This window comes from Trichechus manatus, unplaced genomic scaffold (genome assembly GCF_000243295.1).
Source record: "Trichechus manatus latirostris isolate Lorelei unplaced genomic scaffold, TriManLat1.0 scaffold00065, whole genome shotgun sequence".
Lineage (NCBI taxonomy): Eukaryota > Metazoa > Chordata > Mammalia > Sirenia > Trichechidae > Trichechus > Trichechus manatus.
In genome coordinates, this window is record NW_004444001.1 from 9,759,742 (window position 1) to 9,829,813 (window position 70,072).

The 70,072-nt window shown below is 49.3% G+C and overlaps 3 protein-coding genes across 5 annotated transcripts in view; 2 read left to right on the forward strand and 1 right to left on the reverse strand.

The window, feature by feature from the left end:
- Positions 1–5,546: 5,546 nt before the first annotated feature.
- MRPL14 (mitochondrial ribosomal protein L14) lies at positions 5,547–25,150 on the reverse strand. Of its 3 annotated transcripts, XM_023734234.1 has the most exons (5): positions 20,681–21,466; positions 18,805–18,812; positions 18,005–18,006; positions 8,599–8,691; positions 5,547–6,061 (listed from the first exon to the last, which is right to left on the reverse strand). In XM_023734234.1, the coding sequence occupies exons 1-5, from the start codon at positions 20,778–20,780 to the stop codon at positions 5,695–5,697; spliced, it is 570 nt and encodes a 189-aa protein (XP_023590002.1). In that variant the 5' UTR covers positions 20,781–21,466; the 3' UTR covers positions 5,547–5,694. The 3 variants fall into 3 exon arrangements, with proteins under 3 accessions (XP_023590002.1, XP_004379562.1, XP_023590001.1); XM_004379505.2 differs by lacking the exons at positions 18,005–18,006; positions 18,805–18,812; positions 20,681–21,466 and adding an exon at positions 25,071–25,150; XM_023734233.1 differs by lacking the exons at positions 18,005–18,006; positions 18,805–18,812; positions 20,681–21,466 and adding an exon at positions 21,938–22,238.
- Positions 25,151–25,275: 125 nt separating this feature from the next.
- On the forward strand, positions 25,276–51,197 carry TMEM63B (transmembrane protein 63B). Its single transcript, XM_004379506.2, has 24 exons — positions 25,276–25,345; positions 31,771–31,953; positions 32,249–32,328; positions 32,585–32,623; positions 33,576–33,666; positions 35,279–35,316; positions 36,352–36,494; positions 36,584–36,635; positions 37,116–37,224; positions 37,944–38,014; positions 42,041–42,121; positions 42,606–42,729; positions 43,523–43,656; positions 43,795–43,932; positions 44,070–44,223; positions 45,387–45,493; positions 45,753–45,839; positions 46,109–46,174; positions 47,461–47,623; positions 48,210–48,315; positions 49,305–49,472; positions 49,738–49,853; positions 50,051–50,131; positions 50,418–51,197. The coding sequence occupies exons 2-24, from the start codon at positions 31,795–31,797 to the stop codon at positions 50,607–50,609; spliced, it is 2,499 nt and encodes an 832-aa protein (XP_004379563.1). The 5' UTR covers positions 25,276–25,345; positions 31,771–31,794; the 3' UTR covers positions 50,610–51,197.
- Positions 51,198–66,954: 15,757 nt separating this feature from the next.
- Positions 66,955–70,072, forward strand: part of CAPN11 (calpain 11) — an 11,559-nt gene continuing 8,441 nt past the window's right edge. The window contains exons 1-4 of the mRNA XM_004379508.3: positions 66,955–67,191; positions 67,547–67,616; positions 69,097–69,215; positions 69,962–70,072. The exon at positions 69,962–70,072 is cut by the window's right edge and continues 23 nt beyond it. Of these exons, the coding sequence (XP_004379565.1) occupies positions 66,964–67,191; positions 67,547–67,616; positions 69,097–69,215; positions 69,962–70,072 (528 nt within the window). The 5' untranslated portion in view covers positions 66,955–66,963. The remainder of the gene's footprint in view (positions 67,192–67,546; positions 67,617–69,096; positions 69,216–69,961) is intronic.

The following is a 70,072-nucleotide window of genomic DNA, read 5'->3' on the forward strand; positions in this document are numbered from 1 at the left end:
AAAGTATATACAGCAGTATAGGTAGCAATTACCTACCAAAAAGCAGTTTAATTAACTCTAAAGGGAAATCTATGGGACAGGTGATCTGCAGCAAAGACTGTTCAAAGTATTTGGCGGAACTATATAACTAATTCTCAGTTATTTGTAGGTTGTGGGGCCTCAACCTCAAGAAAACAAAATCCACAGGCAATCTGAAAACCTCATTTCAAGCAAAGGTTTCGTTTTTCTTCAGCAAACCTTTAACCAGAGCTGTAGGCAAGCAGATGAGTTAATGCACTTGGTTAAGGACACAGTGCCAGCGAGGTAAGTGAACAAATGAAACCTCTGTCCCCTGGCCCACATGGGCCTGCCTCCTCGAGGGTGATGGCCACTGCTAGCCAGGAAGGGCACTGGGTTAGCCTGTGGCGCTGGGGCAGCACAGCCCATTCCCTGCCTGCGAAACCCACTGGAGGCCAGATGCGGCATCCCTTGGAAACGCCATGGCTGGGAGAAAAGGTCTCTTTTCTTCCTCTTCCTGCACCAGGTGGCCCCTCAGGAGGTGGTGACAACCAACAGGGAGCCCTGAGTGGAGCAGAGAGGTTGGCTCTGAGGCCACAAACTGCATCTTTGGTTCTGATTGACCAAGAATTGCCTCAACTTGTCAGGTAAACACTTGGCCTAAAATCAATTGCCAATCAAGCTTTTGCAATATTCAAGGGTATCCCAATTATTCAGGAGCTCTTGTAAAACCCTCAAAATAATATAAATTTACTTTCATTTTAAAAAAAAGATCTTGCGGTATGTTTTATGAAATAGACTGTCATAATACCAAGCAAATGACAACAGGTTATCACTGTTCTGAATCTGCCTGGGAACCACTGGCTTTAAAAAATCATAAAGACCTGGCTTGATGCTGGAAGTTGAGAAGCAAACATGCCACCACTTTCAGCCCAGGAAGACCAAATAATCTGGAAAATTACTAATATTTGGCAAAATAATACAGCAGAGAAGTGGCCGTAATGCTTGGGAGAACTGAGATTGTGATCAATAGCCACCCTCCAGAACCGAATTGCAATCAATTGTGGGAAAGTTTTTTTTTTTAATTTTGCCACTTCTTTTTTTTTTAAGATTGAATTACAAAATTAGAGGAGGCAAAGAAATGCAGCTGCTGGGATGTATTTGAATTTAAGCATTTGATTCCAATATTGTGCAAGTTTCTCAAAAACAAGAATTGTCAGGAGCTGAGAAATAACATGAGAGGACACGGGATGATGTCAGTAAAGGCAGCAAGAGGAACCTGGAAGCACCAGGCAGCTACGGAGGCCGTGCCCAGGTCAGGTCAGCGTGGAGCAGCTCCTGGCTCCCGCCTGCACCCCGGGCTGGGATGTTGCCCCGAGAGTAAGCCCAGCCCAGCCTCTGGCTCCAGCAATGCCTTGGGTGCTCACTTTCCCTGGGTGGACCTTCACACTGACACAGGAGGAGGACATGCAGGTGAATTCTACCTAACAGTAGGCTTTCACAGCGGCCCTCACTAAAGCAAGCTGGGCTTGGATATTTCAGGCGGGAGCTGCTGGAGGTGGTTGGCTTCTCGCTGTTTTTCCAGGAGCGTTGATGGTGACACATGATCTCTGCACATTCTTTGGCAGGTCCCATCTACAGCCAAGGGTACACCCTTCAAGATGGCTGGGGTGAGGGCTATAGTCAGTGACCATGATGGGTCTACTCAGAGTCACACCCGCCAGCTGGGGCTCCTGAGCACCAGGCCCTTTTGCAGTCAGGCCCCCCGCTCCCGAGTAGTGTGGCTTCCCAAAGTCACAAAGCTCATTAGCAGCACGGTCACAACTGGAACCCAGGTTTCCCACCACACTTCATCAGTGGTCTAGCAGAGGGAGTCAAACCATGGATGAAACTGAACATCTCAGCAAAGACCCTGCAATGAAACCTATGACCCCAGAGAGATGAGGCTCTTTGACTTGCAAGAGGCAGCTTCCTAATGGCACAGAAGGGAAAAAAACAAAGGCAAGTTTATACTCATAGGGAAACGTAATCAGTGATTATAAATATTTCATGGGCAAAGGAAGCTGTACTGGCTGAAACCAGGGTGGGGAGAATGGACAGCAAATTAGATCCCAGTTTGCAAAGTGATAGGGCAGCTGGAAAAAAAAGCAAAGCTGAGGCTATTCTGGGCTGTGTGCTGAGGGCCTGCGTCATCAATGGAGTGCCCCCGGCCACCCGACTTTGTTGAAACCACAGGCTTCCGGCGGTCAGCACAGAACACCTTGGGAGGAGTGGCTACGTCCACGGAAGACCCAAGGAAGGGGCATCAAGGACAGAGAGATGAGTCATTTGAATGACTGGTAAGCCTCAGCAGCAGGCAGGTGGGTGAGAGGATGCTGCAGAGGGGCCGGCACCCAGTGAGCACGTGAAAGGATGAAGACACTGTGCTGACTAAGGGCCAAGGAAGAAGCAAGCCTGACCCCAGAGAGCAAGTGACCCGAGAAGTCACAGGGCAGCCCCTGAGCAGGCGGAGCCAGGCTGAGAACAACAATTCAGCCTTCCCTTCACCTCAGACAGAGGCTCTTCCCCCCACTGCCTCTGGGAAGCAGCACAAAAAGCAGAGAAGAGCCCGCCGAGTACTAGCTGCTGCAGCTGAGAACGCTCACCTCTGGCAAAGCAGGCCCTGATTTTGCTGATTCCTCCTCCTCCTTGGCCACGTTCAACCACTGCAGCAGAGCATGTCAGCCACAGACTCTACTGGCCCTTCCAGAGGGCCAGATGGAGAAGGGTATTAGCTCTTAAAATACCCAGTGATCCTTGAATCAAGCTTAGTCAGAGGAGCCTGGGGGAGCATTGCACTCCTCCATTGGGAAGATGTAGAACCAAGAGCCTCTCCTACCTTGCAGTGAAGGCTTACAGGACAATAGGCTCTAAGGCATGACCACTGAATTCAGGGAAATCACAAAGCCACCCTCTAGGACCTCAGTTCCTAAGAGTCAACTCAAGATAGGACTCATCAGCTGCAAAAATAGGACCCAACAATGTTGTAGGAAGACCCTGAATTTGAAGTCACAGGATCTGGCTTTGAGATCAGCTTTACCACTTATTCGGGCCCTGGTGGCACAGTGGTTAAGAGTTTGGGCTGCTAACCAAAAGCTCAGCAGTTTGAATCCACCAGCTGTTCCTTGGAAACCTTATGGGGCAGTTCTCTGCGTCCTATAGGGTCACTATGAGTCGGAATCAATTTGACGGTAATGGGTTTGGCTTTTTGTTTTGTTTTTTTAACCACTTATTAGCTGTAGGACCCTGAGAAATCACGTTTCTGCTAAAACTCAGTGTCCTCATTTAAAAAGTGCCAAGACTAAGGACTGTGAGGAACATCAAGAATGTACATATGCATGAGTGGTTTCAAAATGTACTAAGTGCTATTCCAGTTTAAGAGATCATCTATACCCAGCTACCTGACATCTCTTGGATGTTCCAAAGGCATCTCCACTCAGCTTGCCCACAACTCATGCTCCCCCATCCTCACAACCACGGCCCTCTCCCAGATCACCCTAAAACCTAAAACCCATCCACGGCCCTTCCCCATATTAACCCATTACCAAGCCGTCAACTGTACCTCCTAAAGGCATCTACGCCCCTCCATCACCACCACCCTGGTCCAAGATGTCATTATCTTGCAGGATGTCTACCGCAAGAGCCTGTCCTCATCCATTTTGGCCTCCTGTAAGACCTTTTCCACAAAGGAAATCTAATCACATCTCCCCTACCACCACTCCGCTGCTACATACCCTACAAGAGCATCCCAATGCCCTCAGGATAAGAAAGGCTTCCTATGTGGCTCTTACAAAGCCCTTGCTTCTCTTCCCAGCCTCTTTCTACACCATGTCCTTCCAACTCCAGCCGCACTGGCTTCTTCTTTCAGTAGCTGGTACTTAGCCCATTCCCTCCTGCCACAGTGCTTTGGAACATTTTCCACTCTCTTACCTACCTAATGCCTACTCATTTACTTTTATTAAGGTCTAAAGTAAATAAGAAGCCCTGGTGCCTCAGTGGTTAAGAGCTCAGCTGCTAACCAAAAGGTCGGCAGTTTGAATCCACCAGCCACTCCTCAGAAACCCTATGGGACAGTTCTACTCTGTCCTATAGGGCTGCTATGACTCGCAATCGACTCAACAGCAATGGGTTTGGTTTTTAACTACATAAAGTGTACTAATGTGTACAACTCAGTAATTTTTTAATAAACGTATACACTCATGTAACTCTCACCCGCATCTAGAACATTTCCTGCACCCCATAAGGTTCCCTCTTGGCCCTTTCTAATCAACACCCACCCCTCCTAACCCCCCAGGTAACCACTACTCTAATTTCTATCATGTCTGTTCATTCTTCAGACTGCAGCTGATGCAACCCTTTCTAAGGGATGCTGCCTCCAATCCCACTGAAAAAGTCTAATCCCTTTATCACAGGCACTTGTTATATACTTTGGGTTTCACATTTGTTTGTGTAATTATGTGATTCATGTCAGGTAAGCTCCATGAGGGCAAGGACCATCTCTGCTTTTACTCACCCTTGTTTTCCCAGTGCTAGCACATACACAGTAGTGATAACAGAAAGTAGCTACTACTTTTTTGAGTGCTTATTACTACTGCCAGGTACTAATTCCAAGCTCACATCAACCCTATCAAGTATGTACCATTATTATATTCCCATTTTACAACTGAGAAAACAGAGGCACACAGATAACTTGCCCAAAGTCATTAAGTGTGAAGTAGTGGAGTCAGGATTCAAGCCCACATAGCCTGCCTAGTCTGTGTTCTTAACCATTACACTATCCTGCCTCTCAGAGGCCATTTAGATTTAATGAGTAACTGCTCGAGATATTTTGAATGAATAAATGAATGAATTTATAAATGAGTTGATGAGATTCTATCAAAGGAACTAAAGAAGCCCCAAATGTCCTCAAGGAGACAAACAAATAAATAGATGTTGTCACTGAATCACCTGCACAGGCCAAGATTATATCATCTGCGAGATATGAGGGCTTGCCCATTTCTCCAGCAGTCACGGGAGGAAGTGCTATGCTAGTGGGATCAGAGGAGCCCTCTGGTACCTAGTGGAAGGTACACCAGGTAGAGAAAGGATTACAGTCTGGGTTCTATCGCAGCCTTAAAAAAATGTTCTCCTAGATTAAGCAAAGCCCTCTGCTTTTTTTCCATGGTGACACAGTAATATTTGTAACTATTTAACGTCTCAAGCCCTCTGACAGGAAGAAGATACCCTCGATGGCAAAAATAAAGAGACTTTTACCTGGTTAGAAAGTGACAGACTCCACTGTACATTTATAAACTGGCATTTGGTTCGTCCTGAGTTTTCAGAGCCTGATCATCCTGGATGAACTCATGTTATAGGATCCAAACCAGAAAAGCAAAGCCCAGACCCTGGCACTAATGCTATTCAATGTAAAATTGGCCATCTGGTACGGCCTGACATGGGCCAGCCACCTTTTAACTGCTTCTGTGCCATTTACCTCATGACCACATCCCAGAAAGCTCAGGAGAAAAACATACATGAAAAGGTTTATTTTCTCAAAAGACACTGTTACCCCAATGTGAAGGGAGCAGCCACCTGGCCCCAAGTTCCCTCTCAGCGGAGGCGCGGTTCTCAGAACTGCTTCATTCACCAGCGCACTGCAGCCCAAGGCCTGGGATTTCCTCACACAAAGTTCTGAGCAATGGCCAGCACCTTGGAATACTCGCCTTCCCTCTGGCGTAGGCTGGTGGGGATGGGTATCTTAATTCGGGTCCCCACAGGGTTCCCATTGTCCTCAATGAGGACCACGTTGTTGGAGTCGAACCTGGGGGTCATCCGGGCACCAGGCATGCGATGCCCCACAATAAGCGCCTTTTTCTTCTGTCCCCTGATGGCCAGCAGTATCTGGTCACCCACCTTGCCCACCCCATTCTTGGTATAGACGTGGATGCAGCGAGGAGGGCGGTGGTATGAGGTGTTCCCCAGGGCGCTGTTGTCCACCACACGCACCCGGGTCATCTTCTGAATGGCACTGAGATTCCCAGTGGTGCTGGTGAGAGAGAAAAAAAAAGTCTGAGATCTATGTCTCTCCTGGTCAGGGTCCACAGGCCTCCTAAGACGCAAGGTCTGGGAGAAAGTGTGCATCCGCAACATACACCCTGAGCACAATACAACCTGAGTGGTTCACGGGGAGCCTTGACAGAAAGTCAGAAGCTTATGAATACTTATCTGTACCGGGGGTGGTGTAACAGTTAAGCATTCAGCTGCTAACTGAAAGGCTGGCAGCTGGAACCCGTCCAGCAGCTCTGTGCAACAAAGACAAAACCTGGCGATCCGCTCTCATAAAGATTACAGCCTGGAGAACCCTATCGGGCAGTTCTACCCTGTCATCTGGGGGTCACTGTGAGTTGAAACTGACTCAACGGTACACAACAACAACAATATATCTGGGGCAGTTATATTATTAGAAGTGAAATAAGAAATAAAAATGACTAGTTCTTACTTATCTGTACCAAAAAGAGTCTCCTTGGCAATCAGATCTCAGTTTGGATGGGTTTAAAGAGAATCCAATTTTTCGGTTACAACGAACTCCAGGTAGCCTTAACTTAAAGCCTTCTGTTTCCAAAGGACTCTGAAGACATAAAGGAATCCCTCTTATGGGCCAGGTCTCATTCAGCGTTTATCCTACAAAATCTGCTCCCGAGAGTAACACGATTTTTTTTTCATTGATATGTTTTTGGGAAATCCTGGTGGCGTAGTGGTTAAGAGCTACGTCTGCTAACCAAAAGGTAGGCAGTTCAAATTGACCAGATGCTCTTTGGAAATTCTATGGGGCAGCTCTACCCTGTCCTATAGGGTTGCTATGAGTCGGAATCGACTCGATGGCAACGGGTTATATGTTTTGAGAACCAGAAGAGAAGAGTAAGTAAGTTTGCTAAAGGAGTCCCTTTACACAACACAGCAGAAACTGGAAGTCAAGGTAACAATCTTTTGTTTGAACACTTGTTTCTCACCAGAAAGGAATTACTTTTTAAAGAGTACCTGTTGAAAGGCAGATAAACAATTAAGCAATCTGACTGAAGTGGGATTTCTACTTTCCTGATGCTGGCACCTTAAATGCTGGTGTTCTCCTGGCGCCTGAGGTCCTCGTCTCTCATTCTACATGCTTACTCCGGGCAAGTCTATCCATCTCCATTGCTTCCAACTAGTAAATTCCATCCCCAGCCCCACCTCTCTCCTACATTCTATATTTCCACTCTCCTGAACTCTCCACAACACGTCCTACAGACTGCAAACTCAGTAGGGCCCAAATTGACCTCATCATTCCCCTTGCAAACCTCGTCCTGCTGCTGCATTTCCTATCTAGACAACGGCTTCTCCAGAAACCCCAGCTCCCAAGCCATAAGCCTCTCCACCAACATCCACTGGCCACCAAGTCTTACTGACACTATCTCCTAAACACCTCTGTCCTTTCTCTCTGCCTCCACTGGCACTTAATTCAGCGGCTCACTCTCTTAACCGAGATTGTTACATTCACGTCCTAGCAGGTCCCACTGCACTTCACTCATGCCGACAGAACTCTCTTTAGAATACGAAAGGGATGCCCTCCTCTGCTTAGGCTTGCTCAATGGTTCCCCACTGTCTACACCACCACCAAGCTGGCCCACCCCAACTGACCTGCCTCCTGAGGTCCATCAGCTCCTACACTCACACCTCCACGCTGTGCTTCTGCGGCCAGGAACTACTACAGTTCTCCAAGCACACATGCCTCTCAGACCCCCTGCCCAGAGCCTGCTCCCCCTTTTCTTTTGGGAAGGCTGCCTCTACACCCCTTTCCACCTGTTCCATTTGCAGCTCCTGTCTCAGGTGTTCCAAAGCACCGTATGAACCTCTATTATTATCCTTGTCATATTTTCTTGTAGTTATGTTTTCAAATCTGCTCCCGTGGCCAACTGTGAGCTCTCTCAGGGCAGGAAGTGATTCTTATTCATCCTGTACAGCCAACCCCAGGCACGGTTCTCAATAAAGGATTGAGGAATGAGCATGCAAAGCAGGTCAGGAGGCATGTTTGCCAACAGGAATGCAACCTGTGCTCTCGGTTCCTGGCTTAGCCTCTAAAAGAAGGGGAGGTTGTCACACTTTTATCATGCTTGAGATTTGGGCAACAAGCATGTATTGCTAAGGTAATTTATTATTATTATCTTTAAATACAGGGTTTTAATACACTGGGAGAATGACAAGGTCCAGCGATGTCAAATTCACTATAAAAATCTTGTAAAGACTGAAAAATAGCAGCTTCTACCATATCCCATTCCCTATCTCACCTCCAACAGCATTCAGGTTCCACTACTGTGACCTGAACAAACCTCAGTTCAGCCTGATTCCGACTCCCATGCCCACCTCTCTGATTTGCTACTCCCCTTCTAGTCACCATAATCCCTAACCCTGGCTCAAAACCCTCACCTACTACTCAATAATTTAGCCCACCCCTGACTCGTTATCCTTCAATTGTTTCTAGATGAAGTCTAAAGTGAAGGGAGAGGAAACACGGTATACTCAGGGGGCTTTCTCAGTGGGATAAATTACCTTAAGCAGCGCTGGCTGAGGGCTCTGTTTACATGGGCGAGGGGGCCCCAGAGCCCAGGACAGAAAGCCATAGAGATCCCAAGATGGCAAATCCTGCAGGAAAAGGGGAAAAAAGGATTTATTTCTAAGTCAGAGTCCTTACTAGAGCCAGTTTTCTTTATAGAAGACTGCTGGGGACTTGTGTGGGAGAGACGGCACTTCTAGCACAAGATTACTAGTCACTAAACATGAATCTCAATAGTTAGAAGATACACAGATGATTAGACAGTCCAAGGAACTCCAGCTCCAGTTCTGCTGTTTCACATTCTAACTCTGGGTTGGAGAGCCGGAACGGCCCACGACAGCAGCAAGAACATCTTTATCATTATATCACCTCCATGGGTAGAAGGAAAACAGGAATCCTCTGGTATACACCCAGCCAGCGACCACTTCCCAAGTCCTCTACAGAGGAAAAACTTCACACTATTGTCCTTGTTGACACTCGTGTGCCTTCTGAAACCAGAACTTCAACTCCTTGGAAGCAAGCAGATTATCTAAACAACTGCCCAAATTTGCTGCCCAAGTTCTGTCACCATGTCACCTTTTCCCCAAATGTAAAAGCTAGAACACCTGTATAGCTCAAAAAGAGCAGAGCAGAGGCAAAAGCTGCCTTTGCTAAGTCACTGACCAAGGTCTACATTTGGGTCAGTCTCCCAAACATCACTGCAGCATGGAAAAACCATATGCACCATTTTATAGCTGAGAGTAGGGTTCAGGAGAGCAAGTTTGGGATGAAAAACCAAAAACCAACCCAAGACTCCTGACTCCAGCTTGCAAAATGTCAACCCCATTGTTCCCTAACGAACATGCCAGTCCCCAGTTTAAGGGCATGTTTAAGAAAAATCGCCAGTCAGCTAGTAATTCCAGCTGTACAACATGCCTATTCTTCCATCTAGATGTTTGCCTGCAGAGGGCCTCCTTCAAGAGCTCGGATGAGAAAGACTCTTGAGACTTGACCACTGTAGTATTTACACATAACTTTTGTCTTGCACGAGTTCAAGGCACCTCAGGTAAGATTTTATTTAATTAGGGTGAGGGAAAACAACCACTATTTACTTCGACAGGAATACCTAGACACTCCTACATGCTTAACTACAGCTTAATCTCAAATCCAAATCTTAAACTCTAGTGTTTTCCTTAAGACAACCCATTAAACATTGGCCAAAATATAACCATGATCAGAAAATTAAACCAAAAGAAGGCAGCTAACTTTTAGAACTATTAACATTTGACACCACAAAATCAAAGACAATTACACAAGGCCAGCTTTCCTTTTACTAGCTAGGTGACCCTGGACAAATTAAATTCTGAATTTCAGCTTCCCCAGCTGTTGTAGTTGTTGCTGTTGTTAGGTGCCGTTGAGTCCTTGAGTCGGTTCCACTCATAGTGACCCATATACAACATAACGAAACACTGCCCGGTCCTGAGACCATTGTTGCAGCCACTGTGTCAATCCATCTCATTTCACATGAATATGAGGCAACTGAAAATACCATGTCTTGGGTGAGGCACACCTTAGTCCTTAAAGTGACATCTCTGCTTTTTAACACTTTCAAGAGGTGTTTTGCAGCCGATTTGCCCAATGCAATACGCCATTTGCCCAATGCAATATGCCATTTTATTTCTTGATTGTTGCTTCCACGGGTGTTGATTGTGGGCTCAAGTAAAATTAAATCCTTGACAACTTCAATCTTTTCTCCATTTATCATGATGTTGCTTATCGGTGCAGTTGTGAAGGTTTTTGTTTTCTTTATGTTGAGGTGTAATCCATTCTGAAGGCTGTGGTCTTTTTTTTTTTTTTTTAATTGTACTTTAGATGAAGGATCACAGAACAAATAGTTTTTCATTAAACAGTCAGTACACATAATTGTTTTATGACATCGGTTAACAACCCCATGACATGTCAACACTCTCCCTTCTCGACCTTGAGGACCTTTTTTGTTTTTGGTGAAAATATACATAGCCAAAGTTACACCATTTCAAAAGTTTCTACAAGTACAGTTCAGTGACATCAATCACATTCTTCCAGTTTTCCCACTATCTTTTCCAAGTTATTCCATCACCATTATCTTCAACTCACTGCCTCCTAGGCTTCCCATCAAACTCCTTGAGTTGCTGTTGTCAATTTGATCTCACATAGATAATTCTTTCTTTTTTTTTTTGTACCTTAGAGGAAGGTCTGCAGAACAAATAGTTTCTCATTAAACAGTGAGTACACATATTGCCCTATGACAATGGTTAACAAACCCACAACATGTCAACACTGTCCCTTCTCAACCTTGGGTTCCCTGCCACCAGCTTTCCTGTCCCCTCCTGCCTTCTAGTCCTTGCCCCTGGACTGCTGTGCCTCATTAGTCCCATTTTGTTTTATGAGGCTCTCCAATCCCCGGCTGAATGGTGAACTTTGGGAGTGACTTCACCACTGAACTAAAAGGTTGTCCAGGGGCCATACTCTCGGGGTTTCTCCAGTCTGTCAGGCCAGTAAATCTGGTCTTTTGTGAGTTAGAATTTTGTTCTACATCTTTTTCCAGCTCTGTCCAGGACCGGCTATTGTGAGCCTGGTCAGAGCAGTCAGTGGTGGTAGCCAGGCACCATGTAGCTGTACTGGACTCAGTCTGGTGGAGGCTGTGGTAGCTGTGGTTCATTAGTCCTCTGGACTAATCTTTTCCTTGTATCTTGCTCTCTTAATTCTCCCTTGCTCCCGAAGGGGTGAGACCAGTGGAGTATCTTAGATGGCTGTGCACAGGCTTTTAAGACCCCAGACACTGCTAACCAAGGTAGAATGTAGAACATTGTCTTTATAAACTGTGTTACACCAATTGACCTAGATGTTCCCTGAGACCATGGTCCCCACAGTCCTCCGTCCAGCAATTCAGTCCCTCAGGGAGTCTGGAAGTGTCTATGGAGCGTCCATGACCTCTCCTTGTACAAGTTGTGCTGCCTTCCCCAGTACTGTGTACTGTCTTACCCTTCATCAAAGTTACCACTTATCTATTGGCTGTTTAGTTCCCCCCCTCCCCTCCCATCCCTCCTAACCAACAAACATTGTTTCTTTTTGTGTGTAAACTTTTACATGAGTTTTTACAGTAGAGGTCTCATACAGTATTTATCCTTTTGTGATTGACTTACCTCACTCAGCATAATGTCCTCCAGTTTCATCCATGTTATGAGATGCTTCACAGATTCATCACTGTTCTTTATCTTTGCATAATACTCCACTGTGTGTATATACCATAGATTGTTTATCCATTCATCTGTTGATGGACATCTAGCTTGTTTCCATCTTTTTGCTATTGTGAACAGTGCTTCGATGAATATGGGTGTGCATATGTCTATCATGTGACAGCTCTTATTTCTCTAGGATATATTCCTAGAACTGGGATTGCATTTTGTGGTGCTTTTTTTTGTGGTGCTGACGTTTTCTTTGTTCCTCTTACTCTCCTGTGCTGAGCTCCTTTTGTCTGTGGATTTTTTTTTTCATTTCTTTTGTTTTTGTAAGTTTTGTTTTTACTGAGACTTTGTTGTTCTTCATTTTGGTGAGTAGGTTCGTTAACTTTTCTTTGTGGTTCCTTGAAATTTACCCTTATCTTCCTAGATTTGAACCAGTCTATTATTACTCGGTATTGCCTTGTCTTCATCTCCATTTGAAGGTTCTATACCTACACCGTTTATTCCCTCTTCTGTTGTTCTGATTTTGTTGTCATTTACAGATTAACCTCTCTGGTTCTCTGTTGCAATTCTTTTGGTTCTGCATTGTTTTTAAGAGTTCATATCCTCTGTTGGTATCTGGCTAGTACAATCCTGTGTCCTATATTCAGCCTGTGGTCTGATGTTGTTTGTTCTCAGATCGAAGGACTCCCTTTAATAAGTGTTGTAAGTTTGGTTTGGTTTTTACATAGTCCCTTATTTCTGTTTATCTGGAAATGACCTGATTTCACCATCATACGCGAACGAGAGTTTTGCAGGATATATTATTCTTGGCTTTTTTCTTTCAAGGTTTTATATATGTCCTCCCATTGCCTTCTTGCCTGCATGGTTTCTGCCGAATAATCCGAACTTAGTCTTATTGTTTCTCCTATGTGACTTTTTGTTTTTCTTAAGCTGCTCTCAGAATTCTTTGTCTTTGGTTTTAGTGAGTGTGATTATGATATGCCTTGGTGATTTTCTTTTGGGGTCTATCCTATATGGGGTTCATTCAGCTTCTTGGATGGTCAGCTTTTCATCTTTTATGATATTGGGGAAGTTTTCTGTCAGCAATTCTTCAATGATCCTCTCTGTGTTTTCCATTTTCTCCCCGTTCTGGAACTCCAATCACTCGCAGATTTTTGCTCTTGATTGTATCCCACATAAATTCTCAGGGTTTCATTTTTCTTCATTCTTTTTTCTGATTTTTCCTCAAACAGAGTTGTATCCAAGTGTTTGTCTTCAATTTGGCTGATCCTATCTTCTATCACTTCAAACCTGCTCCTCAGCCCCTCTATGACACTGTCCATTTCTGAAATCTTGTTGTCTACGTTTTGGATTTCTAACTGTTGTTTTTGTATGATTTCTAATTGTGAATTTATTTTAGCATTTTCTTCCTGTATTGTTTTCTTGAATTCTTCCACGTTTTTGTATTTTCCATGAATTTGTCTACCTTTCCCATGAATTTGTTTTTTCCTCATTTTTGTCTGCTTTTTGCTTCAACTCTTGGATAATTTTGAATATTAGAGATTTGAATTCCCTATCAATTAGGTCTAGTGCCTTTTCTTCTACCAGAAGGTCATCTGGTGTTTTATTTTGGACGCCTACTGCAACAATCCTGTCCTGTTTTTGTAAATGTTTTAATATTGTCTGCTGTCTTTGGGGCATTCAGTGGTTATTTTCCCTCATTTATTGATTGTAGATTTGTTTCATCCTGCTTTTTTGTTTTAATTGGTTATGTCTGAGCAGGCGAGCTATGCGTTCTTTGTTGTTTGCTCGTCTGTGGACACTCAGGTATGGTACAGCAGGGCAGGTCCAGCTGAAGGGGAGTTGCTGGGATGGGTTGTTTGTGGCATGTACCAGGGCTGACAATGCGGACTGGGAATCAGTGCAGGGCAGGTTCCAGCAGGCCGTGCCTGTGTTGCTTGGGAGTGTGATGTTCATCACACGGTGCAGGTAGGCAGGAAGGAGGGGGAAGATTGTAATGTGTGGAGTTAAGATGGGTATGGGAAAGATGAGAGAGGAACAGAGCCAAAAACATACACACAAACAAAAAAGAGTGCTAATGGAGCTTGCTATTGGAGTGGAGCGATGAGAGACTTAGAAATGAGGAAAAACAAAAAGAAAAAAAATGAATAAATTGAGAAACTGGAAATGAAGAAAGACAAAAAGGGAATAAGAGAGAGAAGAAAACAAAACAAAGAAACAAACAAACAAACAAAAAAACCCAAAAACAAACTGAAAAGAAAAAAAAGAAACAAGAAAAAAGAAATGCCCCCAGGGATGTCCCTGTGTGTCTGCACAGAGTAAGGGAGTAGCTTCCAAGCTGCGTGGTACTGCCCAGCTAGAAGGGGCTCTCAAGCCAAGAAAAGAAAAAGAAAACAAACAAATCAGAGCAAACAAACAAAAAAGCCCCGGGGGTCCCATTAGCGTGGCCGCACGGGCTGGGAAGCAGTTTCACAGTCAAGTGGTATTTTTTTGCAGCGTTTCAGGAAGAAGCAAGGTGGCGCACAGAGCCAGGTATTTGAGAGAAAGGAGGGACAATTGGTTAGAGATAAGTAAGAAATCTAAAGAAGTGGAAAAAAGCAACACCAGCAGCCAACAAAGGCACTCAAGGAGCCAGCCAGTGCGGGCGGGTGGAATCCAAGTGCTTCCTGGCCAAGAGACTATGGCTGCAAGAAGCAGAGGAGGCTAAGTGGGGGTGAAGAAGGGTGGGGGGTGTGAAAATGTATATCGCTGGTTACTGGTTGTTCTGTCTCCTGCTGGAAGCTACATGAAGCTGCTTTCTCGTACCCCTTGTTCGCTGATCTTAGATAGGAGTCCAAGATGGCGGATCCATGCTGCGGTAGCTGATAGGGGACCTCTCCATGTATCTCTCCTCACTCTCTGTTCTCAGCCAGTATCTTATTGCATTCGGTGCCTGGCTGAGTTCTTTCTCTCTTCATTTGATGCTTAGGGTTTCAGGATTGACGTATGACTCTGTTTGACTTAGTCTTCCTGATCTTTGCTGTGGAGAGATGGCATGGTGCTTCTGACTATAGCGCCATGTTGCCTGGAAGTCAAGGCTGTGGTCTTTGATCTTCATCAGTAAGTGCTTCAAGTCCTCTTCGCTTTCAGCAAGCAAAGTTGTGTCATCTGCATATCACAGGCTGTTAATGAGTTTTCCTCCAACCCTGATGCTGCCTTCTTCTTTGTATGGTCCAGCTTCTTGGATTATTTGCTCAGCATACAGATTGAATAAGTATGGTGAAAGGATACAACCCTGACACACATCTTTTCTGATTTTAAACCATGCAGTATCCCCTTGTTCTGTCTGAATGACTGCCTCTTGGTCTATGTACAGGTTTCACATGAGCACAGCTAAGTGTTCTGAATTCCCATTCTTTACAATATTATCTATAAATTGTTATGATCCACACAGACAAAAGTCTTTGAATAAAATATAGGTAAACATCTTTCTGGTATTCTTTGCTTTCAGCCAAAATCCAATAATAGTACCTACTCACAAGGTGGTTATGAAGATTCAATGAGCTAAGCCATGTAAAGCACTTAGCACACTACCCAGCACTCAATATGTAGCCCTCAATACCAATTACCTATTATCATAATCAACCAGGCACATTTCATTTCATAGATTGGAAAACCAAGATACAGAGTAACTAAATGACTTGTTTAAAGCTTCACAATTAGTCAGGGCAGGACCAGAAGTGGACCCAGCTTCCAGTCCAAGGGTCTTTCCACCACACTCAGCAGCCTTGCACTGCTGTGCAAAGCTTATTTCACACAAGGGTACTCAGGGTGTGAAGCAACTTTAAGGGTCAGTTGGTCTCTTTCTGTTTTCTTTCCTTATGATCACTTGGTGATTAAGTAGTTACAACGTGGCAGGCACTGGGCTAAGTGCTTTACCTGTACCATCTAATTTGAGTCCCCCCCCCCCCGCAAAAAAAAAAAAAACAAACTATAAAATAGGTACTATTTTTAGCCTCATTTTATAGATGAGAAAATGAGGCCCAAAGAGGTTAAATAATTCGTCCAAGGTCACACAGCTAGAAGTGACAAAGCTGAAACTTGAACCCCGGTAGTCTGTTCTGTAACTCACACTCTTAATCAACCGAATAAACCTGGTGATTTTAATTTAAATATTGATATTGTTCCAACTGTTAAACCATTCTCAAGCCATCAAGAACACTCTGACGTCACAGGCACACTCACCCTCAACTCACTGCTCTGCTGAATCAACAGAAATGCAGATAAACACCAGGTGAAAATCATTCACTTGACTCAAATCTGAGTTTTGAGGACAATTTTTAGTATAGGTGCAAGAAGTGCTTCACATTCTGAGAAATAAATAAAAATTGGCTTTAAAAAAAAAAAAGAAAACATAGCTCGGAAAGCAGCCCTTCGGATCTAGGCTGTAGTTACCTCAAATCCCTGCCAAGCTTTCTCACCGGATTCTGGGAGAAAAGACGTTGGTCGACCACTCCACAGAACCCTCACGATTAACCTAGCACCACCCACATTCCATCTCCTGAGAGTTTCGACACCTGCCTCTCCACGCTTGAGCTACTTCCTCAAGAACACTGATGTTAGTCTAAGAACTGCAGAGGTGCCTGGGGGCTTCCCAGAACTTTCCTGACTTGAAGACAACAGAAAACCCCACCACTCAAGGCACCTCCCTAAAATCTGCAGGGCTGTCTGTGCACAAACAGAAACGGAGCCTTCCCAAGCCCAGGCCTCCTCTCGGGGCCTTGCTCACAAGCCACCCCCACGACCTACACTCATCTCCACTCAGCCAAATCTGGCGACCCAGCTCCAAACACACTGCCTCCATGAAGCAACTCCTGTGAGAATACTGTGTACAACTGTGGCATCAGTCTCACCCGTCCTACATGCCTTAGACACAAAGGCCTCCTCTCACCACTCCACCTTTCACTAGCCAGACTCAGACACTTAAGAAATTTGGATCTTTTTTTTTTTTTTTGAGATAAAGCTGTCATCTCTCAACATCCTATTTCTTGCTACTCATTCTCCAAGACTCAGAAACCAGAGATCCTTATATTACGGCATCTGAACTCGCTACAGGAATTCAGGGACCCCGCAGATTCAGAGCCTGAGGACTACCATACTGTCCTCAGTCACAAAAGTAACATTTCCATGTCTCCAGGGAGCACTTCCATTTTCACGAGACCCCGATTCAGTGACTTCTCACTAGCTCTTTGGTGGATGTTACTGACCTCGAGACTCAGAACCAAAGAACTTAAGACACCAAGCAGCCAGCAGTAACTAGGTATTCCTATGAAACTGAAAGCACAAAAGAATCAAATATATTCATTTACTGTAAATATGCCCCTTATAAAAATCTCCCTTCCATTCTCACCCCAGCAGATCCTAGCATGGAACTTGATAGTAGCAGCACCATAAATATTTGTTGAATAAAATAAATGGGGCTGCCAACAGACAGACAGACTCCCACCTTGACCCGTGGCTCCACACAGAAATCTGGACACTGTAGAGCCCCCATCTGTGTACCAGGAACCCGGTCACGCAAGCATGCGGTAGGATAAGGATGGCACTGCTGGTGGGAGGAGTAGCCCATGTTACGGTTACAGGCCCCAGGTGTCATCTGCCTGCGCCGGGTGCCTACACTGCCGACTGTGGAAAATGCCTCACCCCACCACTAAATAACTGATTTGGGTCAGGGAAGAGTAATGGAGCCAGCAATTTATCCCAAAGCAACTTTGACCTTGATGTTATTTCCCAACATAAATCCACCCTGTGGACACAGGCCTTGACTCACTCCAGATCCAGTCTATATATAATGCTTTCTTTCTTTCACAAGTAATGTTGTTCTGAGTCTTACGTTTGCACAGGAGACTAACCCGGATATTTTCTCCTCTACAACCCCCACTTAAAGGAGGCCAGGTATTTGGATGACTCCAGTACTAGAGTCGGCTTTTCATGCCACTTCCCGAGCATTACTCTCCCTCTTCAGAGTATGAATCATAACCCCTCCCCTCAAAACAAAAATAAAGAAAGAAAGGCGGAAGGAAGGGGAAGGGAGGGGATGGGGAAGGGGAGAAAGAGAGGGAAGGAGGGAGAGAAGGGGGGAGGGAGGGAGGAAAAAGAAATTACCAAACGCAATCAAGAGTCCCACTCATGATCCATCTTGATTTAACGTTAACACCTCTCTTCAGCTATGGAGCCGAGAGAGGACCATTTAGAGACACAGAGGTGAATTTTTCACTAGTCATCAACTTATAGGTCCCATGGAACGTAGGCTCCATGAAGGCAGGGACTGTGCCTGCCCTGTTCAGTGCTGCATGCTCAGAGTCCAGAACAGTGCCTGGCACTTAACTGGAGTTTAGTGAATATTTGTTAAATGAATAAAATTAATCAGCAATTCATCCTCCGGCTCCAGAGATGCACCATGTTTGCTGGGTTGGTGGTTTACTTGTGCCCTTTCCTCAGGCTCCCAGTGATTTGGGGGGCCACTCATGCAAAGAGAACTCATTTGAGCTAGTTTTAGTAATAGTGAGTAAGCTGGAAAAGCAGATAGAAAGAACCTACACCACTGGTGCTTTGAGGGAAGCTGGAAAGTCCCCATTATTTGAACTTGGAAGATCAGCAAAATGATGTACTTAGTATCACAGACCCACATATGATTATACATTGTTTCTACCTAAACAATTTCAATTTTTAGGTGCCTGTTTGTTATATACTTTTAAGCCCTTTCCAGAGGAATGGACCCTATAGAAAAGGGACAAAACAAAAATATCAGCACAATCACAAAGGAATGCTTAAAGTGAGATTCTGTTAGTATGTAACAGAAGGGAAAAGACAAACACAAAGAAAAATCAAATGCAAAGCCCAGGCACAAAAAGGACAAGCTCCACTGAGTGTGAAGATGTAAATGCTCTTCTTAATCAAAGCAGGGGAGAGCAGAGGTCTGGCCGCTTCAAGGAGTCCAAAAAGGACTCCCAGGACTCTCCAACCTGTCATCCAGACACAACTTCTCCCTGTCTAGTGGCAGGTGTCTCCTCAAATCATTCTGGACCAATAAGTACTCTTCTTTATTGCTTAAAGGCTCACTAGTGTTTTGTTGTCCAACCTTACCCAAGTATAACATATTACAATTCTCAAAGCAATTCCACACAGATCACGTTCTTTAATGATTTCATTCTTGAGCATCCAATGGAAACACAAAGACAAGAAAGAGTAACAGTGTGCAAGCTCAATTGGCTAAGAATTTTGAACAGCTCTGCTGGTTCAACAGAGTCAGTCAGAATGAAGTCAGACCCGCTAAGAGACTTGTCGACTTGTCCAAGCAGACGACAAAATCCCAGCCGGAGCCCAAGGCTGTTGGTCTACCCTGCACAATACCTGTGTGAAGATGCTGCTTTAACCACTGAAACTTGCCTGGAAACAAACATACCACACATAGGGCATGTACTCTTTCTCCTTTGGTAAAAAGTATTCTGAACAAGGCTGCCACATCATCTTAATTTACTCAGGAATTAAAAAGCTGCTTTTTCAGTAAACATGTGCACTACATCCAGCGGCGCCTCACTCTAAAACTGAAGCCTATTCTGCTTCACCTCACTGAAGTAGCTCACAGCACCACTCTCAATAAGCAAAGCATCCCTCAACAGGCCGATGGACTGCTTCTACCACCAAACAGAACCAGTTGCCATAGAGTTGATTCCGAATCATGGCGACTCCATGTGTGGCAAAGTAGAACTGTGCTCCATAGGATTGGTTTTCAATGGCTGATTTTTCGAAGTAGATCACCAAGCATTTCTTCTGAGGTACTTCTGAGTGGACTCCAACTTTTTGGTTAGCAGCTGAGCGCAGTAACCATTTGCAAAAGAATCCACTTCGCAAGCTGATTTACAAAGAAAAAACATTTCCAGGGTTCATGTCCTATATTTAACTTATTCCTCACCTTGCTACAAAAGCATTTAAAGCAGATGTTCTTAGTTTTTCCTGGCAATTCTCAATTATTCAAGCTGTTTTTTCAATGTGTAGATTTATCTACTCTACCTTTGCTCCTCCCCCACTCTCCTGCCTCCATGTCACAGGTGTGAAAACACCCATAGTGCAGAAATATTTAACAATCTTGGTATGGCCTAACTCAGAAAAACTGCACAAGGCAAAGTTCAGTTCTGCTTAATTATACACATATACCCTTCCTATTAAGGAGCCCTGGTGACATAAATGGTTAAGCACTTGGTTGCTAACTGAAAGGTTGGCGGTTCAAACCCTCCAGTGGCTCCACAGGAGAAAAGACCTGATGATCTGCTCCCGTACAGATTACAGCCTAGGAAACCCTACGGGGCAGTTGTACTCTGTCATATAGGGTCACTATGAGTCAGAATTGACTCAGTGTCACCTAACAATAACAACCCTTCCTACTGGCGGCAGTGGTAATTCAGTAGTAGAATTCTCACCTTCCATGCAGGAGACTGGGGTTTGATTCCCAGCCAATGTACCTCAAGTGCAGCTAAAGCCACTGATCAGTGGAGGCTTGCATGTTGCTATGATGCTGAACAGGTTTCAGCAGTTTCCGACTAAGACAGACCAGAAATAAAGTCCTGGTGATCCACTTCTGAAAAATCAGCCAGTGAAAACCCTATGGCTCACAACAGTAAGATCCCATTGTGAATGGGGTTGCCATGAGTCCGAGCCGACTCGACAGCAGTTAACAGCAACCCTTTCTGTTAGGACCTACACTGAGCCAGTGGCAAGAAGCCAGGTTTGTGGAGATGTCAGGTGGGTAGGAGGGCACTGGGGAAAAAGAAAAGCCGAGGGGGTCCCTGACTCAAAGCAGGCATGCTGTCGATGGAAAACATATCTCCTCCACCCCATGCTCCCCTTCCTTCTCCAGGCCTCAATGACTCTGTCAAGCAGGGATTCCTAGGAAGAGCAAGACAGACACAAAAATGAGAGGGCTTTAGCTTCATTCATGTTAGGGATCGTTTTAATGTCGGGAGTCCCTCTCTGAACTACCCTGTGGGAACCAGGCCTACAGGAACAGCAGTTTGTTTCCCAGATCCTGGCCAGTGAGAACAGCACAGCTCCCTGATTCTCAGGGCAGCACCACAGGTGTCTCTTTAGGATCACTCAGCCTTGAAAGTGTTTTTCAGCTTAAAGTGGATGTGAAAAGCGCTCCCAGTCTTTTCTAGACACATGGATGATTTTTAAGTCTCTGAGGAGGAGGCCTTTCTTACTCTGAGTTGTGTTCTGTTGGTGAGTAATAAACTTCCTGGCATTTTTCTTAATAAGACAGCACATAACCTGATCCACAGCCAACGTTTCTGAGATCCTATTTGGGGTCCTCTCTCACACAATGGCTGTCACTGAAAACATATATATAAAAATCAACTCAAGAAAAGCCACTAGCCTCTAAAAAGGAAGGCTAAACCATAACCTGATTATCAAGACCCTCCCAAGCCCCCACACAGCCATAAGAACTATCCAAGTAACACAAACAACAGGAAAATCCATCTTAGGTGAGTCTAAGTGTCACAATCCCTGAAAATAGGATCAGGGCAAGATAGGGTTTAAAGGACTCCTGCATCCTCTAAGACTCTGTGGGGCTGAGAGACAGCTGCCGTTGAGTTAATTCTGACTCATGGTGACCTTATGCATAACAGAATGAAACACTGCCTGGTCCTGCATCATCCCTGTAATCGCCAGCATGTTCAAGTCCATCCTTGCAGCTACTGTGCCAATCTATCTCACCAAGGGTCTCCCTTGCCCTCACTGGCCCTCTACTCCACCAAACATGATGTCCTCCTCCAGCGATCGTTCCCTCCTGATGACATGTCCAAAGCAAGTGAGACAGATTATATTCTGTTGTGATCCAGAAGGTTTTCATTGACTAATTTTCAGAAGATCGCCAGACCTTTCTTCCTAGTCTCTGTCTACAAGCTCTGCTGAAAGCCATCCACCATGGGTGACACTGCTGGTATTTGAAATACCGGTGGCATAGCTTCCAGCATCCTAGCAACACGTAAGCTACCACAGTAGGACAAGCTTGACCGGTGATAGCTAAGGGGCTGAGAAGAAAACAACTGTGTTTAGTGCCTGCAAAACGGACTCCAGAAAAAGTTTTTACCCGATATTCAGGAGCAGTAATAAAACATTTTGGCTACTGTCCCTTCATGGATTCCACAGTGTACTGATTTCAGTTCTCATTTCAGGCTTTCTGAAATGCTTCCTCTTCTTTCTGTCTGGAAGGTGTCACTTGATGGCACCTACAGTTCTTCAGGACAATTGTTATTATTTGGTGTTCCTAATTAGGCACAGACAAAAATAGATCAGGAATCCACATGTTCAGATTCATAACTGTACTATTTAATTTTAAAAAAACTTAAGAAGAAATTCATTTAACTGATCCTCGGAAGTCCACAAAGCGGGTAACTACAGCCTCCACTTCCAGGTTCCAAATACCCATTATCAGTGCAATTTGGACTCAAAGTGAATGTTATTATTGTTCCATACAAGCAATGGATCACACCAACTTTCACAACCATAAAAATCAACACAATATTTTAAAAGTTCCACAGAAAATATACACCCAAAAAGCTCTAAGGGTAGAATAAACAATTTCTTTCAAGAAAAAAACTACCACAGATTCCTCTTCATCTAAACTGCTTGCTCCCACCCAAAACAACTCCCAGAATCCAAATCTACAAAGACTTCTCCCACCAGGCAGTCTACCAAAGCCAGCTTCATCCCCATCTTCAATCACAGATTAAAAACTTGTTGTTAGTTGTACTCCAGTCCATTCCAACTCATGGCAATCCCATTTGTCCAGAGTAGAGCTGCCCCACAAGGTTTTAAGGCTGTGACCTTTTGGAAGCAGATTTCCATGTCTTAATTCCAAGGTACCTCTGTGTAGGTTCAAACTGCCAACCTTTCAGCTAGTAGTCGAGCGCTTAACCGTCTGCATCACCGAGGGGACTCCTTATGAAAAACTGCCCTTCCCTAATTAAGCTAATCTACTTTCTAACACGGAGTTCCTAGGTGGTGCAAACGGTTATTGCACTTGGTTGCTAACCAAAAGGTTGGAGGTTCAAGTCCACCCAGAGGCACCTTGGAAGAAAGGTCTGGCAAGCTACTTCCAAAAAGATCTGCCACTGCAAACCCTATGGAACACAGTTCTACTTGACACACATGGGGTCACCGTGAGTCAGAATGATTCCACTGCAGTTGCTTTTTTTTTTAACTTCCCAATATAGAGGAATCTTAGATATATTCAATCCTCAACAAAAATCCTTCTTTTTTAATTGTACTGAATGAAAAATGAACTGTCTTTCTTCTTGGGCTGTAAGTAACCTTTCTGAAGAACGAGATCCACACTTTACCATATATTCCTAGTACGCTGACTGAATCCTCATGGACAATTTTACCTGACTGAAAACTCAGGCTGAGGAAAGCAAGAGGGGCCAATAGGAGCATACGGAAGACCAATGCTTTTTCAAACTTTTCTGTGACACACAGAAACAGTTTACATAACACTTCCTAAATACAGTCTTACATAAATACCTGAAACAAGTTAGTTAGTGTCAAGAAATCTTTACCAAATGCAATGCACTCTGACATTTCTATTTCATTATTTTTAAAATGACAGTGGTGATCCACTAAACCGATTTCCAACTCACTAATTGGGACTCACAGTTTGAAACACACTGCCAAAAACCAAACCTTACAGTTGCATCCCACAAGCTATTAATGAACTCTTTAAAAAGCCAGTGCACATCAATTGGCATAACATAGCTCAGAAAGATAATGCTGTACATCCTAGGTTGGTGAGTAGCCTTTGGGGTCTCAAAAGCTTGCAAGTGGCCGTCTAAGATACAACTATGGGTGTCTTGCTGTCTGGAGCAAAGGAGAGTGAAGGAAACCAAACATTCAAGGAAGCAATTAGTCCACAGGACTAACTGCTCACACGAACCACAGCCTCCTCTAGCCTGAGACAAGAACTAGATGGTGCCTGGCTACCACTAATGACCGTTCTGACCAGGGACACAATACAAGGTCATGGTTAGAACGGGAGAAAAATGTAGAACAACTCAAATTCCTAAAAAAGGCCAGACTTACTGGACTAATTGAGACTAGAGGAACCTCCAAGACTATTGCTCTAAGATACCCTTTGAACTTGGAACCGAAGCCACTCCAGGTGGTCACCTTTCCTCAAAATAAGAGATCAGTTTATAAAATAAACAGTATCACCGTGGTGGGAAAAAAAGCCAGTGGACAGGACAGACGTTGATCAATCATAGCAGACACCCCCAGATAGGCTGTGTCCCTCCTATGTCCTGCAGCCACAGCTAGCCAGCTCCCCGCCATCACCAGCAGCCTAGGTGTAGTATCTCCCAAACTCCCTGCTTTTCCCAGGTAACCCAGGATAAATCTGTCATATGCCTTTTTAAATCTCTTTATAAACTCAATCCATTCAATCTCTCAGGGTGGCAAAGTTGATTTACTGCTCACAGTGGAAAGCAATACTTTCTTTAAGTCCCCCAACCACCTCCCTTAAAGGTTGAAGAAAAGAATGCTTTCCAGGAACCCAAAATGAAATGAACAGGCTGGTGCTCCTAGTGCCTCTGTGATCTATTTGTGTGGGTGAGCTAGAGAAAAAATATGCACACATCTGTCGCACAGTGTTCATCTTCCCAGCCTTAATCGTTGGCAGATCCAGTCTCTGTTGAAATGAGAAACCAGTAAAACCCCCAGGAGCCAGGAAGCCGCTCATCGGCCAGACGGACAGAAGTGAAAACTGGGGATTCGCTCACTCCCCACTGCACTGAAGCGCCTCGCAAGCGAGTCACAAAGTTATCTCAAAGACCCAAATCCTGAGGAGGAGAAAAGGAGACACACTCGAGAAAACGCGCCGGAGTGACCGGCCTAGGCCACGGACCCAGGCGGCTCGCAAATGCCTGACCGCAGTCCACCTTTCCCCAGGCCAGCCCCACACCCCTGGGAAGGCAGGTGAGCGCGTGTTGGGGGCGCGGGGGCGCAAAGGCCGCGGAGACCACCGCCGCCCACCGGGTCTAGACTGAGGAGTTTCCGGGTCAGATCCGCCTTCCCCAGGACCCTTTCCACTGACCCTTTGACCCCCAAACGGCCCACGACCATCCCACTGCGGCCTCTCCTTACCCACCCCCGAGGACTGAGCCTCCCCTACTGCAAGGAAGAAAGAGAGGGGGTAAGAAGACTTAGGAACGTGATGGCCCCCACCATACCGCTCTCACCGCCGGGAAAAATCCCGCCCCGGGATCCTCGGCCAAGCTCCGCCTTTCACCCCTCCCACGTGGCCTCTCCCCTGCGCCTGCGTGCCGGGCCCAGCCGCGAGGGCGGCAATCTGAGAGTGCGCGCGCCTTGCGTATGCTGGCGTGGAGGGTGGGACCTGCGGGGCCCTGCCCCTCTGCCTCCCCCTCCCTCCTCCCGCTCCCCCTCCCCCATACACAGCCCCGCCCCAACCCGGGGCTCGGAGCCGGAGCCAAGTCTGCGCCTAGGGGTGAGTACGGGACCCCTCCCCAGTCCCTTCTCTTTTCTGTGAGGATCCCACCACCACCCAAAGAAAAAACCCGGAGTCAGCTGCGCGTCCCCTCCCTTTAACCTCCTGCGGGACCCGGAGGTACCCAGGCCCGCTGGACCCAGCGGTGGCGCGCGCTGTCCCCAACCCCGCACATCCCGATCCAGATGTGAGTCCTCAGACCCCTGCTGAGTGTCCAGATGTGCGCCGCCCGCTGTCCCTACCTCCCTGGAGATCCCAAGGGGTGGGACCCCGGGCACCGGCGCCCTAGCGCCACTCTTCTCTTACCTGCCCAGTGTAGGTGCGCGCGCCCTCCGGGGGTTCCAGCTGCGCCGCACCAGCTCGCTGCCGCTGTGGGGAACGAGCCGCCCCCGCCCCCGAGTTTTCGATTCTGGGGTCGCTAAGTCCGATGCCCTCGGTCGCTTTTATCTTTTCTCCTGCTCCCGGGTCCGAATATCCCCGAAGCCGGCCCGGGGTTGGGGCAGGGTTCGCGGGTACTGGCTTGAGGCCGGCCGCTGTCCGCGGCCGGTCTGGGGATTGGTCGGCGGGCCGGGGAGGCGGCGGGCCCCGGGAGTGTGTCCTCTCCTTGCGCCCCACACAGTGCAGTTCATTCATGAGCCGCTCGGGCCTGCGTTGGAGGGTGCGGTGGGGAAGGGACTGAGCCGCGGAGCAGGGAGTGGGGCAAAGGCCCTACTTGGGGGAGGGGGCGCGCTTTGTCCCTCCTGGCCTTCTTCACAGCCGGGGGTGGACAGTCCCACAGTTTTGTCTCCTTATTCCCCAGGAGAGGAAGGACGCTTGGGAAGTGGGAAGTAGAGGTCAGAGGGGCCGGCTGCCCTTGGGGCTCTATGCCACCACCTGCCTGGGTCCCCTGGGCAGAGGTCTGGCTGCTGAGGGCAAGTCTGAACACTCCACCACCCTGGGGGCTGGGTCGTCCCTACCCAACACCACTCTCTACCTCTCCCTGGGTCTGCAGCAGCCCAGGAAGAATGAGGCTGTGCCCAGTCCCTCTCCAGGAGGGGCTCCGAGTCTTGTATCCCAGGCACAGGTGAGGAGGGGAGTGGGAGTGTCAGCCAGGCTTCAGGTAGAGTGTCCTGGCAGCAAGACTGTCTTCCAGGGCACCAGAAAGTCCAGGCCCTGGCATGCCCCAGGTGGCATATGCTGAGGCCTGCTGTTGGCTCACCAGTCCCTGGCCTGTGGATAGGTGGCTGGGTAGGTAGAAATGTGGCAAAGCAGAAGGCAGGTGGTGGGTGGCTAAAAGCCCCCTTTTGGACATTGTACAAGTTTCTGCCAATTATACAGATTTTAGAGACCTGGGTTCAAATTCCAGTTCTACCATTCTTTAGCTGTGTGACCTTGACAAGTTACTTAACATGTCTGAGCCTTAGTTTCTGTTAAAAAGTGTGGTTACCACCACTTTCTTCCAAGGTTTATAGTGGGGCTCAAACTTGATAACACATGTGAAGAGGCTGGCACCTTGCCTGGCAAGTGATCAATAACGGGTTCTCTTCCCTGAACTTTTGACCCATCCTGGCATGGCATCACCCTGCCATGCCCCACCTCCCAACCTGCTACAGATGGATCAGGTGTATTTGAAGAGTTTGGGAACATTCCCCACCACTCAGTGACAGAGCACAGTATAATCCCTTAGATCTAAACAAGAAGCTCATCCTGACTGAGGGGCTCTATCATATTCAAAATCTATGTTTTATTTTGATTTTTACTAGTTCTTCTCCACTAAACCAACACCTTTTATTCCACACCTTATTTTTTAAACATAGCGATTTTTTAAGAGCCTATTATGTGCCTTAAACTGTATTTAGAGCTTTACGTAAGTCATCTTGTTTAATCCTCAAAACAACCGCACAACTGGATTAGTATCCCCACTTTACAGATGAAGATGATTAAGTAATTTGCCCAGGTTAGAAGCCAGGTCTGTCTCCCCACCCCCCAGGCTTTGTTGCCTGTCCCCTGTGTCTACCTCAGAACCTCAAATCACAAACCCAAGACCTGAGTGGAGGGTCTGGGAGCTACAAGCAAGAGGGAAGTCGAATGGTTGAAATAGTGTGTAGCATTTCTCCGGAGTAAAAGCTGGCATTCCCCAACCGCTGGCTCCCTGGTAGAAGTGCCTCCTGGTAGAAGAGGCAGCAAAGTACAGTACTTAAGAGCAAAGATTCAATCAAGGCTGCCTTGGTCCATACGCAGATCTACCATGTACTGACTTTGTGACCTTGGTCAATCAACGTATCCTCTCTGTACCTCAGTGTCCTCTGAGTTGTGATGGGGAGTAATTGAATTAATATTATAAAGTACTTAAAACAGTACCTGACACAGAATTAAGAGTTACATAAACCAAACCATTGCTGTTGAGTTGATTCCGACTCATAGCAACCCTATAGGACAGAGTAGAACTGTCCCATAGAGTTTCCAAGGAGCACGTGGTGGAAGCAGTAGCTCTTAACCACTACGCTACCAGGGATTCCAAGAGTTACATAAGCATTTAATAAATGCATTCTTTAAGTACTACTTTTCTTACTTGTGGATACATTTTTGCCCATCCTTCCAAAGGTCATAGCAAGGATGTTAATAGCCTTTTGTAAGAAATTAGAAGACTGAGGTCCAGGTTACATAGTAGCGGGGCTCACCTCCATCTTCTTTCTCTCCCATCAGACCATACTGCCTTCCCATGAGCCAAAGCCCTAGATTTAATCTTCCCAAGTAATTCTATAATGAAAAAAAAAAAAAAAAACACTTTAACTTATAACTCCCCTACCCTCATCATGCACATACTTCTTAAAGATAAAATAACAACCTTAAGTTAGCCTAAAACTTAGCGGGCCTCTGTCACTCTCTCTACACACTCCAGGTAAAGTCTCAGAGCCTCAGCGTCAGACTAGAGAAATTCTGGGATGCAGCTGGCTCGAGCACACCTGTGGAAGGGAGAAATTACTCCCTCCTCCTCTATCCCCCAATATCTGCCCAGGGGCAGATTATCCAATAGGCAAGGTAAGCATAATGCTTACTTGCTTACCAGATCATCTGTAGTGAACAATTTCACATTTTTTCACCACATCAAAGATTCCGCTTCTAGGTATGGCTGGCATCTGACTCTCTCCCAATCCCACAGCACCTCCCTACAGAATCAAAGCCTCTCAAATTTACAATCCTTAACGGGCAGAGGAGCCCTGGTGGCACAGTGGTTAAGAGCTCTTGCTGCTAACCAGCAGGTCAGCAGTTCAAATCCACCAGGCACTCCTTGGAAACCCTATGGGGTAGTTCTACTCTGTCCTATAGGGTCGCTATGAGTCAAAATCGACTCCATGGCAACAGGATTGGTTTTAGTTTAACAGGCAGATGACCCAGTAAGCAAGGTAAACACGGGCTTACTTACTAATCTATAGTGAAATTGTTCACTACAGAAGATCTGGTAAGCAAGATAAGCACCATGCTTACCTTGCCTGTTGGATAATCCACCCCTGATTTCTGCCTCAGTCTCTCTCTCAGCTGCTCAGCCCAGTGCCGGCTTTGAGAGCAACTGCCCTTGATGAAACTCAGCCCAGCAACTCCACCCCCACAATTACAGAGGTTAGAGTAATCCTGTCAACAGGCAGAGCCACAGCCCTGGCTTCCACTCCTTATCTGGTCTTCCTCCCCTATAAAATGGGTCTAGTGGTCAGCATGTGCCCTGCCTTCCCTTACACATGGGGTGGGTGGGAGAGTGAAATGCAATTGAGGAGGGGAAAGTACTTTGTGACTGTGAAGAGGGAGCAGCAGATGGACGTGGCATTTCAGTTACCAAGCATCTAGCTGGACCCTCACTATCCCTGCTGGGTCCCCTTAATGTGGAAGCACCTAGAATTTTCCACCTTAGGAGTGAAGAAGGAGCCCTGGTGACACAATGGTTAAACACTTGGCTGCTAACCAGAAGGCTGGCGGTTTGAACCTCCCAGCTGCTCCACAGGAAAAAGCCGTGGCAGTCTGCTTCCATAAAGATTGCAGCCTTAGAAACCCTATGGGGCAGTTCTGCTCTGTCCTCTAGAGTCACTATGAGTTAGAATCTACTCGATGGCAATGGGATGGGTTAGGAGTGGAGGTGTAAGGGGATGGTACTCTGGTGGGGGGTTGTACTTATTACATCCTGGCCTGGTGGAGCCTCTGAGTTTGGGGAAAGAAATTGGCAAAGAGTAGGAATGGTTGTCGCGATTATTTCTGGAGCTCACTGGAGGTGGGAGTTAAGAAGGGAGACTAGTGTAGAGACCCTTCTACACCCACCTTTCACCTTCCCTGACACACCATGGCTCTGCCTGCCTTCTGTTTACATATCATCGAGGCTCCCAGAAACACCCACGCGCACACACACCCTACTGAGAGGCCGGCATCTCCCTTCATTTCCATGCACTGACATGCAGTCACCTAGCTCCCCTTGCACACAGACACACATCAACACGCATTCACACACCTGAACACTCACATCCCCAGAGTGTCCTTGTGTTCTCTGTCCAAAGAACGTTCAATAAGCATTTATTACGCTTCCATGGTCTGCAGAATCCTGTTCTAGGCACTTCAGAAAAGCATCATGGTGCCCTGAAAAGTGTCCTAGCTTTAGAAAAAAGTTGACGTAGGTTTGAATTCCAGGTCCATTATTTTGTTTGCAGTGTGACCTTGGAGAGGTTACTTAACCTCTCTGAGCCCCTCCCTGTGGCTTCATCTTAAAATGGCAATGACATGTAACTCATAGAATTGTCAAGGATTAAATGAAATTATGTCTGTGTTATTCCTGAAACAGTGGGCACTCAATAAATGGTGCTCACTCCAATGTCTAAATTAGTGTTTTTTTAAGGGCAGGTTGGGCTGAGAAGGGCGAGGGAGCCATATCTCGTACTCTCATACAGGGCAGTTACTCGCTTAGCCTTCCTAAACCATGCTTTCAGAGAATCCCTGGGACCGGTGAAATATGTAAACAACCTCAGCCTCCCCCTCCACCTGAGAGCTCGAGCCTTTTGCCCTGCAGTTGGGGTGCTAGGAAGAGGATAGGAAAAAACAGGTACTGTTGGGTGGGAGAAACACTGAGTCACCCCAGGGGGCTGAGGGACACTTGCCCTTAACAGCGCTGTCATTCGCTCTAGGTTTGTTGTTCCCTCTCTTTTGTCTGGTTTCTCTTCTCCCTTGGGGACCCCTTTCCCCCAAGGCAGAGCTTTAGTGTTGTCAGCAGCAGGGGTCCCCAGGGCACCCCCAGAAGGAAGAGGGTGGGGCAGCAATGCCCTGGCCACACTTTTCTCCCTCCTCCCCTTCCCTGGGAGCCTCCCCAGGGCCGGCTCAGCTCTGTCCCCAGGCACTTCCAAGAACCCACGTGTCCGAGCCTGGCTGCCCTTCAGGGGGAGGTGGAGACTGCATCCGTCCATCCGTTCATCCCTTTTCGCTCAAAATCCACCCTGAGCAGCAAGGGATGAACCGCCTGGCCATGGCAGGGTGCAGGGCAGAAAGGCCCCGCCCACCCTCCCCTCCTTTGCCAATGGAAAAGCTCACTGGAGGGCATGGCATTCCCAGCCTACCCTGCTCTGGAGGCAGGAACATGGCACTCTGGGAGTTGTAGTTCTCATGCCACTCAGGTGACCCCTGTGCAGAGATAGTTGGGGAGAGGTGAGGGAGCTTGAGTGGAGAAAGGGGTAGCTGCTGCTGTGTGAGGAAGATGAGTGAAGGTAAGCAGGAATGACTGGTGCCAGGCAGGTAACACAAACCTAGAAGTCCTGCTTTTTAACTGACCTCCCATTCTGACTCCATCCTCTGACTCCCACTCTGAAGGTGGAGGGGCAGCTCTGGAGCGAACACCTTGTTTTAAAGCCAGTTTTACTGGAAAGGTGATTTATGGAGTTGAAAACCCTGAGTGAAATCATGCAATTTTTCTAATAGGGTAGAAGGAGATTATGATGATGCAGCTGCTCCTAACCCATCGTCCCCCAGTCTGGCGGCTCCTCCTCTTGGCCCCGAATCTTCAGGCTTAAGACCCCTCCGATCTTCCCTTAGGTTCAGCTCTGCCCCCTGCTGGAGACAGAATGAGAGAGAAAGAGAGTATGTGTGTGTATTTGGGGGTAGGAGGTGGATATTAGAGAAGCACAGACAGCTTCTAGCTTGGAGAAACCAGTCTCCCCGGTCCAGGCCTGGCCTGGCATCTGGGCCAAGTTCCCCCAGGCCCAGGGTGGGGTCACAGCCTGAGAGCCATGGAAGGTAAATCCATGTGACTCAACCCTCCCCTCCCCAAGCCCTTATCTCTGTAGGCCAGAGCTTCTACCCACTCAGGCAACCCAGGGATCAGCCGTCACTAACCCCCCACCCCAGTGCCTGCCCTACAGGGGCCTTGAGGAGGATGGGGGCAAGCCCGCTGATCACTCTGCCCTCTGCCCTCTGCCCAGGAGGACCATGCGGCAGTAGCAGCCATGCTGCCCTTCCTGCTGGCCACACTGGGCACCACGGCCCTCAACAACAGCAACCCCAAGGACTACTGCTACAGTGCCCGCATCCGCAGCACTGTCCTGCAGGGCCTGCCCTTTGGGGGTGTTCCCACCGTGCTGGCTCTTGACTTCATGTGCTTCCTTGTGAGTGCCCACATGCCACCCCCCACCCTTGGCACCCATAGCCTGTACATACATGACAAAGATCTCTATTCCTAGCACACTCTCCCATCTGACGCTGACTCCCTAGGCTTAACAGCAGGGAGAATCCCTACCAAACAGACACCAAACCCTGGCCCAAGCCTAGCCTCTGACCATTCACCCAAGCCAGGATCAGCCCTTTCTAAGACAAGATTCTGGCCCTTCTGCCCCCATACCCCATGGCCAACCCAGTGGGTAGGTAGCCTCTCCTCCTGCCAACCGCCCCTTCTTCCTTCAGGCACTGCTCTTCTTATTCTCTATCCTTCGGAAGGTGGCCTGGGACTATGGGCGGCTAGCCTTGGTGACAGATGCAGACAGGTAAGGCTGTGGGGCCCTTTTCCCATCCCTACACACGCACACACACACACGCATACACCCCTTGTACCATAGTCCTCCTCAAGGACAGGAAAGAACCAGCCCTCTCTCATCCCCCTTTGTTAGGGGGATGAAGCGGGACCAGTCCTAGGGGAGCAGGCATGGGGGCATGCAGCGCCCTTAGTTGGGCCTCTGCCCCTTGCCAGTCCCCAGGGACTTTCCCCAAACCCTGCTAACCCTGTCTGTTCTCTGTCCCCAGGCTCCAGCGGCAGGAGAGGGACCGAGTGGAGCAGGAATAGTATGTGGGGCACCAGCCCCCTGATCCTTACTAAACCACCTTTCCCTTTTCTTCTGTCATGCTTCTCTTCTCTTCCTGCCAAGCTGCTGGTTTCTTTTTGCAGTTTTCTCCTCTGCAGCTCATGTTTCGGATTAACACAGGCGGTGTGCTTTGCAGAGCAGGGGGCTCCCCAGCTTGTCTTTGCCTTCCCCCTCCCCCACATCTCTCCCTCTGGCTCTGTGCCTGGGAGAAATCCCTCCCTGTGTGCCTCCGGCCTTCCTGGCCCTGGTTGGCTGTAGGGAAGAGGCCATCCTCAAGGAAGTACAGTACAGTCACCCTGTTGGCAGCAGAGACAAGATTGGGAGTCACCAGTGGCTTCCCTCCCCCTAACAGCTAGCTCTTCATATTTCAGGGTTCCCTGCTCACTCCTTCTGGAGGTTGGGAGGGAAGCTACCTGAGGAGCCCCCAGTCTGGCCCTTTGTGTTGTACTGTGGTCTCTGTCTATAGGATTGGGGCTGGAGTTGCAACAACTGCTGAAGTCAGGGAAGAGGGAGGCTAGGAGCCCACCCTGGAGACAGCCCCCAGCCCCTTTCGCCCCAAACCTCTCCAGGATTCTCCCAGCCCCTCCTCTCCCCATGGCCCTTTGAGTAATATCGTCTTTGTTACACCCCTGGTGGTCAACTCTGGAACTGCAGGGCCTTCTACCATTCTTGCTACAACTTCTGTAGAGAAGATAATGAAGATACACTCCTTCCTTACAGCTGCCTGGTGTCAGGTCCCAGGACCCCCTGAAGGGAAAAGGGGTATTTGAGGGGGCAGGGTAGAAGGCAGGCATTCCCCCCTGCTTCAGCCTCTGCGCTTTTCTGTGCCTTTCTGTATCTGGAGCTCAAGAGTGGGAATCTCCTCACTCCATCCTCGCTCCCAGGGGCTCAGACTCACCAAGATCTCTGATCTCTCATCTCCCCACCCCCAGTGTGGCCTCAGCTATGCACGGGGACAGTCATGACCGGTATGAACGTCTCACCTCTGTCTCCAGTTCCGTCGACTTTGACCAAAGGGACAATGTGAGTGCCCTCTTCATACCCCCTACTCCTCCAGGGCAAGTGGGCTCAGCAACCTCTAACTTCCGGTGATATGGAGTCAGTGATGCTGGCAAGGCCTTCTCCTCCACAAGGGGAGTGACTTATCTAAGATCCACAGGATAACCACCAGACCTGGAACTCCCACCTTTTGTCCAATGTGTTACAGCCTCCAAACGAGCGTGACCCAGCATCTGGGAATTCCAAACGATGTTTGCCACAATGGAGTTCTGTGCCCATGTCTGCTGATTGATCCTGTTGTTGTTGGGTGTTGTCAAGTTGATTCCAACTCCTAGCGACCCCACGTGACAGAGTAGAACTGCCCCATAGGGTTTTCTAGGCTGTAATCTTTATGGGAGCAGATCGCCAGGTCTTTCTCCTTTGGAGTCGCTGGATGGGTTCAAACTGCCGGCATTTTGGTTAGCAGCCAAGCACTTAACCATTGTGCCAGGGCTCCTTCGATTGATCCTAAGGACACCTTTTTCCTTGGATGTGGTTTTAGAAATAATAAAGAGTCTTCCAGACCGGCTTAGCAAAACATACAGAATCCATTGTGTTGCTCAGAGGTTGCAAACTCGTTGCCCTTGGTTGTGTGGGGCCAGTTGACCTGCTTGTGGATCGGAGCTGAGTGGCAGTAGCCCCTTTAAACATGGCATATGCGTACTGATCACAGCAGTCCCTGCCACTGCCTTTCATGTCAAGCCCTACCCATTGGTGTTACCTGTCTGGCCCCTAACATTCTGTGAGGGTGAGAACCCTGCTCAGAACCCGAATCCTCAGCCCCTGGGGTGGCTGTGATTAGTCCAGCTAAGGCTGGGGGCTCCTGCAGCTCCCATAGCAGCCCCAACAAAAGAAGGTGGTCAGCTTCCTGAGTTGAACTCCTGCTGGTAAGTAGAAAAACAAAGGTAGCACCCTGACAGTCAGAGGTGTCTGATGGTTCCCAGACTCAGGTGATGTTGGCAGCAGGTAGCATAGTCCTGCAGCTTGGCTGAAGGGCATCTTTCTCTGCCATCCTATGCTAAGTCTGGACTTCTCCTGAAAGGAGGCTGGGGGAGTGTTCTCTCTGCTCAGCCCTCCCCCCACACCCCACTCTCCTGCTGGTCCCTGCCTCAGGCAGACCTGGGGGCTGGAAGGCGGGAGAGTGCAGCTCACAGTGGCCCTGTGTAGCAGTCCCTCCCAGCTAGGTGGCAGGAACATGGGTAATGAGGCCCACCCTCTGCTTTAGGTCACCTGGAGGCCTGGGGGTCCCCACTGCCCTTCTAGAAGCCCAAACCCTACCCATTCCCACCCTTGCCCATACAACTGTAGAACTTCCTTCCAGTTCTACTGCCCCATTGGGTATTTGCAGGGCTCTATGGCTTGAGCATGAGGGTCCACAGATAACCAACTTGGCACTGGTCTTTGAAGCCTGGGACCTTGCCTCACCCTCCCACCCCCCACCCATGAGCTTGTTCCTGGGTGTGGTTTTGGAGGGGGTGCTGTGCCAAGGTGAGCCACAGCCTAGGAGTAATTGTAAACATGGGGTGGGTGGGACTTGGGGAGGGAGATTCAGGTTGGTGGGATAGGGGCTCCAGCTGATAGCCCTCTGTCCCCCCAGGGTTTCTGTTCCTGGCTGACAGCCATCTTCAGGATAAAGTAAGTGAACAGTCTTCAAGCTCTAAAGAAAGAGAGAAACTTCAGAGCCTGTCATCTCCCTACAAAATGCAGAAGCCAGCAGCTTTGAGGGCCTTAGCGCTCCTAGCCAGCCCAGCACCCTCTTCCCTACTCCAGGAGGCCTGGGCCTGGGGGCACCAGCCTGTGCTGTCCCCCCAACGCTCACTTGCCCCACAGTCTCTTCTGTGACCCTGCCTGGGGGGCCAGCTCTGCCCTCATCTCTCCCTGCCCCTGCCCCAACTTGAGAGCAGGGGCTGGAGCCCCCATCCAGAGCCTCCTCCCTGCAGCCAGCGGGTGGGGGCAGCAGTCAGGCTGGAAGCAGCCAGCCAGCCGCAGGCAGGAGCAGAGCCCAGCAGGCAGAACTCAGGAGACCGAGCCAAAGTCCGGCAGGCAGGCAGTGAGCGCTGAGAGAGGCAGGAAGCTCGGACAGGTCAGCACTGCCACCGCCCACTCCCCCTGGCCCCCAGGGCCCTCCCCAAGTGAACTGGGCTTCGCCACACCAAGCCCACTCAGCACTCATAAAGAGCTGCTTCTTCCCTGGACCCCCATCCCCTCTCCTCCTGCCTCTTTCACCATTCTTCCTCCTTAGCGTCTTCCTCCCTCCACTTCCTCCCTCTTCAGATCTTTGTCTTTTCCCTTCCCTTCTCTCTCCTCATTTCTTCCTGCCTCTCCAGTCTTCCTCCTTTATTCCCTATCCTTCCTTCCTTCTTTCCTTCCTCCCTCCCTCTTTCCTTCTCTCTTCCCTTCCTTCCTCCCTCTTTCCTTCCTCCCTCTCTCCCTCTTTCTTTTTTCCTTTCTTTCTCTCTCTTATCCCTTGCCTTCTCCCTCCAGTACTCCCCTCTACTCCCTCCCCTTCCGGAAGATAGGGGACAAAGAGATACCATTTCAACCCCATACTGCTGCCACATGGGCAGGGGCTAGGGTGGAGGGGGCACAGGGTGGGTAAGGATAGGCAAGTTGTGGTCCCTCCCTTGCCTGGCCCTTACCTCTGTCCTCTCTCTACCCCGTGGCCTGCAGGGATGACGAGATCCGGGACAAATGTGGGGGTGATGCCGTGCACTACCTGTCCTTCCAGCGGCACATCATCGGGCTGCTGGTTGTCGTGGGTGTCCTCTCTGTGGGCATTGTGCTGCCTGTCAACTTCTCAGGGGACCTGCTGGGTCAGTGAGGACCAAGGTGGGGGCAGGGCGGGGAGAGGAGGGTGTAGGAGTAGACCTGCCCTGATCCTCTCCCTCTTCCCATCCCCTAGAGAACAATGCCTACAGCTTTGGGAGAACCACCATTGCCAACTTGAAATCAGGGTAAGTTTGGGAAGGTGGTCCGTGTAACTGGGGTCTACAGCCAGAGTTTGGGCCATAACAGGAAGGGGAGGCAAGGGGGTATGTCCAGGGGAGGGACAACTGAGGCTGCAGAGAGGGCTGTGGGTCCCTGAGGGTTTGGGCTGGAGGCAGAAGGGGTAGATCCCTGATGAGGATCCCCAGGATGACCACATAAAGAAGCAGTGGGGGGTGGTATAACCTTGGGCCAAGGAGGGCTGGCTGGGGGCCGCTGGAGGGCAGTGTAGCCAGCACATAGGAAAGGGAGAGCTGTCCTCTCAGGGACATTCCAGTTGGAATGGAGCAATCTTGGCTGGTGGGGGATGTGAGGCATAGGGCTCAGTGCCTGAAGACTGATGGCAGTAGAGGGACCCTATATTAAGGGTTTAGCACCAGGAAGTTGTGGGGCATCTGAGTATGTTTCCAGCCCCAGTGGCTCCCATGTGCCTTCCTGTGCTTCCCCAGGAACAACCTGCTATGGCTGCACACCTCCTTCGCCTTCCTGTACCTGCTGCTCACCGTCTACAGCATGCGCAGACACACCTCCAAGATGCGCTACAAGGAGGACGACCTGGTGAGTGGGGCGGAGCCCGGGTCCTCCCCATCCCTACCCTCCCAGCCTCTTCCCTCCCTTCCAGGCCTCTCTTGCCTCAGCTCTGGAGTTAGGCCAGCTGGGTTTGAATCCTGGCTCAGCAGCTCAGCTGTGGAACCTTGGGCAAGTTACATAAGCTCCCCAAGCCTGTTTTCTCACCTGTAGAGTAGAATCATAACAGCACCTCTCTTAAAGTTGTTGGGAATGGTGAAGTGAGGCAATATGTGGAAAGCACCCATGCTGTGCCTGGCACTCAGGAAATGTTAGCCATGGTTGATGTGAAGATTGCGATTATTCCCTCCCCTTCTACGTTCATTCACCAAGCCAGTACTGAATGCCTGCTCCCTGCCAGCTCTGTGCTGGGTCCTGGAGCCTCACAAGAGTTGAGTCAAACGCGGCCCCTTCTCCAGGAGCTCATGTCTAAGGATCTGAGAGTACCTCTTCCAATCCCCGACTAAACCCCTTAGAGAACTAGAGACCAAATGGCTCATTCGTTAAGCTTGCTGCCTGCTTTCTATTAGAAGCTCTTCACCTGCTTTCCCTGGGTCCTGGCTTATCCCTAAGGCCTCCTCCCACCCCTGTCAGCTCCTCTCTGCCCATCCCACTCCCCACCCTCAAAACACAGCATCCTCCTACAGTCCCTCCCTGCATCCTCTGGGGTCGAGCCTCAGGAAGGCAAACCCTCTCCCCTGTCACCCCAGGTGAAGCGAACTCTCTTTATCAATGGAATCTCCAAATACGCAGAGTCGGAAAAGATCAAAAAGCACTTTGAGTGAGTAAGCACCCCTGGCCCCCAGCCTTGCAGCCCTGTCCTCACATTCCATCTCCAAGAACATCCTCACACTCCTCAGCTTGGAGGTGCAGGGTTACGGGGGGAGGGTGGAGGCTGGACTAAGGAGGAACTCTGACTCCAGGGCGGTCTAGCACTTGGGCTGGGTGATACGCCCCTTGACGAACAGGAGAAATACTAGAAATACTTCAAGGCTTTCTCTTCCTCCTGAAGAGTAGACTGGGCCATGAGTTCTTGACTCAGGGTCCATGGACCCTTTGAGATATATGTCTTCATCAAAATTGTATGTGACATTCTGGGGTTCATGTGCAGACGTGGCAGGGAGAAACTCTGTGGCTTTCAGTATTCTCAAGGAGTCCAGGAGAAGCTGGCCTCTTTTCTCCTCTGGAATGCTATCTTAGGAGAAAGGGGAACATACACCCCAGGACTGTCAGGTGGGCAGAAAAGGGAGGAGGCCCCAAGAGGCAGAGGGGGGACTCACCTGCTCACTCCGTGGCTAGGATACCCCTTGGGGCAGAGCTCATGGGGAAGAGGGAAAGGGACAAAATTAGAATGAAAGGACCATGGGGGATATTTACAGTCTGTATGCAGGATTGGGGATCCCACCACACATTCTTCTGTTCATTCAGCAAACTTTCTCAAGTGCTATTAGCCATAAGTCACTGTGGGAGGCCTTGGGACTGTCTCTCCAGGGGTTCATAGAATGGTGGTCAGCCTTAGGAGACAGTCCAGGATCTGATCAGAGATTGGTCTAAGGTCATGTCATTGGACAATCTGTGGTCAGAATGAGGAGTTTGTCAGTGATCATGATAAGGGACATTGGTGGTCTGAGATCAGGACAGAGGCTCAGTCTATGGTCAGGACTGGGGCTCAGTCGATGGTCCAGATCAGCTGTCAGTTTGCCTGGAGATCAGTCATTGTCCTGGATTAGGACATATGTGGTACAATCAGGCATAGTGTTTGGGCGGGATTGAGAGTCAATATCTGGTCAGGATCAGATTCTAGACCCCTTGTGTAACAGGATTAAGGATCAGTTTGTGATCAGCATTAGTGGATGAATACCCATTCATTCGACATGCATTAGACACAGGCCATGCTCTTTTACAGTTTACAGAACACCAGTCAAAATTAGGTTATCCTTGGTCAGTATGAGAGAACCATTTGAGTTCCTATTGGGTGTTCAAGCTGTGATCAGCATTATGGGGTAGTCTGGGTCAGGATCAAGGACAGTTTGTGCTCAGAATTAGGTGACATCTTAATATTACCATCCAGCTGGAATCAGCTGTCAGTTTATACTGAGACCTATTCATTTAATAACGAATATCTATTGGAGTATCCACTATGTGCCTGTACGGGAGTAGGAGCTGGGGATACAGCAGTAAACAAACAAAGACAAAGCTCCTGCCCTCCTTTTGCTTACATTCTCGCAGGGGAGAGGGGTGTACAAACAATGAACAAATGAACTAGTAATAGATACTATGTCAAATAGAGGTAGGTGCTAAGAAGAAAATCAAAGCAGGGTCAGGGACAGGGTGAGAGTGGTCAGGAAGGGTCACTATAGGGTGGGCAGGGCAGGCCTCTGACAGGGTGATGTTTGAGCAGAGACCTGCTAGTCAGTCCTGTATTTCCTTTACATGCATCTGCTGTGCACTTTCTACCAGGAGTCCAAGAAGAACCAGACTGATGTGTCCTTAGGGAGCTCACAGTCCTGATGGTCTGTTTAAGCAGGTGGTCCGTGAATTTGTTTAGGAAGTGGTCTGTGATTAAAATTAGTGGTCAGCCTATAAGCAGGGGTAGGGGAGAATTCTAATTAGAGTTTATGGGATCTGTGGGGTATTATGGAATAGTCATTTCATTGACCCGTTCGTTCAGCACATGTTTATTGAACACGTACCATGTGCGAGCTGTTGGGCCAGGCCTGGGTATACAGTTATGAGTAAGAGGCAGCTCTTGTCCTTGTGGAGTTCCTGGGCTGGTTGTCAGTATTTGGCAAGGCCTGTGGTCCAGGTCCATAAAGAAAACAAAAATCCTTACAAGCAACATCATGATAAACGGAGAAAATATTGAAGTTGTCAAGGATTTCATTTTACTTGGATCCACAGTCAACACCCGTGGAAGCAGCAGTCAAGAAATCAAACGACATACTGCAAATGTGCTGCAAAAGACCTCTTTAAAGTGTTAAAAAGCAAAGATGTCATCTTGAAAACTAATGTGCACCTGACCCAAGCCATGGTGTTTTCAATCTCCTCATGTGCGTGGGAAAGCCGGACGATGAATAAGGAAGATCGAAGAAGAATTGACACCTTTGAGTTGTGGTATTGGCAAAGAGTGTTGAATATACCACGGACTGCCAAAAGAGTGAACAAATCTGTCTTGGAAGAAGTACAACCAGAATGCTCCTTAGAAGCAGGAGGGCAAGACTACGTCTCACATTCTTTGGACATGTTATCAGGAGGGATCAGTCCCTGGAGAAGGACATCATGCTCGGTAGAGGGTCAGCGAAAAAGAGGAAGACCCTCAACAAGATGGATTGACACAGTGGCTGTAACAATGGGCTCAGGCGTAACGATTGTGAAGATAGCGCAGGACCAGGCAGTGTTTCGTTCTGTTGTACATAGGGTCGCCGTGAATCAGAACCGACTCAACAGCACCTAACAACAACAGTAACAACAATGTGGTCCAGGTCCAGGGTCTGTTTGGTTTGGAGGACTGTCTCAACATAATTAGGGATGTCCCGTGTACAAAATCAGGGCCCCTTTGTGGTTGGAATTAGGTAGGGATTAGTCTGGTAAGAGATTCCTAGGTGGTGCAAATGGTTTGTGTTCTATAACTAACCAAACGGTTGGTGATTTGAATCTACCCAGTGCCACCATGGAAGAAAGGCTTGGCAATCTACTTCCAAAAGGTCGTAGCCATTGAAAACCCTATGAAGCACAGGTCTACTCTGACACACATAGGTCACCGTGAATTGGAACCAACTGAACAGCAACAGGGTTTTTTTGGTTTACTCTGGTAAAAATGAGGGCTCAGATTGTCACGGGCTGAAGGCCCTTCCAAAGAGGAAACCTACAATGGTCTGAGCAACAACAGTGTCAGGGGAAAGGTCAATAGCCTCCTGGGAAGTGTGTTTACAAGGACCCCGTGTCAGATTGAAGTTTTTAAATTCTCACGGGTTTATCAGCTCCGTCTTGCTACTTTGGAATCATATCTCATGCATCTTTACTACTTGGTGATCCTTCATTAAAAATAAAAAGATGGGAACTCAGTCTGGCTTAGGAGTAAGGAGCAGTATGTAGTCAGAATTGAAAAGTAAGTTTCTTCACTCAGTCAGCAAGCATCCCTCTAGCCCTGCCAACTACAGGTCCTGGTGAGTCGGGATAGTCTGTCTGATCAGATTAAATATAGGTCAGTCTCAAGGTTGGAGTCAGTCTCAGGTCAGGGTCAGAAGCCAGTCTTGGGTTTTGGTTAGAGGTCAGTTAAGGGTCAGTCTCTGGCCAGGGTTAGAGTTCATTCTCAGGTCAAGGTTCAGGATCAATTGTGGTCAGTCTTGGGCCAGGGTTAGAGATCATTCTGTAGGCTGGGGATTGATCAGTGGTCATTACTTGGGGTCAGTCTGTGGTCACGGCTAAGTGTTAGACTGTGGCCTGGTCTTCTGGAACAGGGTTAAGGGAACAGCCTATGTGTGGAAGCAGTTTCTCTCAACTTGAAGTTCGCAGTCCTAGGCACAGTCAGACGCATCCTAGGCTTCACCAGCTTCATGCTGGTGTGTGCTCACGCACCCCAGCTTCAGCTCACCATGGTCCCTCACGCATACAGACAAACTCCCCCCCACTTGCATAAGCACAGAGAGAAATTTCAAAGTCTGTTCTAGGGGAGCTCCCATTTTTGTAGGATAAGAAAGGGGCACAGATTAGGAATGCGTGATTTACAGGTGATAGGGTCATGGATGAAAGTCAGGGACAGGTGGGCACGGTCCCTGCAGGAGATGATGGGGGTACTGTGTTTCAGGGAGGCCTACCCCAACTGCACAGTTCTTGAAGCCCGCCCATGTTACAACGTGGCTCGCCTTATGTTCCTGGATGGGGAGAGGTAAGGAGGCAGGTGGGCAGGGAGGGTTACACCCGGGGGGGGCCCTGCCCGTGGTGGAAGGTGTCCTCGCTGCCACACAGGAACCTGGTTCCTCTTTCAGGTGTTTCCCAGAGCATTTGGTATTTAATTCCAACCATGGAGTGCCTGTTAATTCAGCTCTGGAAAGAGCAAGGCCTGGGTGTTAGTTTGTTGCAAGAGGAGGAGACCCAAGTGCCCACTCCATCTGAGCACATACTCTTCTTCAGCTATAGCATGAGAAATTCAGGGCAGGCCATAGGATGAACTTCTGGACTCCAAGGGTTGGCTGGGGAAACCCTGGGCTGGAGGCATGTCTGAATCATGCATCCTAAACAAATCCAAGAACAAGACGCCCCTGTCCTTGGGGAGTAGACTAGATGACCCCCAGGCTGGGGTCCCTACGTATCCTGCCACCCAGAGCCAGCCGTGGCTGGGTGGTGGGTGACTGGGCACCTGGGTCCTGCAGGAAGAAGGCCGAGCGGGGAAAGCTCTACTTCACAAACCTGCAGAGCAAGGAGAACGTCCCCACCATGATCAACCCCAAGCCCTGCGGCCACCTCTGCTGCTGTGTAGTGCGTGGCTGCGAGCAGGTATGATGTGGGCTGGGCACGCCTGGCCACATGGGCCCGGGAAAGAGTTGGACAGGTCCTGGGGAGACAGGTCACAGCATAGAAATGGACATGTCCCATGGTGGAGCCCTGTCCCGCAGCCCCAGGAACAAACACACACAGCAGGCCTTGCACAGAAATACCCAAATGCAAATAGACCCCCAGAGGAGGCAAGGCTGGGGCCTGGAGTGGAGCAGGGTGCCACCCATCCCTCAGTGAGTCCCACCTGTCCCTGTAGTCTTTGAAGCCCCAGTTCCCCCATCCACACAGTGACCAAATTTTCAAACCCCAAATCAGAGGCGGTCAGCCAAGGGGCAGCGTTGTGCTGGACTTACTAGCTCTGTGACCCTGGACAAGTTTCTTAACTGCTCCATGCCTCAGTTTCCTCATCTGTAAAATGGAGCTAAGGAGCCGTGGTGACGCAATAGGTTAAGCGCTTGACTGCTAACTTGAAGACTGGCAGTTTGAATCCACCCAGCAGCTCTGCAAGAGAAAGACCTGGAAATCTGCTTCCATAAAGATGACAGCCAAGAAAACTCTGTGGGGCAGTTCTACTCTGTCCCATGGGGTTGGTATGAGTGGAAAATCCACTAGAGAGCACCTAACAACAACAGCAACAAAATGGGGCTAATTGCTGCTACCTTATAGGGTTGCTGTGAGGATGAAGGGAGTTGATACATATAAGAGCCCAGAGCAGTGCCTGGCACACAGTGAGCTCTGAATAAGTGTCAGCTGGTGCTGCAGGTCTGAGCCCTGCCCACGCCACCCTTGGCAGGTGGAGGCCATTGAGTACTACACGAAGCTGGAGCAGAAGCTGAAGGAGGACTACAAGCGGGAGAAGGAGAAGGTGAACGAGAAGCCTCTTGGCATGGCCTTTGTCACCTTCCACAATGAGACCATCACTGCCATGTGAGCCCCCACCCTGCCCCCCTGCCCTCCCCGGCCCTTGCCCCCCGAGCACTGGGGCTCCCAGGTCCCTGTGCTCACCACCAGCCGTCAGCAGTGGGGTCCCAGCTGGTGCCGCAGTAACCGGTGCCCATCCCCCAGCATCCTGAAGGACTTCAACGTGTGTAAGTGCCAGGGCTGCACCTGCCGTGGGGAGCCGCGCTCCTCCTCCTGCAGTGAGTCCCTGCACATCTCCAACTGGACCGTGTCCTATGCCCCCGACCCGCAGAACATCTATTGGTGAGTGAAAAACGAAGGTAGCAGGGGCAGGACAGGTGGGACCTGGGGTGGACTCCAGTGGGTGGATGGGAGGACAGGGAGGTTGATGGCGACCAGTCGGGCCCTTGATTCCTGGGGCGACCTCTCTGCCTCCCCAGGGAGCACCTCTCCATCCGCGGCTTCATCTGGTGGCTGCGCTGCCTGGTCATCAATGTCGTCCTCTTCATCCTCCTCTTCTTCCTCACCACCCCGGCCATCATCATCACCACCATGGACAAGTTCAACGTCACCAAGCCCGTGGAGTACCTCAACGTGAGGCCCGTGCCCCACAACACCCTCCACGCTGTGTCGCAACGCAGATAACAGGCCTGACCCCCTCCTCCAGCGGGAAAACCAGAGCACCCTCTGCCCAGCCTGGCTCCTGTTCTGCTTGGTCTAGCCCCAGCCCCACCAGGGTGCTCCCACATGACATGGAGCTTTCAACCCCTGGGATCACCATCACCTTCCCCCACTGGCTTTGCTCATACCTAGAAAGACATTCAGGAGTCCCCGGGTGGTGCAGACAGTTAAGTGCTCAACTGTTAGCTGAAAGGTTGGCAGTTCAAACCCACCCAGAAACACCTTGGAAGACAGGCCTGGCAGTCTGCTTCTGAAAGGTCACAGCCTTGAAAACCCTGTGGGGCAGTTCTACTCTGCACACATGGGGTCGCCATGGGTCGGAATCAACTCGACGGCAACTAACAACAGAGACATCCAGGGAAGAAAAGCAGCCTGGGTCTGTCCTGATTGGGCATGTGACCTCAGATAAGTTCCCTCCCTTCATCTTTCCATCTCTCCAACTGAGAAATGAGAGGTTTAGACTAGATCCTTGGCTTGCAAACTTAAATTCTGACCCTTTTCTTAAAAAGGCTCCTTACATGAAACCCAGTGTGGGAAAGCAAGGCTGCCCAGATGAAGTAGGGTCGGAGCCACTTCTGCCTGTCCCCCCCTCATGCCTCCTGCCACACACACAACATGCATCCTTGGAACCTCACAGTTCAAAGTAACACAGTGTGAAAATCACTAAGTGATGATAGCCTAACAGTTACTACCCAAACTGCCTAGGTTCAAATCCCCATCCTAGCTGGGTAAGCTTTTGAATCTCTTTTGCCTCAGCTTATTCATCTTTAAAATGGGATAATGCGTTGTTTTGAGGATCAATACATATACAGTACATGATTAGTGCTTGGCAGTACATGATTAGTGCTTGGCACATAGTAGGTATTCCCTAAATGCTGTTCTTATTATTCACCCTGGGGTTGACACCCTGGCCCCCACCCTCACCCCTGACCCCCAAGATGTTCTGGACCTCTGATATGAGGCCCTGGGAGCCATGGGACCCAGAGCTCAGTCGGGGAGAGGGTGGGTAAGCAAGACAAAACAACCCACTAGACTGCCCCCACCCAACACGTATCTCCTTGCACACCCCCCCGCAGAACCCCATCATCACCCAGTTCTTTCCTACCCTGCTGCTGTGGTGCTTCTCGGCCCTGCTCCCCACCATCGTCTACTACTCTGCCTTCTTTGAAGCCCACTGGACACGGTGAGACACCCCCAAACCCCATGCCTCACTGTGGCCTCTCCTAGATGTAGCCCTGTCCCCGCTGGATACCTCTCTGTCCCTTCAGGATCCCTGCTCCGGGCAGTCCCAGAGTGGGCAGAGGAGGGGTGGTGCCCAACATCATCACCTCAGGAATCCCACTTTTCCTGGGGGCTCTCCTGGGAGCTGTACTGGTGTGGGAGCAGTTGTGTGGCCGGACTGGCCTGACCTCTGCCCCTGTCCCCCCGCCCCCGCCCTGCAGCTCCGGGGAGAACAGGACCACCATGCACAAGTGCTACACCTTCCTCATCTTCATGGTGCTGCTCCTGCCCTCGCTGGGGCTGAGCAGGTGAGCTCTGGGGGATGGGACAGAAGCTGGGGCAGAGCGGGGGTGGGGGACACTGCTGGACGCAGGGAGAAGGGGCAGTCCAGGCTCCACCTCTGCTCCTTCCCCTTCCCACTTCCTCTACAGAGCAAGGGGCACAAGACCGGAAGCCTGGGCATCGTCATGCATCCGAATTACCTGCCCTACATCTGGGGGACCTCCCCAGAGGTTCCCCCCACCCCAGTGTTCTGGGCCATTCCAGCTTCCCACCCAACCTCTTTTCTCTCCTCCAGCCTGGACCTCTTCTTCCGCTGGCTCTTTGACAAGAAATTCTTGGCTGAAGCAGCTATTCGATTTGAGTGAGTGACCAGGTCCCCCAGGGGAAGGGACTGAATGGCAGGAGTGGGCTTTCCTGGGGACACTGCCAGCCCCCCTGGGAGGCAGCAGCAAAGCTTCAAGCTCTGGGCTGGGGAGGAGGAGCTTCCACCCCAGGCCTGATCCATCATCCCAAAGGAAGCCACACACAGATTGTCTCGGGTATATACATGGGGGTTGTCCCTGGGGTCTATGTTGGGGCCTATCTCTGGGAACATCTCTGGATTCTGAACCTCACCCTCACAGTGTGTTTGGGGTTCTGGGGTCCACACTGGGGTCCACACTCAGAGTGTTTCTGTGGGGGCTTCCGGGGCTCATATTCTGGGATTAACTATAGGAGCCTCTGGAATTTCACTTTGGGGGTTTGGGGAGGTATCTGTAGTAGTATCTGAGCTCATACTTTGGGAGTGACTTGGGGATCCTAAGGGTGTCATTGAAGGTCTCTGGAGTCCACACTTTTGGGTATCTATGGATGGCTCTTGGGCTCACAACTCAGATAGTCTGTGGGGACTCTGAGTCTCGCACTTTGGGGTGTTTATAAGGCACACGTTCTGGGAACATCTCAGGCTCTTATCCGGAAGTGACTGTGGAGTTCTTTACAGGCCACCTTCTCTGGGAATCCCTGCGGGGATGCTTTGGGAGACACATGCCATGGCTGTATATACAGGCACAAGCTGTAGGGGTCTTGCTGTAGGCCATTTGTGATAATCTTGGGCTCACACTTGGGGTGTCATGGGCATCTACAGAGGTTCCTGCAAAGGTTCAGACCTCTGAAGATGGTCTGAAGCTTGTGTTCTGGAGGTGTCTGAGGCTCACACTCTGGGGGGTCCAGGGGGAGAAACTTCTAGGTGTTTCTGGGGCTCACACACTGGGGACCTTTGCGGGTGTCACCAGGGACTGTCTAAGGAGATCTCAGGCACTCTTTCCCTGAGCACTCTGGTGGCTTTGGGGGTCTCAAGCGCTCTATGCCGGGGTCTTTTTGGAGTACAAGTTCTAGGAGTCCCTCGGGGCTCACACACTCAGGGTGTGCCCATTCGCATTCTGAGGGTGTCTGGGGCTCACTTTGGAGGTGTTTGTTCACACTCTGCTATCTGTCTCTGGGTTCACACTAGGGGGACTGGGCACAGGTGGTTGAGGAGCGGGGCCGGGGGCAGGCCACACAGAGAACGGCACGTTAAGGGGGAGGGCATGGTGTGCCATTGGGCCGGCAATGGGCAGGCAGACCCTGGGCACCCCGAGGGTGCAGTGCTGGAGCACCTGGTGCCCACAGGTGTGTGTTCCTGCCCGACAACGGCGCCTTCTTCGTGAACTACGTCATTGCCTCAGCTTTCATTGGCAACGCCATGGACCTGCTGCGCATCCCAGGCCTGCTCATGTACATGATCCGGCTCTGCCTGGCGCGCTCCGCCGCGGAGAGGCGCAACGTGAAGCGGGTATGGCTGCCTGGGGCAGCAGCGTCCTGCACAGCGCCCCCTTGTGGGCCCGGCAAGAAACAGCAGTAGTCAGGCTAGGGTATGGGGCCCAGGGTGGGCTGGGACTTGGGGACCCCAGTTTGGCTTTCACGGCCTGTGTGGCCCTGGGCCACCCCTTCCCATCTGGGGCCTCAGTTACCCTATATATACAGTGATGGGTCGACATAGATAACCCTGAAGGCTCCTGCCAGTTCTGACAGTCTAGTGTTCTGTGATGGGCATTGGGCAAGATCTGGGTCCCTAGGTACTCTGCTCTAACCCCACAAAGGGGCTCTGGGCATCTCATTCCCATGTCCACCCAACTCTTCCCTCCTACCCACCAGCCTGGCCCCTTGGAGGCCCCTCCTTACCCCCACCACTGCTCCCTCCCTGACCTCTCTTTCGGCCACAGCCCCTCTCTCCATCTGCTTTGCCCTCTCTACCTATACATGAGGTCCCTTTTCCTGATGGCTGTGCTCCTGGCTCCCTCTCCTGTCCCACCTGCCTTGTTCCCCTTCCAACCTGCCCCTCCCCTCCCTCAGCCACCTCCTGCCCATCTCCCCCCCAGCATCAGGCCTACGAGTTCCAGTTTGGCGCAGCCTACGCCTGGATGATGTGCGTCTTCACGGTGGTCATGACCTACAGTATCACCTGCCCCATCATCGTGCCCTTCGGTAGGCACCGCCGCGCCGGGACCTGGGCCCTGCTCGGGGGGACCCAGGACCTCACCCGCTCCATGCTAGTAAGGCAGGCCACCCTGAGTGGACAGGGCCCGGCTGGGAGCCTGGCCCCTCTGGCCTCCCGCCCGGTCCCTGGCTCAGTCTGGGGCCCGGCCTAGGGGGAGGAGGGGGAGAGCCAATCAGTGCAGGCTGGACCCAGCTGGTATGCTGGGTCCCTGGGAGATGTCACCCCCAACATGGCCGTACTCAGCTGTCTCCACTCAAATGGATATACTTGGATACATATCATATACCCACTAACCTGTTCGGGAACACATACAGAACATGCACACACGTACACACACACACACCCCTACACAGGCACCACGGGCATGCTGTCCACAGCCCTATAAACTCAGAAAAGACCTTTGGATTCTGGGGCGGGGGGGTCCTTGCTCCTTGTTGAGATACCCACCATAGCTGAGCTGTGTGACTTGGGCAGTCTTCTTCCTTTCTGAAGAAGTTAGCAAAGTTTGTGTTCAGCTGTTGTCCCTAATAACATTCCAACCCCTTAACACCCACCCTGGTTATAGAAGCCTCCGCTCCCAACTCCCAAACTAACCTCCCTATCCTCCTCCAAAAACTCCCATCCCCTAAGCCTCCAGGGAAATAGAACTTGTCATCTAATTTATGCTTATCTGTTTAGGAACAGGGTAGGAAAAAGGCTATAGGTTTCAAGAGAATGCTTATTGATCCAAATGAATGCATTTCTAACAGTAGAATTTCTAGTGACGGGCTGCAGAAATGGGAGTTGAACCAGAGAAAGCTGAAGTTCTGTGAGGATGCCAGGGGCAGGGGGTTGTCCTCCTTGCACTGGGGCTGGGGTAGGAGAAAGGAGGCCGACCTTTCAGCGATCTCGGAAGGATCGGGAAAACCTGTGGATGGACACATGGCTGTCCAGTGGCGCTGGTTCCGAGGTCAGGGCCCATGTGGCTGTCCCCCAGGGCTCATGTACATGCTGCTGAAGCACCTGGTAGACAGGTACAATCTCTACTACGCCTACCTGCCGGCCAAGCTGGACAAGAAAATCCACTCGGGAGCTGTGAACCAGGTGGTGGCCGCGCCCATCCTCTGCCTCTTCTGGCTGCTCTTCTTCTCCACCATGCGCACAGGTGAGGGCTGCCTGACCACCCTTGGGGAGCTATGGCGGGGAGGAGCTGCCCCCAGCCAGCATCGAGGCAGAGCAGGCCACAGAGGGTGCATGATGGCCGGGGTCTCAGGCAGGGGCCTGGAAGAGGCCCAGGTGAGAACATAGCACAGCGTAGGTGCTGGGAGGGCAGGGACGGCATTCAGAAGGTAGCAGAAGCTGGGGTGGTGAGGCCCCTGGGAGGCACCTCAGAGCAGAAGTGGCAGCCACATTCTTTCCCTCCACACCAGGGTTCCTAGCCCCCACGTCCATGTTCACCTTCGTGGTCCTGGTCATTACTATCGTCATCTGTCTCTGCCATGTCTGCTTCGGACACTTCAAATACCTCAGTGCCCACAACTACAAGGTGTGGGGGCAGGAGGTGGCAGTGATGGCTCAGGGCAGAAGCTCAAGTGGTGCAGAGGGTGGCAGGGTGGTGGTTGGGAGCCGAAGGATGAGGCTGGAACAGATGGACTTCTGAGAGCGGGAGGGTGTGGGGGTCATGATTGTGACTAGGGGGAGGGGCGTGCCCCCCACTCCCTGACTCATTCTGGCCCCGTCAAGATTGAGCACACGGAGGCAGACACCGTGGAGCCCAGGAGCAATGGACGGCCCCCCACTGCTGCCAGTGTCCCCAAATCTGCGGTGAGTGCCCCACTCCATGGCTGAGGGTGGGTGGGGATCAGTCTGATTGAGACTCACCAACTTCAAAGATGGCATCCCACTAGTCCCCCCAAAAGAGGAGCCTGCTCCAGACCCCAGGGGCAGGGAGAGATCTGGGCACTGGAGGGCTGCCTCCCCTCCCCATGAGGGCCTGTCCTGTCTGCTGTCCTCACAGACCCCATGGCACCCTCTGCAGGCCCTGAGATGGCCCAGTACCCCCCGAAGGGCAGCCGCTGTCCACCCTCACCCTCCTCTTCTTCTCCTTCAGAAATACATCGCTCAGGTGCTGCAGGACTCAGAGGGGGATGGAGACGGGGATGGGGGTCCCGGGAGCTCAGGGGACGAGCCCCCATCATCCTCGTCCCAAGATGAGGAGCTACTGATGCCACCCGACGGCCTCACAGACACAGACTTCCAGTCTTACGAGGACAGCCTCATAGAGAATGAGATTCACCAGTAAGGGGAGGGGGGCCCTGGTGGCCACCCCCTGCCCCCACCCGACCCTACCCCCATGGACACTAAAATGCTAATAATTTATTAGATCTAAAGCCCCCTTCTCCTCTACCCCCTGCTTTCATTAAGGTATTTAAATCTGGGGATCTCGCTCCCCTCCCCCACCACGGAGGGAGGGAGCCCCCCAACCTCAGTGAGGAGAGCCCCGAGCAGGCCCCGGGGCAAAGAGTGGTATGGAGGGGGTTCCCCCAGATCAGTGCATCCCAGGCTAGAAATGTAGCCAGGAAAGGGTTATTGAGAGCCAAGAGGGGTACCTGGTGCCATGGCTGGAGACCTGGGGTGGCAGGCAGATCAAGAGGCTGCTCCCTAGTTCCTCCCTCCCCTAATTCCCCCTGGGATCTGGCACTCCAGGGAAGTGGAGCCTCCTGCCCCTATGGGTTGCATGAGAGGGGAGGGGGTGCTAAATGGGAGGAAGAGCCGGGGGGGTGACCTGGGGGTGGGGGGTGGGCATGGCTGACACTGGAATATGGGTTTTTGCACTGTTTTGTTTTGTTTTGTTTTGTTTTTCCTTTAAAATAAAAATGAAAAGCTCTGAGGCAGGTGCCTGATTTCTGCTGCTGCTCTGGACACATGTACTGGGGCCACTGTACCCTCCTGTTGGTCTGGAGCACCTGTCCAGAGTCCCTGCATGACCCTAGGCAAGGGCCATCATGCTCACACCCTCAGTTTCTCCATCAGGGAGAGCAGCAAGTGGGGGGCCCAGGAGAGGCTTCAGGGGGTTATCAGAGGCAGAAGGGCCCTGCTGGTCCACGTGCACTCTGACGTTTCCCTGTGTCTCTCTCAGCTCCACCCACCCCTGCCCTGAGGAAAGCATGGGACCAGACAGGGACGCACGTCTACACTCTGAGTCCCCAAGAGAGACACAAATGGGACAGCGATGCAGGAGAGAAAGGCTGTGCAAAGCCATGAGTTCCACGCTGGTCCAGGGAGACAGCTTCTAGCGGACCTGCTTCTAGAAGAGGGCCTTGTAGTAGGCTGCTCTGGAGGGGGAGAGGCAAGAAAACAGGGCCACAGTAGCCAGACCCAATGCTGCACTGTATTTGTTATCATTGCTACAGTTTATTGAGTGGTATCATGTGCCTAGGAGCCCTGGTGACACAGTGGTTAAGGGGTCAGCTGCTAACCGAAAGGTCGATGGTTTGAACCCCCCAGCCACTCTGCTGGAGAAAGATGTAGCCGTTGGCTTCCATAAAGATTACAGCCTATGGGGCAGTTCTACTCTGTCTTATAGGGTTGCTATGAGTTGGAATCAACTTGACAGCAACGGGTATGGTTTTATTATGTGCCTGGGATTGTGCTAAATGGTTTACGTGCTTTATTGCATTTACTTCTCAAAGAGCTTGCTCGGGGCCAGGCATGGGCTTGCTGTGAGGATTGCATGAGATAACGTGAAGTGCTTGCTTGGCCCAGGGGCTGGCACACGGTCAGCATCCAATAAGTGATGGTTGTGTTGTGGTTAGGTGCTGTTGAGTCGATTCCGATTCATAGCGACCCTGTGTACAACAGAACAAAACACTGCCTGGTCCTGTACCATCCTCACAATCATTGCTATGTTTGAGCATATTGTTGCAGCCACTGTATCAGTCCAACTCATCAAGGGTCTTCCTCTTTTCACTGACCCTCTACCTTGTTGTGTTGTTGTTATTGTTAGGTGCCATCGAGTCGGTTCAGACTCATAGAAACCTTACATGCAACAGAACAAAACGCTGCCTGGTCTTGCGCCATCCTCACAATTGTTACGCTTGAGTCCATTGTTGCAGCCACTGTGTCAATCCATCTTACTGAGGGTCTTCCTCTTTTTCACTGACCCACCACTTCACCAAGCATGATGTCCTTCTCTAGACACTGGTTCCTCCTGATAACATGTCCAAAGTATGTGAAACGAAGTCTTGCCATCCTTGCTTCTAAGGAGCATTCTGGCTGTACTTCTTCCAAGACAGATTTGTTTGTTCCCCTGGCTGTCCATGGTATATTCAATATTCTTCATCAACACCATAATTCCAATGCATCAATTCTTCTTCAGTTTTCTTTATTTATTGTCCAGCTTTCACATGCCTACGAGGCAGTTGAAAACACCATGGCTTGGGTCAGGTGCACCTTAGTCCTTAAAGTGACATCTTTGCTTTTTAACACTTTAAGAAGGTCTTTTGCAACAAATTTGCCCAATGCATTGCATCCTTTGACTTTTTGACTGCTTTCCTGAATGTTGATTGTGGATCCAAGTGAAATGAAATCCTAGAATCTTCAGTCTTTTCTCTGTTTATCATAATGTTGCTTATTGGTCCAGTTGTGAGGATTTTTGTTTTCTTTATGTTGAGGTATAAACCATACTGAAGGCTGTAGTCTTTGATCTTCATCAGTAAGTAGTTCAAGTCCTCTTCACTTTCAGCAAGGAAGGTTGTATCATCTGCATACTGCAGGTTAATGAGTCTCCCTCAAGCCTGATGCCACGTTCTTCTACCTTACCTAGCATGATGTTCTCTACTTTACCAAGCATGATGTCCTTCTCCGGGGACTGGTCCCTCCTGATAACATGCCCAAAGTATGTTATCCTTGCATCCAAGGAGTACTCTGGCTGTACTTCTTCCGAGACAGACTTGTTCGTTCTTCTGGCGGTCCATTGTATATTCAATATTCAATATTCTTTGCCAACACCATAATTCAGATATATCAGTTCTTCTTCGGTCTTCCTTATTTATTGTCCAGCTTCCACATGCATACGAGGCAATTGAAAATATCATGGCTTGGGTCAGGCACACCTGAGTACTCAAAGTGACATCTTTGCTTTTCAATACTTTACAGAGGTCTGTTGCAGCAGATTTGCCCAATGTAAAATGTTGTTTTTGATTTCTTCACTGCTGCTTCCATACGTGTTGATTGTGGATCCAAGTAAAATGAAATCCTTGGCAACTTCAATCTTTTCTCCATTTATCATGATGTTGCTTATTGGTCTAGTTGTGAGGGTTTTTCTTTTTTTTTTTTAATGTTGAGGTGTAATCCGTACTGAAGCCCATAGTCTTTGATCTTCATCAGTAAGTGCTTCAAGCCCTCTTTCTGCAAGCAAGATTGTATCATCTGCATATCGCAGGTTGTTAATGAGTCTTCCTCCAATCATGGTGCCACATTCTTCTTCATAGAGTCCAACTTCTTAGATTATTTGCTCAACATACAAACTGAATAAGTATGGTGAAAGGATACAACCCTGACACACACCTGTCCTGATTTTAAACCACCCCGTATCCCCTTGTTCTGTTCAAACGACTGCCTCTTGTTCTATGTACAGGTTCCGCATGAGCACAATTAAGCGTTTTGAAATTCCCATTCTTTGCAATGTTTTCCATAATTTGTTATGATCCACACAGTCAAATGCCTTTGCATAGTCAATAAAACACAGGTAAACATCTTTCTGGTATTCTCTGCTTTCAGCCGAGATCTATCTGACATCAGCAATGATATCCCTCATTCCATGTCCTCTTCTGAATCTGGCTTGAATTTCTGGCAGTTTCTTGTCGATGTACTGCTGCAACTGTTTTTGAATTATCTTCAGCAATATTTTACTTGCGTGTGATATTAATAATATTGTTCGATATTTTCCACATTCTCTTGGATCACCTTTCTTTGAAATGGGCACAAACATGGATTTCTTCCAGTTGGTTAGCCAGGTAGCTGTCTTCAAATTTCTTGGCATAGACAAGTGAGCACCTCTAGCTCTGCATCCATTTGTTGAAACGTCTCAGTTGGTAATTCATCAATTCTTGGAGCCTTGTTTCTCGCCAATGCCTTCAGTGCAGCTTGGACTTCTTCCTTCAATATGATCGATGTTTGATCATACGCACCCCCTGAGTGGTTGAACGTTGACCAATTCTTTTTGGTACAGTGACTGTGTATTCCTTCCATTTTCTTTTGATGCTTCATGTGTTGTTTAATATTTTGCCCATAGAAGCCTTCAGAATTGCAACTTGAGGCTAGAACTTTTTCTTCAGTTCTTTCAGCTTGAGAAATGCCAAGCGTGTTCTTCCCTTTTGGTTTTCTAACTCCAGGTCTTTGCACATTTCATTTTAATATAATACTTTACTTTGTCTTCTCAAGCCACCCTTTGAAATCTTCCATTCAGCTCTTTTATTTCATCATTTCTTCCATTTGCTTTAGCTGCTCTACATTCAAGAGCAAGTTTCAGAGTCTCTTCTGACATCCGTTTTGGTGTTTTCTTTCTTTCCTGTCTTTTTAATGACCTTTTGCTTTCTTCATATATGATGTCTTTGATGTCATCCCATAACTCATTTGGTCTTCAGTCATTAGTGTTCAGTGCATCAAATCTATGCTTGAGATGGCCTCCAAATTCAGATGGGATATACTCAAGGTCGTATTTTGTCTCTCATGGACTTGTTTTAATTTTCTTCAGCTTCAACTTGAACTTTCGTCTGAGCAACTGATGGTCTGTTCCGTAGTCAGCCTCTGGCCTTATTCTGACTGATGATATTGAGCTTTTCCATTGTCTCTTTCCACAGATGTAGTTGATTTGATTCCTGTGTTTTCCATCCAGTGAGGTCCACGTGTATAGTAGCTGTTTATGTTGTTGAAAAAGGGTATTTGCAATAAATCAGTCATTGGTTTTGCAAAATTCTATCATGTAATCTCCGACATCGTTTCTATCACCAAGGCCATGTTTTCCAACTACCAGTCCTTCTTCGTTTCCAGCTTTCACATTCCAATCACCAGTAATTATCAGTGCAACTTGATTGCATGTTTGATCAACTTTAGCCTGTGGAAGTTGATAAAAATCTTCAATTTCTTCATCTTTGGCATTAGTGGATGGTGTGTATATTTGAATAATGTTTGTAATAACTTGTTTTCCTTCTAGGCGTATGGTTATTATCCTATCACTGACAGCATTGTACTTCAGGATAGATCTTGAAATGTTCTTTTTGACAATGAATGTGACGCCATTCCTCTTCAATTTGTCATTCCCCGCATAGTAGACCATATGATTGTCTGATTCAAAATGGCCAGTACCAGTCCATTTCAGCTCACTAATGCCTACGGTATCAATCTTTATGTGTTCCATTTCATTTTTGACAACTTTCAATTTTCCTAGATTCATACTTTGTGCATTCTATGTACCAATTATTAATGGATGTTTGCAGCTGTGTCTTCTCATTTTGAGTCATGCTACATTGGCAAATGAAGGTCCCAAAAGCTTGACTCCATCCATGTCACTAAGGTCAACTCTACTTTGAGGAGGCAGCTCTTACCTAGTGATATTTTGAGTGCCTTCCAGCCTGAGGGGCTCCTCTTCTGGCACTATATCAGACAATGTTCAGCTGCTATTCATAAGTTTTTCACTGGACTTTTTTTTTTTTTTCAGAAGTAGACCACTAGGTCCTTCTTCCTAGTCTATCTTAGTCTGGAAGCTCCACTGAAATCTGTCCACTGTGGATGACCTTGCTGGTGTTTGAAATACTGGTGGCATAGTTTCCAGCATCACAGCAAAGTGCAAGCCACCACAGTATGACAAACTGACAGACAAGTGGTGGCAATAAGTGTAAGCTATCATTAATACTAGTAGTAGTATGAATTCAGCCCAATAAGGCAGGGATGGCTTTCTTCCTTTTATGGAGGAAGACACTGAGGCTCAGGGAGGCTATGGGGTTTTTCCAAGGTTACTGGCCTGGGAGGGATCCTGAAAAGTCCCTGCTGGGCACGCCAAAGGAGCCAGGGCCCCAGTCCAACTGTCCCTTCCTCAGGAGTGCCTGAGGCCTTCCCGGAAAACTCTCTCCCACCTCCCAGGTAAATCTTACCCATCATCTTAAGATCTAACTCAAATTCACCTTCTCTAACAAACTTCCCGTGACCACTCTAGCCCACTCCAAAGGCTCACAGAGCCACGTGGTCAACCCCTCCTCCCCACCCCCCCACAGCACATACTATGTGTACACAGGAGCCAGGAGTCCAGGTTCTGTCACACTCGCTGAGAAACCCTGGCAAAGCTGCCTCACCCCTCTGGACCTGTTTCCTCATCAGTCAAATCAGGAGCTATGACCAGGTGTCCCCTAAGGTTTCTTGGAACATCCTTCTGCCTATCCCCACCTGCCACCCTCCACCCACCACCAGGACCCACAAAACAAGAAAGTGAGTCAAGGAACTCCCAGAGGGGAGAAGGGGAGAGACCTCAGAGGAGGAAGAGGAAGAGAAGAAACAGGCACCACAAAGGCCTCCAATCAACAAGGAATGACCAGCAGTGGAGACAGCAAACATCCCAAGGAATGTGATAATAAAGATGGCCCTAGTGCCTGCAAGGGACCTGGAGGCAAACAGTGCCAAGAGTCAAACCCAGGCCGTGGAGAAATGCTATCTTCACAACAAACATGGCGAAGGATGGTGTTGACTGGCAGCTGTGGGCAGAGGGTATAAAAGTTGGGGCCCTGGCCCGGGCCTCAGCCTTCAAGTATACATCTGACCTGTGGTCCTGTGAAACTAGAATTCCCAGGTGGCATCCCCAGAGTCCTGGGGCCTGGGGAGCTGCCATCCCAGGGGTGGGGGAGCAGAGTTCCAGATGGTTAGTGGGCTGTGAGTTTTGAACAGGGAGCAGGCACAGCAGCGTCACCCTCGATTCCTCCACCTAACCCTCCTGAGCACCTACTGTCCGCCAGCCCTGCCTGCACTGGGCACAGGGGATACAGTGAGGAGCAAGACTGGTCCCTGCCCTCCAGGCACTCGTGACCCAGTGGGCAAGCCAGATAGAGACAGTTCCAAACACTCCTATGTCTAGCACTGTTCCCAGCGCTGTATGTGAGTTAACTAATTTAACTTGTCTTAGCTAGTGTTGCTGTAACAGAAATACCACAAGTGGGTGGCTTCAAAGAACAGAAATTTATTTTCTCACAATATAGGAGGCTAGAAGTCCAAATTCAGGCCACTGGCTCTAGGGGAAGGCTCTCTCTGCTCCCAGTATTCCTCTGTTCCTTGATGACCTCCAGGAGGTGTCTATCTTTCCCCCTTTGTGCTTGCTTCTCTGTCTAATCTGTTCTTTGTGTATCTCCAAAGTCATTAGGTTTAAGACACACCCTACACTGATACCAAAACAACAAAAACAAAAAACCAAATCTGTTGCCGTTGAGTTGATTCCGACTCATAGTAACCCCGTAGGACAGAGTAGAACTGCCCCATAGGGTTTCCAAGGAGCGGCTGGTGAGTTTGAACTGCCAACCTTTTGATTAGCAGCCGAGCTCTTAATCACTGCACCAGCAAGTCTCCTCCACAGGTATGGGGTTAGAATTCCAATACATATTTTAAGGGTACACAGTTCAATCCATAACAAATCCTCAGAGGAGCCCCATCCCAAATGTATAGATGAGGAAACTGAGGCACACAGTGGTGCTATCACTTGCACTAGCTAACACAACTCGTACACAGTGGAGTTGGGATAAGAGGGAAGACTCTTAGGATGCTGTGGTAGCCCAAAGGCAGAACATCTTACCTCATTCAAACTTTTCACATTACAGCTGAGAAAACTGAGTTCCAGAGAGCAGTGATTGCTCAGAGGCCCACAATTACGGCCAAAGTTCCAGCGCGGTGCCAAGCGCCATTGCCAGGGTCATTGGGTTCAAACCAGAAACACTCCATGACCTGCTCCAAACGTCGGAAGGGGGGTGTGGGCAGTGAGGTCTCCCCTCAAATAGGGTCAGACTGAAGGGCGAGAGATAAAAGTCCGGAGAAGACCAAGTGAGGCTGAAGAACCGGGGTGGCAACAGGGAATGGACGGGCGGGAGGTGGGGGTCCCAGCAAGGACTGAGTGCCATTTTCTGTGGAGGCTGAGGTAACCAGAGAAACTTCCTGGAGCTGGGGGCCCTGGAATTGGCCTCCAAAAGTTGCACAGACTCTAGATAAGTCCATCTGAACTTAAGCAGAGGAAGGAACAAACCAGATGTGTTCAGGAGACTGGTCATCTGGAAATGACAACTGGTGTTGACTGAGAGTGAGGCCAAGGAGGGGTCCTACAGGATATGCTTAAATAAGCTGCCAGGACCAGCTTGGTTGCATGAAGGCTCCTTGGTGCCCCCAAAACCTGTTTTCTACACGAGTGGCCAAACACCCCACCGCCATTTGCCTGGCAAGCCCACTGTCTGCACAGCAAGGCCCAGACAGACCTCAGCCCAGGCCTCTGGTCAGCCAAGACCCCTCAGTCCCTCCCATGCCCGGCATGCCTCCCCTTCCCTCAGTGGAGGGTTTCCCCCAACCCCACCTCACAAGGCCTCCTGGCGGGGCCTGAAGTTCAAAGCCAGGTTCAAGTGCTTCCAGATGTGAAATTCTAGATAATGCCCAAACAACACAGAGAGGGCAAGGACTGGGGAGGGCCCTTCCCTAGGGTGGGAGGCTGTAAGAGGGGAGAATGGTCGTTCCCACCCACACCCTGTCCCTGGCACCTCCTTACAGACAGAGCCTTGCACAGGAGGGGGCATTATAATGCAGTTCAGTTTGAGAAATGTTTGTTGAGCAGGGACTGAGTGCCCGGCTCTGTGCTGAGGGACACAAGAGGTGCAATGGTGGAATCATGGAAGCAGGGAGGCCAGTGAGCCCCAAAGTCCACTTCACAGCCTCTTTTTACAGCTGGGGGCTACAGAGGATAATGGATAAGAGCTGGGGCTTTAGGTTCAAATCCCAGCTCCGCTACTAGCTGTGTGATCTCGGGAAAGTTGCATCACACCTTTGAACCTCGCTTTTCTCATCCGTAAAATGGGAATAATGATACTGCTTCGTCTGGCAATTTTAAGGATTAAATAAGTGACAAGTTCTTAGCCTAATATTTGGTACATAATAAGAACTTGTTATTAGGTGCCATTGAATCAATTCCTACTCAGTGACCCCATGTGACAGAATAGAACTCCCCCATAGGGTTTCCTAGGCTATAATCTTTACTGAACCAAACTGTCGAGTCTTTCTCCTGTGGAGTTGCTGGGTGGGCTTGAACCACCGACCTTTGGGTTAGCAGCCGAGCACTTAACCATTTGTGCCACCAGGCTCCTTAGTAAGAACTTAATACACTGTAATTAATATTCTAGCAGTTCAGGAAACTGAGACTGACCCAGAAGAGGAGTGGGACTGTCCAAGTTCAGCTGGCGTTGGAGCCTGGAACAAGGCTCTGCAATTCCATTCAATTGCTGAGCGTCCACCCTGTATCTGAGGGGCAATAGGTGACCTCCACAGTCCCTGCCTTCAGTGATGGTATCTGCTGGTGAAGATTGTAATGTAGAGCAGAGTGCCCAGCTTAAACCTTTCCGATGGAGAGGCCCGACACACAGTCAGACCAGTGGCCAGACTGCAGTCAATCAGGGAAGGCTTCCTGGGGGAGAGGGCCCTGGAGCTGGTCTTTGAAGGAGGGGCCAAGGGTCGAGACCATCCCTGGAGGCTGTTATATGTAGTTAGGGCACAGCTGGTGGTGGCCACAGCCCATGGTCACTAAACTGCCTCCTGGGTCAAACACTAGGTCCCTGGGTGGGGCGAACAATTTGCAACTACTAACCAAAAGGAGCCCTGGTGGTGCAGTAGTTAAGAGCTCGGCTGCTAACCAAAAAGTTGACAATTTGAATCCTCCAGCCACTCCTTGGGAACCCTGTGGGGCAGTTCTACTCCATCCTATAGGGTCGCTATGAGTCAGAATCCACTCGACAGCAATGGGTTTGGTTTTTGGTTTACTAACCAAAAGGTTGCTGGTGCTGCAGAAGAAAGTCCTGGTGATCTGCTTCCAGAAAGATTAGAACCAAGAAAACCCTATGGGGCAGTTCAACTCTGTAAAACAAGGAGTTGCCCTGAGTTGGAATCAACTCGACAGCAATGGGATTGGTTTTTGTTTTTTGTTTGTTTTAATTGCATCAGGCACTGTATCCTGTGCTTTATTCCATGGATGCTCATCGGTCTCACAAGAGCCACTTTTACAGAGAAGGAAACTGAAGCTCAGTGAGGGTAAGTCACTTGTCTACAGTCACATAGCTGAGAAGTGGGAGAGCCAGGGTTCAAACCCAGTTCTGAGTGGCGCCAGAGCTAGGGTCTCCTCTTCGCCCACACTCAGATGCAGTTGGCTGGAAGAGGCACTGAGCAGCTAGGGAGGAAGACCCCACGGTGCAGGAGAAGGGGCGGGAATGGAGTAACAGCACCTCGGCCAAGCCTTTCCCAGGATACTGCTCCCAGCTTGCTCCTGGATGCCACATGCACCAGGAGGCGGGGTTGTGGGGCCCAGGATCTCCCCACACTCAGTCAGGGGAGCCACGGAGGAGCCACTGGGGAGACCTGCCGTTTGGGTGTCGGGTGCACACCTGCCAGGCCTCCTTTTCTGGGGAGCAGCATCGGGTGCACATCTGCTGGGCACGTCCTGAGAGAGGCCAGGCCAGCCCTGGGGACGGACATCTGGCAGCAGGCGTCAGGGGCCGAGCTGGCACAGAGCACCCCTTCCTGGATGTGACCCAGGGTGTCCAGTCAGGTGAGGGGAGAGGCAGCTGGTCAGTGGGAAGGTGGTTTTTTGGAAATGAGGAGGCTTTCAGGATAAAAAGGCCAGCTTGGACAAGCCCTTCCTGGAAGCCTTCAGCTGAAGCCGAGGGACTGAGACTTGCCCTGATACGGTGACACTTGAGGACTGCCAGCCTGGTAGAAGCTGCCCAGGTTGGGGTACTGGGCCACTTCTCCCCACAGTGGGAGGCTCAGGCTGGTGGATAAGAGTTGGGCAGAATGAAAGGGGCTGGGTTACTGGCAGTCTGCAGCTGTTAAAATGCAATGTGAGAGTTCCAGGGTGGGGGTGGGGTCTTCCCCTCCCACCAGAACCTTCAACTGTCAGGTACCATGCTAGCCACCAGCATGTTCTACTCTGTAGGTAGGCGCTAATGGGGGCTTGTCCCACTCCTGTATCTCCTGCCCACCCCTAGACAGCGTGCACCTAAAGGGGAGGGACTGTGATTCCTCCATCAGACGTATGCTCCCTGAGAGCGGGGCTGGGCCTCTCCCTCAGATTTTTGAAAAAGAACTGGGGGAAGGGCGGGGCAGGCCTGCTTCCTGCTTCTCTCCACTGAGAGATTGGAGTTGGGGAGAGAAGAGGGGCGTGGGTCTGCCCGTTGTCGGTGGCTACCTGGGGAGAAGCATTTGTGTGAGGGAAATCCTAGCAGCCATCAGTGAAGTAAAGCTCAGGGCACGGAGAGAGCCTCTCCCTGATCCTTAAGGCCTCCAGGCCCAAGAGACCCCAGAGCGACCCCAGAGAGCCCTTGATACTGTGACCAGGGCCTTCCTTCATTCTCATGCCAACTCTGGTTTCCCTGGGCTGAGCCAGGCTCTTTTGGGTCCTGAGCTCACACATGGGCCTATGGGCGGTGCTGGATTGGAGTCTGTGACCCACCATCTACCAGGCCCCTGCTCTGGGATGGGAATCCCTGAGTCAGCTGCTGACTAAAAGGTTGGAGGGTTGAGGCCACCTGCTGGGGGAGTGGGAGGAGCCCTCCCTAATGGACGAAAGGTCCCAGGGATGAACCACATGCACAGCTATCCCTTCAGTGGATAGTTCCCGGGCCCTCTTGCTGTGAGAAAAACTAAGAAGCAGGAGCCTCCTTCCCTCCGGGAGTGTCTGGGAAAGTCATTCAAAGCATTAGTGAGCATCTACTACGTGTTCAATATAGCAGCAGGAACATAGAAGTGAACAAAACGGACAACAATCCCTGTCCTCGTGAGCATTCACTCTAATCAGGAAGGCAGACGGGCAATAAACAGGATTAGAGTCTGTCAGGGACTATATTAGGAGCGGGGACTCACATGGGGTCGAGTCCACATGGGGTCATCATGAGTTGGAATTGACTTGAGGGCAACTAGTGAAAAAAAAAAGCTATGTCCTGAAGGTGCTGGAGGAAGTAAGGGGTTCAAACCCTCACTCGAAGGGCATTGGTGTGGTGGTGACTATATACTGCTGAATTGAAGAGGGTCTGTGAAAGCTAAGAGCTCATTTCAGGGCTACCATAGGGTCATAGCCTAGGACAGTGATGATGACAATGGAAGATTAGGGTCCTAGAAGGGGACTCGGTAACTACTTTGATGTGGAATGAGGGTGTGTTGGAAACTTGGGGGACTGGGAGAACAGGGGGTCATTTCTAGAACTAGGGAAGTCCGGAGGAGGCTGGGACAGGAGGATGGGTTTGCTTGGTTGGGGCAGTGGGAAGAGTAAGGGGGTATCAAGAGACCAAGTTCAGCAACAAATCCCCTGCGGATCCCCTTAGTTAACAAAGATGGCGCTGGCTCGCCAAGCTTTCCTGCTGAGGAGAAACGCCTCTCCGCACGAGGCAGTATAGCATAAGGTTACAAGCATAGTTTGGAGCCTGGAGTCAGACTTAATCCCATGCCCAACCCTTACTCTATGACCTTGGGCGAGCTACTAACCATCTGGGTTTCTGCTTCCTATTCTGGAAATCGAGGGATTTTCATGACCCAGCTCATAAGGCTGTCGTTCCTGGTACAGAGTTGGTGCTTAGTACTGTGTTAACTCTCTGTTGTAACTATTCTCCTTGTTCAGTTAACTTGAGGCAGGAAGAATAACTGAGACTCCCTGCTTTTGCCTCTGAGGAACTCAACCCTTTGTTGGTTCAATCTAGTTCTCCCAGAACCCTCTGGACCCCTTTGGTAAACTGCCAACCCTTCTTTTCCGCACTGTAGATTTCTCCCACTCTCCAGAGCCCCATGGGGGATCTGTTTAACTGAGACCACAGCTCTCCCTACCCCGCATCTCTTCCTTATTGCCATTTCAACAGAAGTTGTTGTTGCTATTATTTAGGAGGAGGAGGAGAATGAGAAGGAAGAGGAGCCTCCTCAGTTTGAGCTGCATCTCACGGCCTGGGTGGACACGCTCAGGTTGGAGAGGAGGGGAGGGCTTGACACTAGCTCTCACATTCATCACCTTCTCACAGCTCCTCAGGGAGGGGAGCCCCCAGGGAGGGGACCTTCACACCCTGAAGCTCTCTAAGCCTTGGAGATGATGTGTTATCGATCCCAAGGCTGGTCAGATGCTCTGCAGAGGACTCCAAATCGAATTCCCTTTCCAATACCCTATGGCTTCTCTTCTCATTTTCCATCCCTCTTCCAGGGATCCCATCGCCAGGCAGAGACCTCAAACTGCATTTTTCAGATTGAAACCAACCATTGGGGTTGGTGGGGCCTGATGGTAGGGCCTGATGTCCTGAGGGGAGAGGGATAGGGTGGGAGGGTATGGAAGCTCACGGTCCTGTGCCCCCCCACACCAATAGGGAGCCCCAGAGTTGGCTTCCAGTTTTACCTACCCTCCCCCTTCCAAGTGAAAGTTAACGGCCAGGATTGCAGGGGCCTTGTCTAGGGGAGGAGGGCTGGGATCCAAGTCCCCCTCACCAAAAGAGTGGCTCTGTCCCCAACTGACCCCTCCTCTCCTCAGTGTGCACCTCCCCCTGTGTCTCAGTCTCTTCTGGGAGCCTTCCACATCTTTGTGTGTTCCCCAAAACTGAGTTCATAGCATAGAACAAAAGCTGGCTTGCTGACTGTGGCCAGCCAAGGGGCACCCCTGGTGTGTGTGGTTTGGATCCAGGAGGACAGGCCCACAGGGGACAAGGAGGGTGACAGGTGACTCTACTGTGAGTGAGGAAGCTGAGGGAGCTTGAGCCCCTCGCATCTAGGCTGCACGTTGTTGGAGAGGGTTCCAGGGCTCTGCCCAGTGCTGCCTGACACCGGAGTGGTGACAGTGATCACCTCCTCTGCCATCATACCTCCACCCCCACCTAGTCCCACTCCTTGGCTTTCCCTGTCATCCCCCTCTCAGCCTTAGACCAGATTCTGTTTAGTAGGCTCAGCCTAAACTGAATGTTGAGCTTTTTTCAGGGCCCTGTGGACCCCACAAGGAGCCCTGGTGGCACAGTGGTTAAAGCACTTGGCAGTTCAAACTCACCAGCCACTCCGCGGGAGAAAGATGTGGCAGTCTGCTTCGTAAAATCTACAGCCTTTGAAACCCTATGTGGCAGTTCTACTCTATCCTATAGGGTTGCTATAAGTCAGAATCAACTTGACAGCAATGGGTTTGGTGGACCTCATACTAGGGTTTAACACCAGTGGACCTCCTTTGCATGAGAACTTAAAAAAAAAAACATTTTTTAAGCCGCTGGATAAACATGGTTATCATAGCACATCCTTCATAAATCAAGTCCTGGAGAAGTCTAAAATGGCAATGGGTTTGGTGGTTTTTTAATCTTTATGGGAGCAGATTGCTAGGCCTTACAAGGTACCACTAAACCAAACCCGTAAGCCATCAAATTGATTCCAACTCATAGTGATCCTATATGACAGAGTAGAACTGCCCCAAAAAGTTTCCAAGAAGCAGCTGGTGGATTTGAATCGCCAACCTTTTGGTTAGCAACTGAGCTCTGAACCACTGCGCCACCAGGACTCCCACAAGGTACCACTGGGGAGTTCAGACCTCCAAGTTTAGGTTAGCAGTTGAACACAAACATGTTTACGACACCCAGGGACCTTTCTTGTCTTCTACACCCCATTATTTCCACGTTCACCAATAGGACGTGTCTTGAATGGTCTGGAGGCCTTTTTTTTTTAACAGCTTTATTGAGATATAATTCACATACTGCACAATTCACCCATTTAAAATGTACAATTCAATGGCTTTTAGTATATTTAGAGTTGTGCAACCATCACCACAATCAATTTTAGGACATTTTCATCTCCCTAAAAGAAACCCTGTACCCTTTAGACATTACACTTAATCCTCCCATCCCCCCAAGCCCTAGGCAACCACTAACCTATTTTCTGTCTCTATACATTTACCTATTCTGGACATTCTATATAAATGGAATCATACAATATGTGGTCTTTTGTGACTGGCTTCTTTCATTTAGCATAATTTAGCAAGGTCCATCCATGTTGTTGCACGTACCTCATTCTATTTATTGCCAAATAATATCCCACTGTATGGATATGTCATGTTTTATTTATCCATCCGTCAGTTTATGGACATTTGGGTTTTTCCCACTTTTTTACTATTATGAATAATGCTGCTATAAACATTCATGTACAAGTTTTTGTATGGACGTATGTTTTCCAATTCTCTTGGGCATATACCTAGGAGTGGAAGTGCTGGATCATATGGTAACTCAATCTTTAACCATTTGAGGAACCGCCAGACTGTTTCAAAGCAACTGCACCATTTTAAATTCCTGGCAGTAATGTATGAAGATTCCAATTGCTCCATATCCTTGACAACACTTGCTCTTATTTCTCCTTTTTATTATAACTATCCTAGTGAGTGTGAAGTGGTATCTCATTGTGATTTTGGCTTGCGTTTCCCTGGTGACTAATGATATTCAGCATTTGTTTTCATGTGCTTATCGGCCATTTGTCTGTCTTCTTTAGAGAACTATCTATTCAGGTCCTTTGCCCATTTTTTTTTTCCCTTGCAGATGCATGGCAAGTTCCTTTTTTTTTTTTTTGTGGTGAAAATATACACAATAAAAGATTCGCCAGTGCAACAATTTCTACATGTATAATTTGAGACAGTGATTACATTCTTCATGTTGTGCAACCATTACCTCTATCCTTTTCCAAATTATTCTACCACCATTAACATAAACTCAATGCAAACTAAGCAAAAACTTCCCTGCGTCCTGCCCCTGTAACCACTAATAATTTTTGGTTTCTACATATTTGCTCATTTCATGTAAGTGAGATAACACGGTATCTGTCCTTTGGCGACTGTCCTATTTCACTCGACATCATGTTTTCCATATTCATCCATGTTGTGGTGCGCGTAAGGACTTCATTTCTTTTTTCTTTTTTGTAATAATATTTTATTGTGTTTTCAGTGAAAGTTTACACAGCAGTTTAGGTTCCCATTCAACAATTTCTACACAAGTTGTTCAGTGACATTGTTTACATTCTTCACAATGTATGAACATTCTCATTATTTCTGTTCTGGTTGTTCCCTTTTCATTACTCTAGTTTCCCTGCCGCCTTACAGTCTCATCTTTGTGTTAAAGCAATTGTTGGCCCTAGGACTTCATTTCTTTTTATGGCTGAGTAATATTCCATTGTATGTATACACTACATTTTGTTTATCCATTCATCTGTTGATGGACAATTGGGTTGTTTCCACCTCTTGCCTATTGTAAAAAGTGCTGCAGTGAACATTGGTGTACAGGTTTCTGTTTGGGTTCCTGCTTTCACTTCTCCTGGGTGTATATGCCCATTTTTTTAAATTGGGTTATTTGTCGTTTTATTATTGAGTGGAGGTTGTTTTTGCCTGTAAGGGAATGGCGGCTTCCATAAACCGTAGCCGACTCAAGGCCAAGGGCCTGGGCCAGCACAGCAACGCTGAGAACTACAGAAACCAAAACTTTGAGGAGCTGAAAGCAGCCTGTCTGAAGAAGGGGGAGCTGTTTGAGGACCCCTTATTCCCTGCTGACTCCAGTTCACTGGGCTTCAAGGAGCTGGGACCCAAGTCCAATAATGTGCAGAACATCTCCTGGCAGCGGCCCAAGGTAGGTACTGGGAAGGTGGCACAGACTTGAGGTCCCAGGCCCCAGTCACTGTGATAAACTCCAATCCTCTACCACCCTAGCCTGGCCCTGGCACTAGGTTCCACCTCCAGCAGGGATGGTGACTCTTCTGAACACTCTTAAGAAAAACTCCCAGACAAATCTTGGGAAAGTTATCAAAGCTCCCACCAGCCTTTGCTATCACAATCTAGAGCTGTGCTAAGCTGGTCCTGTGACCTCCCCACCCCTCACCATGTCTCCCCCTAGAACTTCAAGGTGGTCATTCCCGGAAGGTGGGAAGGAGGTTGAGGGGGAAGGATGTCCTGGGCTCCCTGAAACCATGATTCCTTCACTGCAGGAAATCACAAGGAACCCTCAGTTCATTGTAGATGGAGCCACTCAGACAGACATATGCCAGGGGGTACTCGGTGAGTGGGGAATGGGAAAGTTGGTCTCCATTGGGAGAAGGGATGGCTCAGGGTGGGGGGCTGAGTGTTTTTTGAGGCTGGAGAACTGGAAGCCCTAGGTTCAGGCAACCTGCTTCTGGTTCCCTGTCCCTCTCCTTCTAAGAGTGTCAGGCACGTTCTCTCTGCTCCTCCCCTAGCCTGGATGCCACCACCCACCTGCTGCAGCCTGGGTCTTGGGGGAGCAAGCTGGGGTGGTGTTATTACTTCTCTATTACTACATAATAAGTTACCCCAAAACTTAGTGACTTGAAGCAACAATAAACATGTATTCTCTCACCGTTTCTGTGGGTCAGGAACTTGGAAGCAACATAGCTGGGTGGGTCTGTTTCAAGATCTCTCATGAAGCTGCAGTCAACATGTCCGCTGGGGCTGCAGTCATCTGAAGGTTTGACTGGGGCTAAGAATCCACTTACAAGATGACTTCCTCATATGGCTGTTTGCAGGAGGCCTCAGTTCCTAAGACTACTTGAGAGGCCACACAATATGGCAATTGGCATCCCCCAAAGTTGGCATCTCCCTGGAGCCCCTTGAATCTCCAGTATTATGTGGGTAACCTCAGGGAGAGAGGTCTTGGGCCCTTAATCACTGCACCACTGCACTCATGGGGTAAGGGTGCAGTGAGGGGAGGTGACTGGATTTGTCCAAGGGATGGGAGAGGATTATGTCTCTCCCAAAGAAAGCAGGTCCCAAAGTGAGGAGCAAGAACTTGAGGCCAAAAATACTTCCTCCCCAGAAAAATGTAGAACAAAATTCTAACTCACAAAAAAAGACCAGACTTACTGGCCTGACAGAGGCTGGAGAAACCCCAAGAGTATGACCCCAGTCACCCTTTTAGCCCAGTAATCAGTCACTCAGAGGTTCACCTTTTCGCCGAAGACTAGACAGACTCATAGGACAAAACGAGAATAAAGGGGCACACCAGCCCAGGGGCAAGGACTGGAAGGCAGGAGGGGACAGGAAAGCTGGTAATAAGGACTCCAAGGTCAAGAAGGGAGAGTACTCACATGTCATGGAGTTGTTAACCAATGCCATAAAACAATATGTGTATTAACTGTTTAATGAGAAGCTAGTTTGTTCCATAAACCTTCATCTAAATTTCAATTTAAAAAAAAACCACCTCCCCAAACTCCAAAAACAAAAACATCTGGCTATAATTTGTGAATCTCTCTCCTAATAGAAAATGTGCAGAAACTCACTTCCCCGGAGCCTGTCCCTCTGTCCTCCGTTTCTCCCTACTGGTCTCCTTCCTTAACACTCCTTGCGGGGAGGGCAGAGGGAAGGTGCATCTCTGCCTGTGTGGGCCCCCCCGCCTCCCGCAGAGCCAGATTCCTGCTCCTCTAGGGCCTGGATTCCAGGACCCCCCACCCCCACTCACACACACATATACAAGGGTTCTCGAGGGGGCAAAACCTAGTGGAAAAACCCCTGGCTGACTTTTCAGGGGACTGCTGGCTGCTGGCTGCCATCGGCTCCCTCACCATTAACCCCAGACTGCTGAACCGGGTGGTGCCTAAGGGGCAGAGCTTCAGGAAAAACTATGCCGGCATCTTCCATTTCCAGGTGAAGGGAAATTTGATAGCATAGTTGCTTTGGGGGGTGCGTGTGTGAGAGAGAAAGAGAAAGAGCATGAGTATGTGCTATGATGAAGTTTACCGTTTTTCTTTACTTTTTGAAAAATAACATTTATTGGAGTGAGTTTTTTCCTAATTATCGGAGAAATATCTACTCACTGAGAAACTGTACAAGCTGGTTTTTTTAAAGCCCAAAAAGAAAATCACAGTTGTTATCAGTTTGTGGCTGTCCTCCTCCTCTTGCTTCTCTCTCTCTCTATCTATCTATCTATATATCTATATATATATAATCTCTCTTTAAATTTAGCAACATATGGACAAATTCCTCATAACATAAAATATTTCTAAATAATGAATCATAAGAGTTGTTAACATCTTGGAAATCCTAAAGTCCAGCTGTCTTTTCTTCAGAGGAGGGCCTAAGATCAAAAGGTAGGTGAGGTCACCCTGGACACTGTGGCAGAACCTGGAGAGAAGCTAGGGGGTCTGAGTTCAGGCTTGTCACTGCCTTTCACAGCCACTCTATGGGATGGGATTGCTAACACTGGCGTAGAACCCGGATGTGACTACCAAGCAGAACTTTTGTGACAGGGTTCCCACACAAGGGGTGTGTGTGTCCCCCCGCACGTATGCACGTGTGTGTGTGTGTGTGTGTGTGTGTGTGTGTAGTGTGGGAGGGAAAGAGGGGCTCTGAAGCAAAAGGCTGCCCACTGAGGCCCACCTTACTGCCCACAGGTTTGGCAGTTCGGGCAGTGGGTGGACGTGGTGGTGGATGACCGGCTACCCACAAGAAATCACAAGCTAATGTTCCTGCACTCAGCCGAGGCCACCGAGTTCTGGAGTGCC

Excerpts from the sequence above, each read along its gene's own strand:
- MRPL14 (XM_023734234.1), bottom strand. The coding sequence starts at position 20,780 with ATGAAGCTAAAGCCCTCTCATTTTTGTGTCTGTCTTGCTCTTCCTAGG. Across the intron at positions 6,062-8,598 it reads CTCAGCCAGCGCTGCTTAAG|CACCACTGGGAATCTCAGTG; the intron begins GTAATTTATCCC and ends CTCTCTCACCAG.
- TMEM63B (XM_004379506.2), top strand. The coding sequence starts at position 31,795 with ATGCTGCCCTTCCTGCTGGCCACACTGGGCACCACGGCCCTCAACAAC. Across the intron at positions 48,316-49,304 it reads CCCCATCATCGTGCCCTTCG|GGCTCATGTACATGCTGCTG; the intron begins GTAGGCACCGCC and ends GCTGTCCCCCAG. Across the intron at positions 49,473-49,737 it reads CTTCTCCACCATGCGCACAG|GGTTCCTAGCCCCCACGTCC; the intron begins GTGAGGGCTGCC and ends CCTCCACACCAG.